Consider the following 72,089-nt stretch of genomic DNA (forward strand, 5'->3'; position numbering starts at 1 on the left):
AATCCTAAGTTTCGGTTATCCTGCTCAACATCTGTGTACCTGTTATAAGTAGATTGAATGGAGCATATGCATTATATTTCAGCTGGATAAATTGTATCTTATCTGAAATTGGAGCAAGATTATGGTTGATAATGGATATCTTATTTATTTCAGATGGTGGGAGCTACTCGAGGAACCCCGGAAGGATTCCGGGCAGGACAACCCGGTAGTTCCCAGCAACCACCGCCGCCACCTCCGAATTTGGCCGAGGTTATGGCCCGGCAGACTGAGCTATTAAATCAACTTGTACAAGCTCAGATGGGCCATTTCCAGCAGCAACCGCGAGGCCGAGGTGAACCTCTGTCGGCCAACTATCAGGACTTCCTCAGCACCCAACCTCCTTTATTCCACAAAGCCGAGGAACCTTTAGATGCGGATGCCTGGTTGCGGACTATTGAGTCCAAATTTGCCTTACTGTCAGCTCCATGTTCAGAGGAGAACAAGGTGCTTTTTGCTGCCCAGCAACTCAGAGGCCATGCACGTCTTTGGTGGGATCAGTTCCATGCAATGCAACCCGCCGAACACGTGATTATTTGGGATGAGTTTCGGACTGCATTCCGCGCACATCATATACCAGCAGGACTCATTGAGCGGAAGCTCAATGAATTTCTAAGCCTGACCCAAGGTACCCGTACGGTTACACAGTATGCACAGGTTTTCAATCACCTGTGCCAGTATGCGGGATCACATGCGGATACAGATGCCCGCAAATGTGATCGTTTCCGTCGAGGCCTAAACACCAAGCTCAAAGAATGGCTGAATCTAGTGAAGGCCAATGATTTCAATGAGTTGGTCAACATGGCCATAACTCAAGAAGATTGCATTGCCGCCCACCGAGCGGAAAAGAAACGAAAAGCACCCACCGGGCCTACAACTCCACAGTCGCCGCGGTATCGGTTGGTCCCGAGCAATGCCCCTCGAGTTCCATCTCGAGGCAACATATCTGGCAGATGGGTAGCCCGACCTCCCCAACAAGTACCATTCAACCGACCACCCCTGCCACAAAATCAGCAACAACCTCAACAAGGTCTGCGGCCGAGCTTTCCGCCAGCTACTCCAGGAAACAGCAATTATCGCTGTTTCAATTGCGGAAGCCCGTCCACTTCATCAAGGATTGCCCTCAACCTAGGAAATCATTCCAAGGGCAAACATCTAATCTGAATTATAAGGGCAAGGGTAAGAGACAAGTGGTGCAAGTCCGACAAGGGAGGGTGAATCTCACTACACTCTCCGAACTCCCTGAAGGGGCACCAATACTGACGGGTACATTTTCTATCAATCATTACCCCGTTACTGTTCTTTTTGATACTGGTGCTACCCATAGCTTTGTCAATACAAAATTGGGGACTAAGATAGGCTTGGAAATTTGTCCTGTTAATGGGATATATATGATAACAACTCCTGGTGGTAGTATCTCTGCAAATCACGTCTGTAGAGGCGTACCAATTCAAATGGGCAACCATTTGATGAGGGCAGATTTATTATTGTTGGATCTAAAAGGAGTGGATGTTCTTTTAGGAATGAATTGGATGACCCAGTACCATATATCCATAGATATCCCTTCCCGTATGGTGGAGATAGGTTCATTAGAGCATGAATCTACTCTTCTTTATCTACCACCATCAAAGTCGTTCAACTCTTACACCTATGCTGTATCTGGGGTTAAGCTAGAAGATATTCCAGTCGTCTGTGAATATCCGGATGTTTTCCCAGATGACTTACCTGGAATGCCCCCAGACAGAGATATTGAGTTCATTATAGAACTTCAACCTGGTACAGCCCCTATTTCCAAAAGATCTTATCGCATGCCTCCTAATGAGTTGGCCGAGTTAAAATCCAACTCCAAGATCTCTTAGATAAAGGCTTCATTCGTCCAAGTGCATCACCATGGGGTTGTCCGGCCTTATTTGTGAAAAAGAAAGATAATAGCTTAAGGCTGTGTGTTGATTATCGTCCCCTCAATGCGGTGACTATCAAAAATAAGTACCCTCTACCCCGCATTGATATCCTCTTTGACCAATTAGCCGGAGCCAAGGTGTTTTCTAAAATAGATCTTCGTTCCGGCTACCACCAAATTAAAATTCGGCCCAGTGATGTTCCAAAAACAGCTTTCTCCACTCGATATGGTCTATACGAGTATCTTGTCATGTCGTTTGGTCTCACTAATGCCCCAGCCTATTTCATGTACCTCATGAATTCAGTTTTCATGCAAGAGCTCGACAAGTTTGTCGTGGTCTTCATTGATGACATCTTGATCTACTCTAAAACTCCAGAAGATCATGCTAAGCATCTCCATGTCATCCTTCAACGATTAAGAAACCACCACCTATATGCCAAATTCTCTAAATGTGAGTTTTGGCTAGATACGGTCAAATTTCTGGGCCATACCATCTCTAGTGACGGAATATCTGTCGATCCCAGTAAAGTACAAGAAGTGATGGATTGGAAACCCCCAACCTCCGTCCATCAAATTCGTAGTTTTCTCGGTCTAGCTGGCTATTATCGCCGTTTCATTCCTGACTTTTCCAGAATAGCCAAACCTATGACCGAACTACTAAAGAAAGGTGTGAAATTCTCCTGGGATCAAAAATGCGAAGATGCATTGCATATCCTTAGAAATCATCTTACGACTGCACCAGTCTTAGCTCAACCAGATGTCTCAAAACCTTTTGACATCTATTGTGATGCATCAGGAACTGGACTTGGTTGTGTACTTATGCAAGACAACCGAGTCATTGCATATGCATCACGAGCACTTAGGGTTCATGAACAGAACTACCCTACTCATGATCTGGAACTTGCAGCTGTTATTCATGCCCTAAAGATCTGGAGACACCATCTGATGGGTATGAAATGTCATATCTACACTGATCATAAAAGCCTCAAGTATATCTTTACCCAAGCAGACCTGAATATGAGGCAAAGACGCTGGCTAGAACTAATCAAAGATTATGATTTAGAAGTACACTATCATCCCGGCAAAGCTAACGTTGTTGCCGACGCCCTCAGTCGCAAGGCACATTGCTCCTGCTTGTCCGTTGAAGCGTTCAACGAGACTCTCTGTTGGGAAATGAGTAAACTTAATCTAGAGATCGTTTCCCAAGGTGACTTAAACCATATCTCGGTTGAAGCCACACTCAGAGATAATATTGTTCTAGCACAACAGCGTAATGAAGGGGTTAAAATCATCAAACAGAAAATAACCCAAGGTGAAGGGAAATATAAGTGCTTCCGAGTAGATCCTGAAGGAGTTTTATGGTTCAACGAGCGTATTGTTGTACCAAAAGACCATAAACTCCGAAAACAAATAATGGATGAAGCCCATCTATCTAAATTTTCCATACACCCCGGTAGTACGAAGATGTATCAGGATCTAAAACACAACTTTTGGTGGACTCGTATGAGACGAGAAATCGCCAAATATGTGTCAGAATGTGATATCTGCCAAAGAGTCAAAGCCAGTCATTTAAAGACTGCTGGTATTCTTCAACCGCTACCTATTCCTTCATGGAAATGGGAGGATATCAGCATGGACTTTATCGTTGGCTTACCCAACACTTCTCGGAGGCATGATTCTGTTTGGGTAATCGTTGATCGATTAACCAAAACCGCACACTTCCTTCCCGTGCATACTACGTATATTGCTAAGAAGTATGCTGAGATCTATTTGGATCAAATTATTCGACTTCATGGAGTACCTAAAACGATCATTTCTGATCGTGGAGCACAATTTGTTGCAAGGTTCTGGGAGCAACTTCATGAAGCTCTTGGGACTAAATTAATTCGAAGCTCCGCCTATCATCCTCAAACGGATGGGCAAACTGAGCGAATAAACCAAATTCTGGAAGATATGCTCAGAGCTTGTGTACTCCAATTTGACAAAATTGGGATAGATACTTGTCACTAGCAGAATTCTCTTACAACAATAGCTATCAGACAAGTATTAAAATGGCTCCCTTTGAAGCATTATACGGTCGCCGATGCCGAACTCCTTTGAGTTGGTCACAAACCGGCGAGCGTAAAACTTTTGGACCCGATCTAGTTGTAGAAGCAGAGGATAAGGTCAAGCTAATCCAGGACAATCTAAAGGCCGCCCAATCTCGACAGAAAAGCTACGCTGATATACGAAGAAGACCCTTACAGTTTCACGTCGGAGACTTCGTATATCTTCGAGTATCTCCTATCCGAGGTGTTCAAAGATTCGGTGTAAAAGGGAAGCTTGCTCCTCGATACATCGGACCCTTTGAAATCCTTGAAATTTGTGGACCTGTAGCTTATCGTCTCCAACTTCCTTCTCAATTAGCGGCCATCCATAACATCTTTCATGTATCCCAACTCAGAAAGTGTGTTAAAATCCCCACCGAGATCATTGATTCCCAAGCTATCGAAATCGAACCAGATTTGACCTATACAGAACATCCCATCAGAATTCTCGACACGAAAGAAAGAAGTACCAGAAGAGAGACCATCAAAATGTACAAGATTCAATGGAATCATCACACAGAGGAAGAGGCAACATGGGAAACCGAATCTTATCTTCAACGCAACTTTCCCGATTTCTTCCAAACAAATCTTCGAACTTGATCTTCCTGTTCCATCCTGCTTCAGAATCTCGGGACGAGATTCTTTTTAGGGGGGAAGGCTGTGACACTCAGGTAATTAGCTAGGTTATATCTTAGATTTTAAGCATGCTTGTATGTTCAAAGTTTGGCAAAAATATACTTTATGTACGCAATGTTATGAAAGAAAGGACGTTTATGCAATTAATATTAACTAAAGGCCCTTTTATGCAAAATGGATGGAGATGAGGGAAAAGATTAAAAGCATAAGGGTTATTTTGCAAAAAGTAGTATCTGTGGTCAAATTGTAAAAATATATGTGAAATTACCATAGGATGTATGTGCAAAAGTAATTTTACTTAGGGATTTACATAAAACATGAAATTATTACTAAGTTCATTTTAACTCAAAAACTATTGCTCAACTGTAGATGAACCTTAAAGAGAAGTTGTAGGGTTTGAAAAACCATGCACTTTTGATTTTTGGACCATCTCCATTTGAGCATTGGTTTAAAGGTTACAAGCCCTTTACAGTATAGCCCCTGGCTTTCTCTGAAATCACAGTTTAGTCCACAAGTCAGTTCACCTCCCTTCTTCCTCCCTGCGTTCTGCCCCCCCCCTGCTCTGCTTCCTCTGTTTCTTCTGTCGCCGGATTTATGGGCCGCACTGGCTCACCGCCGGCCAGCTCCCCTGCCCTTCCCCATCCACGCGTCGACTCTTGCTTGGCCACCGCTCTACCCTCCCCTTTGCTGGCGTCCTGGCCGCGCGCCACGGCGCCTGCGGCACTGCCGCACCGCCGCCGGCGCCACTCCTGCCGCCGCCGCAAAACCCTGCGGCCGGCCTTATCCCCTCCCCTCCCTCCTGCTCTACGACACTAGCAGCTCACCGTCGATCCGCTTGCCTATAAATTGACGCCCCCGACCTCCCCCGCGCGCGTGTCAGTACCTCGCCGCTCCTCCATTGCCGCCGTGAGCTCGGGCCACCGTGGGACTTCTCCTTCCGCCCTTTCCCTCCTCAAATTGACTGTACCGTGAGCTTCCTCGTGCCCTATAGAACCTCCCCAGCCAGTTCTCTTCCACCTCCGCCCACCGGAAGCCACCCGCCGCCGTGCGCCTCCAGCCACCGGCTCGGCCCACCGCGGGTAGCCCTCCTCCGACCGCCTTGACCCCTCCGAGACCGCCCACAGGTAGCCCTAGGTCCCCTCGTGCTCCCCCTCTCTTTTCCCCTCACCGCCGGCGACCTCACCGGCCGGAATCTGGCCGGGCAGGAGCTTCCCCACCGCCGGCCATGGTTTGGGTTTAATTGCGTGGAGTACTTTCTTTCCAGGGGGCTAGATGTTAAATGCAGGGACTAATGTATAAAGGAAATCTGTTATTTCATGTGAGGGTCTATTCTGTCTTGTAAAATTCATAACAATCCACAGAAAAATCTAAAAATAGTGAAACAAATTTTGTTAGAAAGTAGATTTCAAACTCTATGACTTTTATTAATAGAGTTTAGTGTGAAACAAAATACTTTTGCCTTTATTAAACATCTAAAATTAAGGGGTAATACACATGTGATCTTGTCATTTCATGCTCTTTTGTTTATCTTTAAGTTTAGCATGATATTCTTTAAGCCCTAAATGACCTTGTGCAATTTCAAACTCCACATTTAATTTAAACTTAACATCTTTAATTTGAGCTTTCAAATTTAAAATAAACCTAATGTAGAACCTCTTCTAATTGGAATTTTAGTAATCACTAATGTAATGTTTTATGATGCTAATATATAATTAAGTTTCTATGATCTTTTATTTAAAGTTTTGAAATCAAATTTTAGTTTATTTCAAATTTAACCCAAAGGCTTAATTTATATTACAATAAACTTTTACCATATCTTATAAATGGTGTTTCAAATCTAAACCCTCTTTATTCTATACATGTTTGTGTGCTAATTGGATGTGATATAATATTTGAATTTTAAATTTAAAATTCACCTTATTAATGTATTGCATTTCATATAGAATCAACGACACTCGACGACGGGGACTACGAATTGGTCTTAGGACAAGACCAAGGTTTTTCAGAAGATCCAGCACACGTCGTCGAAGGACTAACTGAAGTTCCGAACCCGAGTTCGGAAATCTCTGACTCTCCTGCCCCTACCCCTACTCCCGAAGGCAAGCCCCGGACATATCCCACTACTTTATTTACACTGTAATCTATATCTAGCTATATTATACTTTGCATTAGGTCTAGGAGTTGAGATGAAACCCTAGATGCATAAATTCTAAGAATCCAATGTAATGCTCCCGAATCCTTAACGGATAGATGCTTCGCTAATAGGACCGGTAGAAGTCGGGTGATTTCCTGTCACTCGCGCGATATAGGAGTTGCATGTTTACATTTCTGCAACCACTATAAGGATGACGGACAGGGTCATGTGTTGTATCATGACCTGAGGTTTTACCCTGTCTGTTTTGATAAAAGTCTTAAGGTCGATCCGTGTGGTAGTGGTGGCTAAGTTTTTGAAAGTACTAGCCACATGCCGCGAAATATGGTAAGCGGTAAGCCTAGTACCCGATTGGCCCGGCAATTGGACGCGCTCCCACCACTCGACTTTTATTTTATGTTTACACGCACCGACGTGTGGGAGTACGTTCTGCAAGGCAGACAGGAATACGGGTTTTGTAGTCGCGCTACAGACGTATGTCCTGTACACATTGGGTGTGCGTACGGTCCTGCAGTCGCTTGTGGTGGCCCCGATCCATAACCCGGAATATGAGGGAAACGGTTGCTTCGGAATGCCCTGTTGGTATTCCAAGCGTGTGAGTTAGGTTTACCTTGCAAGGTTAAATTCGATTCGAATCGTCCGCCTCTCACGATGCTTGAGACTGCTTATCCCTTTTACCACATTGAGTAATAAGTGTAATTGTTGATGAGATAATCCTGATGGATGATAATCACTACCTTGCTTGTTTAGTGTAGGTGCTAACCTAGAATGGCTAACCAAGTTAGAATCTGAAAGCTAAAATTTGAAAGTAGTTCATACTCTTTGTTGCTTTTCAGCTGAAAATAAACCTAGAGCCTTTACAATAACTTCATGAGTCTAGTTATGGGCTAAGTATACCCAAACCCGGGTAAGCCTTGCTGAGTATTAGAATACTCAGCCTTGCTAATGTCTGTTTCAGGTCTAACCTACGAGAATCCCACGGACAGCTTTGAGTGGCCTACGTCCGTTCCATTTGGCTGGTCCGTGGAGTGGGACCCGTCCCCGGCCGGCACTGACCCTCCGGAGTAACACCAAGCCCCGGGCTAAGCTTGGTGTCTACCTTCGCGACGCCGGTAGTCGCGTAAAACTTTTTCTTCCGCTGTGAGTTGGACAAGCTGTTATGCTTGTCAGTTGAACATGGTTATGTATAAGTTTACCTGTCTTTGAAACTCGTTTGTAATAATGTATATATGGTTGTAAAATTAAAAATTGATGAGCTAATCTGTGATGTGAACTCGCCTTCGTGCGAGATAAACCTGCTTCAATCCTGCTGAACCGTGGTTGTATCGGGCGGAGACCCGACAGACCAAAGGATTGTTCCGTTTGAAGTGCGTTAAGCTGATTGCGGATCGTACGGCGGTCATTAACGCACTTGAGCCGGAATAATTCGACCGGTTCTGCCACAGAACGTCGGCAGCAAACCTGCGCACGAGCTTCAGTGAGACACGGGGAACGTGTAGGTACCATCAATTGGAAGAAAACACATCGGGTCACAGGTAATCGACGAGGACAGTGGCGGCGGCGGTGAGGATGAATACCGGCGATCGTCGGAAGGGAGATGTGCTGGACTATAGAGCTAATGGGTGGGTCGTGGGGCTTCACAGAGATGATGTAGTGCTAGCTAGAGGGTTGTGGTGGCGTGGGAGTGCCCGGAGTGAGCTATCCATGATGAGGCCGAAGGCGGCGACGGCGGCGCTCGTCGGAGGCGAAGCTCCAATTGAAATTGGGAGGCAACTAATGGTTGTCGAGCACGAGCAAGTAATGGGGAAGCTTGGATGAGGATGGATTGGGGTGGAGGAGGTCCGGTGCTGGCTGTCCACGGGCGTGCCGTGCGTGGCCGGAGCGGAAGAGGACGACGGCGGAGGAATGTGGCTCGGGCGCTCGGAAATTGGCACTGGAACTGGAGGGACAGGATGTAGGCGTTGAAGTGATGTTGCTATGCGCGAGAGAGAGGAAATTAAGGCTCTGTGGTGAGCGTTCCACGGCGACGAAGAGGTGGCGACCGGCGAAGGCTCTGGGTCGTCGTGGCGCGCGCGAGGGGCCACCAGGGGAGAGGAATTGGACCGGGAAAGGAAGGAGGCGACGCGTGGAGAAGACCTCAGCAGGAGGTGGCTCTGCGGCGGCGGTGAAGCGGCGGCCAGAGGGGCAGCGCTGCCGGCGGCAAGCGAGCAGAGCAGGGACCCACGTGCGCGAGGAGGAAGAAGAGAGGGGAGAGGTCCGGGGGACTAATTTGTGATTTCTAGAAAATGTAGGGACCTCTCGGTAAACTGAAATTTCTCACTGCTACAATGGTCAAATGAGAAAATGGTCAACATGAAAGTTGTAGAGTTTTCAAACTCTACAACATTGTTTTAGGGCTTAAGTTCAGAAAATCAAAATTTTCAACTATTTAAGTTAAGTTTATGAATAAAGGTGGAATTTAAATTACTTTTGTCTTTATTCAAAGAATTTGATCAAACTTTGGGTATGTTTGCACATTTTCCTGGAAGGTCATGATTACTTGTGTTTTTTACACATTAGTCCTTAAGTAAGGCTGAATTTGACTTTTATATTCCAACCATTTCACATGTAAACCCTTATAGTTGTGTTAATTACACATAGGTCCTTAGTTTCATACAAAGTCTATTTCTCTTAGGTTTTAACTCAATACTTGTACTTTTCTTCTCTATGGTCATTTGAATTTGACACTTAATAACATTTTTACACAATTGCACATAGGGACTTATAAAATTCATAATTTACAAATATACCCCTAGTTCTCTGTACAACTCATATACACCTTAGCATACATACAACTTACTAATACCTAGTGTCTATATTTCTAATTACCTGAATGTTACAAATGGAGTGGATCGGATGAGTTCGTTGTGACAAATTCCGACGCAACTTCATTTAGCGAACTTGTGCATCAATGGCACTAGTTCGGACCATTTTGCACTGACTTTTGTACAGTAACAAATTAGTTCGAAGTGCCCTAAAACATGAGTTTTGGGTCCAATGGAGTGGATCAGGTGCATTCGTTGCGAAAAATTCCAAAGCAACTTCATTTAGCGAATTTATGCGTTAATGGCACCTGTTCGGCCCATTTCGCACCGACTTTCGTGAAGTAACGAAACAGTCCGAAATGCCCTAAAACATGAGTTTTGGGTCAAATGGAGTGGACCGGGTGTGTTCATTGCAAAAAGTTCCGACGCAACTTCTTTTACCGAACTTGCGCATTAATGGCACTAGTTCGACTCGTTTTGCAACTACTTTTGTGCGTTTTTGGTCCAGAAACCGTTCGAAATGCCCAGAAACATGAGTTTTTGGTCCAATGGAGTGGATCGGGTGCGTTCGTTGTGAGGAAAAATTCCAACGCAACTTAGTTTAGCGAATTTGTGCATTAATGGAACATGTTCGGCTCGTTTTGCGCCAACTTTCGTGCAGTAACGAAACGATCCAAAATGCCCTAAAACTTGAGTTTTGCGTCAAATGGAGTTGATCGGGTGCGTTCGTTGCGACAAATTCCGACGCAACTTTGTTTAACGAATTTGTGCGTCAATGGCACTAGTTCGGTCGATTTTGCCCTGACTATCGGGCAGCAGCAAAACAGTTTGAAATGCACTAAAACATAAGTTTTGGGTCCAATGGAGCGGATTGGGTGCGTTCGTTGCGAAAAATTCCGACGCAACTTCATTTTGGCGAACTTGAGCGTACAGCCTATTTTGCACCGTCTTTCATGTAGTAAAAAAATGGTCCAAAATGCCCTAAAACATGAGTTTTGGGTCAAATGGAGTGGATCGACTGCGTTCGTTGCGAAAAATTCTGACGCAACTTTATTTAGCGAATTTGTGTGGTAATGGCACCTGTTCGGCCCATTTCGCACTGAGTTTCGTGTAGTAGCGAAACAGTTCAAAACGCCCGCAATACATGAGTTTTGGTTCAAATGGAGTGGATCGGGTGCGTTCGTTGCAAAAAATTCCGACACAACTTCGTTTAGCAAACTTGTGCGTTAAGGGCACAAGTTCAACCCATTTTGTAACGACTTTCATGCAGCAAAGAAACGGTTCGAAATGCCCTAACACATGAGTTTTAGGTCCAATGGAGTGGATCAGGTGCGTTCGTTGTGAAAAATTCCGACACAACTTAGTTTAGCAAATTTGAGTGCTAATGGCACCAGTACGGCTCATTTTGTGTCGACTTTCATGCAGTAATGAAACGATCCGAAATACCCTAGAACATGAGTTTTGCGTCAAATGGAGTAAATTGGTTGCGTTCATTGCGACAAATTCTGTTGCAATTTTGTTTAGAGAAGTTGTGCGTCAATGGCACTAGTTCAGCCCATTTTGCACTGTCTTTCGGGCAGTAGCAAAACAGTTCGAAATGCACTAAAACATGAGTTTTGGGTCCAATGGAGCGGATTGGGTGCATTAGTTGCGAAAAATTCCGACGCAACTTCATTTTGGCGAACTTGAGCGTTAATGGCGCTAGTATGACCTATTTTGCACCATCTTTCGTGCAGTAACGAAATGGTTCGAAATACCCTAAAATATGAGTTTTGGGTCAAATGGAGTGGATTGAGTGCGTTCGTTGCGAAAAGTTCCGATGCAACTTCGTTTAGCGAACTTGTGCGTTAATGGGACTCGTTCGACCCGTTTTGCACCGACATTTGTGTAGTAACGAAATGATCCGAACTGCCCTAAAACATGAGTTTTGCGTCAAATGGAGTTGATCGGGTGCGTTTGTTGCAAAAAATTCCGACGCAACTTCGTTTAGCGAACATGTGCGTCAATGGCACTAGTTCAGCCCATTTTGCATTGACTATCAGGCAGTAGCAAAATAGTTTGAAATGCACTAAAATATGAGTTTTGGGTCCAATGGACCGGATTGGGTGCGTTCGTTGTGAAAAATTCCGACGCAACTTTGTTTTGGCGAACTTGAGCGTTAATGGCACTACTATGACCTATTTTGCACCGTGTTTCATGTAGTAAAGAAATGGTCCAAAATGCCCTAAAACATGAGTTTTGGGTCAAATGGAGTGGGTCGAGTGCGTTCGTTGCAAAAAATCCCGACGCAACTTCGTTTAGCGAATTTGTGTGGTAATGGCACCTGTTCGACCCATTTTGCACCGGCTTTCGTGCAGTAGTTAAATAGTTCAAAACGCCCGCAATACATGAGTTTTGGGTCAAATGGAGTGGATCGGGTGCATTCGTTGCAAAAAATTCCAACGCAACTTTGTTTAGCAAACTTGTGCGTTAATGGCACGAGTTCAACCCGTTTTGCAACGACTTTCGTGTCGGTGTTTTACCAGCTGCCCGCCGAGGGGTATACCCAATGTGGTAAGTTTAGGTGAGGAGTCGCCGAGATCAGGAACTCGAAGGTGCAAGGAACACAAGATTTAGACAGGTTTGGGCCGCGAGGTGCGTAATACCCTACGTCCTGTATGGTGGTTTGTATTGCCTTGGGTGTAGATATTGTGTTTTGAATGGGTCCCTGCCCCCCATTATATATTCGGGAGGACGGGGTTACATGAATCCTAGTCCAATACTAGCCAAGGAATCGTACCTAAATACAACTCGAGTAGTTTCCTTCTGTACCGACTAGCTTTATCTCCTACTCATACCAGTAGAAAACAACATAAATAAGAGATAAAGCAAGCCTTATCTCCTAATCCTGTTTAAACTACATTATGTACACAGTCCCGTAGCCATGGGTTTGACAAGCCCCTGAGCTCTTCGTAGCTCAGTACTGCAGACTTCTTGAGTACTTTCGAAGTAGTCTTTGGCTTGTTTTGAAGCTCCGTCCTGAAGTTCTTCTTCGAGTACTTTCTCGGCTGCATCGAAGCTATGAGGTGCTCATGCCCTGAATTACTTCTTTGGTATGGTGTGCGATTGAAAAATCGCACTCCATATGGAGTAGCCCCTGAGCCTTAGGTTGAATCGGAGAATCAGGCTGAGGGTCACATTAGTCTTGAATCTTCCTTACTTTTCAAATAAATTCGAAAAAATAAGTAGTTGATGCCACGTATCCCGCAGCCCCCGAGCCTTGAATCCAAATCTTACAGACTTGGAAATAAAGATCCAAAGGTTGTGGCATGCAGTGAGAAAAATATTTCCATGATAAATAACTGGTGTGATGGTACGAATAATGATGTATTTAATGATGAGTTATGCATGCACGTTCTACTCGTCCTCACAAACCAAAAACAACTGCCGAACATCTTCGGACTTACGTGGTTAGTTTCGGTGGCATAATACATACATCTCTCACTATTAACTAGTCGATAAACCCTATCCGTCCTAGTTTCGTATTCGTGGTTAGCATTCCTGCAGAAAACACAATATGTATATACTGAACCTTTCATGCCAGCATGTCATGAAAGCATCCCCAATCATTACTGTTCACTATAGAAACAGCATCTGTATAATTACCGTCGTACAGACAACGTTAACATACGTTATCGAAATAACGTATTCACGGGGTACCGCAAAATGCGGGGGTATTAACTGCGATCGCCATACCCTGCGCCGAACCATATACTCTCAATGTAGTCAACCGAAGTTGGTACATTGGCAGCATCTCAAGTAGGCCACTGCTTGAGAAACAGCGTTCGGTTCGCATCACCGATGGGAAGGCCAAGCTCCCTCAGTTGGCTGAGGATCCTTACCTTCTTACCTCATCGTCGAAGGTGTCGTTACAGAATGTAAGGTTGGATTGTGCATGAATTTAAGTTTTGACAGAAAAGTAATGCTGGTAGTTAGGGTTATATATATTATAGCCACCTCTATTTCCCTTATAAGCATTACCCAAGGGCTTTACGTACTAAGTACAATCCTTAACGAATCCAACGTAGTTTTGCCAAATACTTTATTGGTCCAACTTTTATACTGAAAGCATTTTTAAGGTAAAATATATCTCCAGACTAACCTTATAGCTCTGATACCAGCTGTGGCAGAACCAACCTGAATTATACCGGCTCAAGTACGCGAGTCCACTACCGAGGGCTCCAACGTGCTTCAAACGGTATAATCACTTGGCCTGTCGGGTAACGTCCCGATAAACCACCGAATACAGGATCAAATAAGGTTACCTCACACGAAGGTGAGTCCAGAGATACAATCACCATCATATTTTACATCACAAGGAATTACATTATAAGAGCTTTTAAAAGCAATATATTACAAACTGCTAAAGCTATGGTATTTGGCAGTGGAAAACATACGCGATGATTACAACATGTCGTCAAGACGGATGTCACACTAAGCCTGGGCATGACATCACTCGATATCACCAGTGTTGGCCGGGGACGGTTCCCATTCCACGGACCAACCTTCTGAAAGAGCACAGGGCCAAGGCAAGGGAAGAGTAGGGTCTTCAAGACATTACCTGCAAAACATATAACTAGCAAGGCTGAGTATACTAATACTCAGCAAGGCTTACCCGGGATTGGGTATACTTTAACCCATAACTAGACTTATGAAGGCTTATAATTGTTCTGGATTTGGTTTCAGCTGAAAAGCAACTAAGAGTAGATCCTTATTTTTAACTTTTAGCTTTCAAGTTCTATGTGATTATCCATTCTAGATAAGCACTTATAACTAAGCAAGCAAGGTAGAGCTCTTTATCTCAACCATCAGTATTACTTATCATATAGTTGCTCTTGTTACTCTGTGTGATAAAGGGATTAAGTAGTCTCAATCATCGTGAGAGGCGGACGATTCTGAATCGAATTTAACCTTGCAAGGTAAACCTAACTCACACGCTTGGAACGTCCAATGATAGTTCCGAAGCAACCGTTTGCCTTTCATTCCAACTTGTGGACAGGTCCACCACAAGTGACTGCAGGAACATACGCACATCACTCGTGCAGGACATACGTCTGTAGCGCGACTACAAAACCCGTATTCCTGGTTGCCCTTGCAACACCTATTTCCTCAGTCGAATATAAGTAACCAGAAGAAGCAAGACGAGTGGTGGGAGGTATGTCCACTCCTCGGGCCGATTGGTTACTAGGCTTACCGCTTACCATATTTCGCGGCATGTGGCTAGTACTTTCAAATGCTTAACCCCGATCGGCACACACCGCGACCTTATCAAAATTCATCAACACAGACGGGGTATCACCTCAACCATGATACCTTATAAAACTCCCGTCCGTCATCCTTATAGTGATAACAGGAATGTAAACATTACAATTCCTATATCGCGCGAGTGACAGGAAATCACCCGACTTCTACCGGTCCTATTAGCATAGCAGCTAGTCGGACTCAAGTGCTACTACTCAATACATTGGTTCCTAGGATTCATGCATCTAGGGTTTCAAGCAATTCCTAAGAACTTAATGCATAGAATATGTAAATAGATATAGATTGCAGTGTAATAAAATAGTGGGTTATGACCGGGGCTTGCCTTTATTGGTGGGGCTGAAGTTAGTCAAGTTAATAACGTCCGAACTTTGGTTCGGGCCTTTAGAGAAAGAATTTCCTGACGAAGTCCTTAAGGTCTTCAGAACAACCTCCTTCTGGTTCCGGTATTAGCTGGTAATTTCCGTTGGTGAGAGTGGTCGAGTCTACATGATATGCAAGATTGAGTTCAATGGATGCATACACCTTCATCCTAATTCACGATAAAGTTGCAATCCCAAAGGCTAACACTCAAAAACTCATGGTACAAAAAGGAACTTAAGTTTTGAATCATAAACATTCAACTCATGACTATATCATTGATTTATTTGTAACAAGAATTAAAATGCTCAAAATTAAATTCAAATTTGAAAGTGAAGCTTGGATAATTAAAGTTACAAAGTTTTGAAAATTTAAACACAGCTCCATTGCATACTTAAAAGATTTTGAGTAAAAGATCTAATTAGATAAGCTTTATTGAATAGACTTAGTAAATTTTACTATAAAACCAATTGAATTAATCAACTTAAAAGAATTAGATTACAAAACAAGATTAGATTTGAAAAATCCACATCAATTCATACTTAATTTATGGAGATTGCATATCAAAAAATCAGGATCAACAAGTTAACATGAAGGAGCTATATTACACTCTCTTACCTTAGATTTAACATAGATTCAAAAATATTTGGTTTCATATCAAACTCACTTAATAGAAGTTGTAGATTTCAAAATCTAGTTTCAAACAAAACTGGTTTTGCAATTTTTGAAATTTTCTACTATTTTCTATTGAATTTACAAGTCAAAAATACCCCTCACATGAAATAACAAGCATTCATTTGCTTCTATTTTAAACACAGCCCAAACCATTTACTTTCATAACATGGTCACAAAACAAGAGTGATAGAGTTTGAAACAAGGATTCAAGTCCAACTGGTTTTACATTTTTTTGAATTTTCTATGATTTCCTAGGAATTTTCAAAGTTCAGCACATTGAAAAGGAGAAAAGGATCAAAATCTTTCATTTAGACCCTCGGAAAGAGTTGGAACTTCACAAATAGGCCCTTCTGCCATGGATGGCTGGAGGAGCTCGGTTCCAACTCCAATTCCGGCGATGGGATGGTCAATTAGCAAGGGGAAGGGGGTGGGGAGGAAGAGGGCATCCGGGCGCACCCTTTTGAGGCCTTGGCCGGGCTTGGGGCGGTCGGAAAGGGGGTCGCCAGCGGGAGGCAGTAGGGCGGCGGCGGGGCGGCATTGGGAGTAGCGCTCCGGTGAGGGAAAGGCGCAAGGGGGGTGGGGGAATAGCTTCAAGAGGTCCCGGGGTTGCTATTTATAGAGAGGAGAAGGGAAGGGAGGGGCGCATGGCCGGGCGCCACGGCGGCGTGGAGGTGGCAGAGCCGGCGGCAGCGCTGAGCGCGTGGGGGCGCGAGGAGAGGCCACGAGGGCGGGCTAGGGTAAAGGGCAGGGCTAGGGCGGCGCCTAGGAGTGAGGGGGAAGCAAGGGGGGCTGCACTGCTGCGACATGGAATCGAGGAACGGCGGCGGCGGCGGTGAGCAGTAAAAACAGAGGAGCAGAGGAAACAGCCAGAGGAAGAAGAAAGGTAGAAGGGCGCCAAGGACCTGATTGCGAAATGCAAAAACTTCAAGGGCTTGAAAGTAAAGCTAAATTTCTCACTGATACAGGGTTCTGACGGAGAAATGACCAAAATAGAAAATGTGTAACTTTTCAAGCTCTACAACATTGCTTTAGGGTTTAAATTCAAAAACTCAAAGTATGCAACTTTATTTTAAAACTTTGGACTAACTTTAAATTTTATAAAATTTTGTCCTTGCTAAACATTTTACACATAACTTGGGCTTAAATGCAAGTTTTCAGAACTGTCATGATTACTTGCATTCTTATAATTTGGCCCCTAGTAACTTTTGAAATTTACTTTTGTAACTCATGCATCTTGCACAAAAGGGCTCACATTCTTATAAAATTACACATAAGGTCTTATTTCTACAAATACATCCAACCTTATACATTTCAACACATGCATTACATCTTATATATATTATGGTACAATTTGACACCTAGGGTGTCACAATCTTTTCCGCTTCCTTTTCCGAGTAAAACCGCAACCCACAGCCAAAAATCTATCTGTTGTAGGGGACGCCAGCATCCAGCTTAGACAGCAAGCCAGCGATAGGTACCTTTCCTATAAATTCCCCTCCAATATTCCTGGTTGGAAGAACCACTGGTTCTATATCAAAAACCATGCCCACCAGTTTCCTGAAAAATCTGGCAAACCCCCTGTCGTGAGGCCAGAGTGGAACACCGAACTCTCCAGAGGAGACCTAGACCAAGTCGATGAGTTGCTTGCCATCATAGCAGCTCATAAAGAAATAGGAGTGACCGGAGCGTCTGTGATGTTCTCTTTCTTCAAAAGCCGGATCCAGCCAATCCAACAACGCCACACTCCAGGCTTCAAGTACATAGGTGCTGAAGATCCCTCTCGGATGTGCGCAGAAGAATTGACTGACGACGCCGCACTCATCCGGGTCAAGCGAGTGCTGCTGGACGTGGATGCAGTTCCCTACGTCCCGCAGTTATTTTCTGCGCAAAATCCTCCGAAACCGGTAAGTATTCAACTACTTTTTGTTGAAAACAGGTTCTGCTATTCTGCCACTGCTAACTGAAAATCTTCTGCAGGGACACAGAGTTGTACCGGAGCTATCCACCACAACCCGACATCCCCCGATCGGACCACCTTCTCCTTAGTGCCGCAGCTGAAGCGAAAAGGGCTCAAGCAGCCGAGGCTCTGCCCGACAGCGAGACCACTGAAAGCGGGAACCCCCTGGTGGAAAGGGAAGCGGAAGGGAAGGCGAGAAGGAACAACTCCCCTAGACCATCCGTGGAGTTGACCGAAACTCTACCTTTGGTCATCGGGTAGTACGCAAACAAAAAGCGCATGTAGTCGAATCCTCCAGGTATGAAGTTGTTGCCTTGTTGAATTGTCAAATATCGGAATTGTTGCATGCTAACCCTATCCTTTTGCAGTCCGTCTGCTTCTTCTCCCGACCCCAAGTGCCAAGAGGTGGGAACGGACCTATCGACTACCTCAATAGGGACGGTTACCAGTGCCGTGGCGGGCACCACGCAATCAGCTGGTGTGAGCCCGCCGCCGGCAACGAGCACCGTGGTTGAAGTACCACAGGCCTTAAGAGTAAAGAAAGCGGTCATTGTGACACCCTAGTTGTCAAATAGAGCAAGCCAATAGGAAGAATGTTTTGGTGTAGATTAAATTGTGTTAAAACTAAGTTAGGATATGTAAATAAGGGTATTTGTGTAAATATATGAAAGTACAAGCCCTTTTATGTAACTTAGTTGAAATATAAAAGTAGCATCCAAAAGTTACCAAGGGTCAAAATGTAAAAGTGGAAAAGTAATCATGACCAGCCATAAATGCTTGCAACTAAGCCCAAGAGTCCATAAAATTTACACTACTAGGACAAAACTTATGTAAAGATTGATTTGAGTGCAAAATGGTAAAATAAAACATTGTGCTTTAGGTTTCTAAACTGGAGCCCTAAAGCAAAGTTATAGGATTTGAAAAGTTCTACAACTTCTATTTTGACCATTTCCTCATTAGAGCTCTGGATCAGTGGGAAATTTAGTTTACAGTGCAGTCCTTGAGATTTTTGTAAATTCCAACAAGGTCCCTCGGACCTCCTACTCTCTTCTTCCTCCTCTGGCACCTCCCCTACTTCGCTCGCTGCTCCTCTGCCACCGGTGTCAGCACCGCTTCCCCGGCCATGTGCTGAGCCTCAGCCGCTCCCCAACGCCACCTCGAGCTTCTAGCCGCTCCACGCGTCGCCCTCAACCCAAGCGCCACTGTAGCTCCTCCTCCCTGGCTCTCTTGCGCGCGTGCCACGCCGTCCCGCGGCTCTGCCGCCGCTATCTCGCCACCGTGGCACTGCCCGTACACGCCCCCTCGCCCCCTCTTTTCTGGTTCAAGAGCAGCACTAGCTCCCTCTCTCCCCATTCCATTCCCGTTTCTGCTTTCTACTTGCCCGGAACCCCGAGCACCATCGTCGCCATCTCCTCCAACTCCGGCGCCCTCCTGTTCACCGTGGGCAGCCCACTCCAATCCTCCCCGCACCACCACAACCCCCTAGGAAGTTTCCCCTCGCTCCACTGACTCTCCCAAACCAATCCCCGTGGCCGGACCTCCACTGGAGCTACCTCGCCGCCGTTACCGCTTCACCGGTGAGTTCCTGTCCGCCGTCGAGCCCTTACCTCCAACCCTCCTCCATCTAATTCGGCTACTCCAATAGCTTTCCCTCATCCTCCTACAGCTACCAAGCCAAAGCTTGGCCCTTCTCCTCGCCGGGAACCCCCTCACCGACGAGCGCCCCACCGCCACCGCCTCGGCCGCCGTGGGAACGCCCCTCCGACCATCCCCTTCCCTTTTCCAGGCCCCCAGCAGGTGCGCCTTGAACTCCTGATGGTCGTTGACCACTCCTCCTCCAACCCCCGCCGTTCCCCTCACCGGAATTTGGCCGACGACCTTCCTACCCTTCTTCCCCGATGAGCCAAGGGCATATGTGCGAAGTTTTCAAACGTTCTAAGGGTGTCCCTGTAAATTTTCAGAGCCCCCCCCCATTCAAAAGCTGTGAACTTCAAAAATGTGTAGAAAATTGTAGAAAATTCAGCAAAAAGCCAAACCAGTTTTGTTGGAATCCTTGAGTTAAATTCGACTACTTTTATATATAGTAAGTTTGAGCTATATGTGTATAGTTTCTGATGTAAATTAAATACTAGGAAATGAGTGTTTTATTTGTATCTTATGTTATATGCCTGTGTTGTAGCTGAATTTTGGAACCTAGGTTGTATGTCCCATGTGTAATTCTGTGTAAAAGATTTCGAGTTCTTTATTGCTCATTAACTTAGAAATTCGAGTACCTTTATTATATGTTGATAAAACACTTAAATTTTAATTAAGGGTGTTTCTGTTGGTGTTTGTATTTGAAATTTATACCATAACTTCCTTTTTAAATGTGTAATCCATAGTAAAAATATTAGGATTAATAGTAGGCCATACTCCAAGTTATGAATTTTTGGTTTGTTTCCAAGGATAATTTATTTATACTAGTTTTTATTCATGGAAAGTTATGAAAATATTTTGAGGTGTTACTCTTGAGTATTGTAGCATACCCAAAAATTTTCTACCCATGATCAGGTGTAAAATAACTAAAATAAATAGAATTTGATAAGTAGATCCATATTAAATAATAACTTAGGGTTATTCAAGATGATTAGCTAGTCAAATAAATAAAGGTGTTAAATGTAATTAATTTAATAATCAACCCTACTACTTCATGTAGTTAGTTAGATGTTTAGAGTTACCCCCCCTGTCACTTAATGTAACGAAGTATATGGGTTAATACCCGATAAATGACTGCCTAGTAAGTGGCAATTGTGTTGTTTGCTAGTATATAGTGTTAAGTTCGATGGATTGCAGCTTTATTGTGAAGTGAAGTAACAATCTATGCATTTTCTAAACTGCATCATTTTCAACACATGTAGACTCGACATTTCTTGCCGACGGTGATTATCAGATTCACCCGGAACCCGAAGTGGAAGTCTCTGAAGACGCCGGGAACATCGTCGGAGACATAACTTAGGCCCTGAACCCGAGTTCGGAAGAATTTGTTAATATCTCTAACCCCAGCCCCGCCAGTGAAGGCAAGCCCCGGACATAAACCCAGTATCTCATTTACACTGCAATTTACCTTTATATATTTATTTACTTGTGCATTAAGTTCTTAGGAGTTGTCTGGAAACCGTAGATGCATCTCCCTAGGAACCAATGTATTGAATATTAGAAACTAAGTCCGACTAGTGCTATGCTAATAGGACCGGTAGAAGTCGAGTGATTTCCTGTCACTCGCGCGATATAGGAATTGATTGTTTACGATCTTGCAATCACTATAAGGATGACGGACAGGGTTGTGTGCAATATCATGGAAAAGAAGGATACCCTGTCTGTGTTGATTAAAGTGGTTAAGGTCGCAGCGTGTGGTAATGGCAGTTAAGCATTTGAAAGTACTAGCCACATGCCATGAAATATGGTAAGCGGTAAGCCTAGTAACCAATTGGCCCGGCAAGTGGACTCGTCCCCCACCACTCGACTTTTGTTTTATGTTTACACACACCGACTGTGGGAGTATGTTCTGCAGAGCAGACGGAAATACGGTCATGTAGTCGCGCTACAGACGTATGTCCTGCATAGTGAGTGTGCGTATGGTCCAGCAGTCGCTTGTGGTGGCTTTGTTCCACGATCCGGAATGAAAGGCAAATGGTTGCTTCGGAATGACCTGTTGGTGTTCCAAGCATGTGAGTTAGGTTTACCTAGCAAGGGTTGAAATTCGATTCAGAATCGTCCGTTTCTCACGAAGATTGAGACTGCTTAACTCTTTTGCCACATAGAGTAACAAGAGTAATGTTGTTGATGACTAATACTAGTGTATGTTTAAAAAGACTCTATCTTGTTTGAGTAGTTACAGGTGCTTACTTAGAAGGGTTAAAGGAACTAGAATCTGAAATCTAAAATATAAAAGTAAGGACCTACTCTTTGTTGCTTTTCAGCTGAAACAAAACCCAAAACCCCATTAAAGCCTTCATGGTCTCGTTATGGGCTAAGTATACCCAATACCGGGTAAGCCTTGCTGAGTATTAGAGTACTCAGCTTTGCATTAAGTTTTTATTTCAGGTAATGTCTCTGAAGACCCTACTCATCCCATGCCTTGGCCCTATGCTTTGCCTGATGGTTGATCCGTGGAGTGGGACCTGTCCCCGGCCAACACCGACCATAACGAGTGAGGTCATGCCATGGCTTAGCATGATGTCCATACTGGCGACGTATACAGTTATCGTACTTTGAATTCCGCTGCTATGAACTTGAAGTTTAAACTGGTTTGTAATAACTTTTATCAGTCTAGAACTTATGCTATTCTATAAACTCTTGTAATATAAGTGCTTGTGATGTAAAAAATATGATGGCAATTGTATCTCTAGACTCGCCTTCGTGCGAGGTACCTTGTTGGATCCGGCTTTTGGTGGTTTATCAGGACGTTACCCGACAGGCCAAGAGGTTACACCGTTTGAAGCACGTTGGAGCCCTTGAGAGAGAGGACTTGCGTACTTGAGCCAGTGTAATTCAGGTTGGTTCTGCCACAGCTGGTATCAGAGCAAACAAGTGTACTCCGGAGATATAATTATCCTTAAAAATGCCTTTTAGTATAAAAATTGAACCAACAAAGTATTTTGCAAAACTACGTTGGTTTCATTAAGGATTGTGCTTAGTACATAAAGCCCTAGGGTGATATTCAAGGGAATTAAAGGTGGCTATAGTATATGTATATAACTCTGACTTCCAGCACTACTTTCTGTTAAACCTTAAATTTATGCACAATCAACTTTACATTCTGTAACTACATTTTCGACGATGAGGTAAGAAGGTAAGGATCCTCAGCTAACTGGGGAGTTAGCCTTCCCGTCGGTGATGCGAACCGAGCGCTGTTTCTCAGGCAGTGGCGTACTTGAGATGCTGCCAATATATCAACTTCGGTTGATTATATTGGGAGTATATGGTTCAGCGTAGGATATGGCGATTGCTGTTCATATCCCCGCATTTTGCGGTAGCTCCGTGAATACGTTGTTTGGATAACGTATGATAACGTTGTCTGTACGGCGGTAATTGTACAGATGTTGTTTCTATAGTGAACAGTAATGTTTGGGGACGCTTTCATGAGTGCTGGCATGGAAGGTTCATATATATTGTGGTTTTTTGTAGGTACACTAACCACGGTTAAATAGGTTAAGACGAATAAGGATATCCGACTAGCTATTATAGGGAGAGACGAATATATTGTGCCACCGAAACTAATCACGTAAGTCCAAACATATTCCTTGATGTGATTGAATGAGTGGCATGGTTTGTTGTATTATGGATGTTTAAAGTGTTGTTAGTCTCTAGTACAGTCTTGAAATAGTTATGCCGATGCTTTAGGGAGAAATGTTTCGATCTCTATCATTCATTTTCAAGATCTAGAATAATCTCCTGATTTTCATATTCTGCTGCTATCAGAATAGGTTATCTTATTTCTTTTATCCTGTGAGTTTCTAGCTGGATAGCTGTATTCCAATCAATCCATCAGGCTAACTCACATTTTTCCTCAGTCTTCTCGAGGAGTATGGTTGAAAACTTGTAATCTCACCATTTGAATCCTTGTTTCGGATGGCTGGGCTTCCAAGGTTCTTTTGGGATTCCGCAGGACACGCTCATATCAATGCCTTGCATTGGGAGGGTTTTCCTTGTCTTTTGTGGGAATCTCTCCAGGTGTTTGGCTACACCAAGCCTCCACCTTATGATGGGGTAGAGTATGAAGAAGAAGGTGTTCCTCGTTGCAGGGTGAAGATGACTGTTCCTCCGCACCTACTTTATCTCTGTGGTAGCCCATTGAAGTTAATGTGGTTGGCCATCGCCTCGCTGATACTTTCGAAGCAGCAGCTATGGAAGCTATTTACATCTTTTGTGATCAACATCCTGAGGAAGTTGCAGGATATCCTATCGGGTTATTTCCTGCAATGGATTCTCGTGACCCAGAATGGACTTTTAGAGTGACATACTGTGATCATTTATTGGGAAATCTGGCCGGAGAGACCCTACGCACTACGGTTAGATTCATGAATGCACAGTATCATTACCAGACACTTCAGCAGCACGGTATCTATCGCTTGACCAACATAGCCCAAGGGTATCGTAATCAGGTTGGCCGACAGAATACGCAGATTGAGGGACTTCAAGCCACTGTCACGGCCAAAGAAGACGTTATTACTCAGCGGGAAGAAACCATTCAGCATCGAGAGGAACAGATTGTTGAGAGTTATGCTCTCATTCTCTAGCGCGACACTGTCATTGACTTCCTCCAAGAACAAGTTCATGAGCTCAACCTTAATCTTGGCCAAGCTATTGACCATATCAACATGCTTCATGAGCAACCAGTGCAACCTGATGTTGATGAGTTTGAAGTGAAGAGGAAGAAGAAGACCCCGAAGAAGTTGAAGGTGTCTCCGAGATTGGCTCTGAGCATGGAGATCCTGTTCTTAGTCCCTATCATTCCTCCTCCGGTAGTCAGTCATCCATGGGCAACCTCGATGACTTCTAGTCTCGTTTGAGTTGACGGCATCCTAGATGTAGATAGTGTGACATAATGTGACATGAGAGTGAGTAGTCAGGTGACCTGCGAGCCACTTGCTGTAATATACGTGGCAAACCTATGTACGGTTTGGTTTGTAGTGAGAAACAATGTAATGTAATATGGAATAAGTTTCAGTTGGCACTGTAAGTTTGAGTGGCTGTTTGAATGGTTGAGTTAACTCTTTGTGACTTGGATTTATTACCCTGCGCAGTTTCCATATATATGTTATTTCAGTACTATGTGATTTCTGAAAATAGAAGCAAGTATTGGTGAATGCTAATGGACAACTTCTATATTTCAGATGGTTGGCGCTACGCGCGGAACCCCAGAGTGATTCAGACTAGACCAGGCTAGTGGTTCACAACAACCACCTCCGCCACCACCAAATCTAGCAGAAGTAATGGCCCGTCAGACCAAACTCCTGGACATGTTAGTGCAAGCATAGCAGCATCAATTCTGTTCTCCTCAACGTGGACGTGAAGATCATCCATCAGCTGGTTATCAGGATTTCTTCAGTACGCAGCCCCCGCTCTTCCATAAGACTGAAGAACCCCTTGACGCAGATGCATGGCTCCGTACCATCGAGTCCAAGTTTGCGTTACTTTCCGTCCCATGCTCTGAAACAAACAAAACTCTCTTCGCAGCCCAACAGCTCCGTGGTAATGCTCGTATTTGGTGGGACAACTACTATGCCATGCAACCGGATGGGCATGTTGTTACCTGGGAAGAATTCAAGGCCGCCTTTAGAGCACACCATATCCCGGAAGGACTCATTGAGCGGAAGCTCAATGAATATTTGGCGCTTACCCAAGGGAACCGCACTGTACTGCAATACGCACAGGCTTTCAATCACCTGTGCCAGTACGCAGGCTACCATGCTGACACCGACGCCAAGAAAAGAGATCGATTCCGTCGCGGACTAAACACCAAGCTGAAAGAGCGCTTGAATCTGGTTAGGGCTGACAACTTCAACGAATTGGTCAACATGGCCATTACCCAAGAGGACTGTATCTCAGCCCATCGCGCTGAGAAAAGGCAGAAAGTATCGACTGGACCCCCGAACGCACAACCTTTGAGGTATCGTGTAATTCAGAACCCAACTCCCCGAGCTCCGCGCAGAAATGCCCCAACAGGCAGATGGGTGGCTAGACCTCCTCATCAGCCCCGATTCAACAGACCACCAATGCCTCAACCTCAGCAACAGCAACAACCCATTGGTCCAAGGTCGAACCCTCCATATTTTAATCAAGGGAATAACATCAATCGATGTTTCAACTACGGTAGTCCGGCACATTTTGTTAAAGACTGCCCACAACCAAGGAGAACATTTCCCGGACAGGCCTCCAACTCCAACTCTAAGAACAAAGGCAAGAGGCAGGTTATGCAAGTCCATCAAGGAAGAGTGAATTTCACCACTCTATTGGAACTTCCGGAAGGTGCACCAGTGATGACGGGTACATTCACTCTACACCATTACTGTAACACTCTAAGGTAATTTCCTTAAATTTTAATGAATTTATTTTGCGCTCAAATAAAATTTCCAGAGTTTTCCCTAATTTATCTCGCATTTAAAGTAATTTTATAATGCAAGCACTTAAAATTTATTATAGGGTCAACTTGTTTGTGCATTCATGCTGGTGCATTGTTTTATTTGTGTTGGGTTTGAATTCAAATCTATTTGAATTCAAATAGTTTGTTTGAATAGATTGAGTAAAGGAAAAGAAAAGAAGAAGCAAAGGAAGGAAAGCCCAGCAGCCCAAAACCCCTCTTCCTTTCTCTCTCTCGGGCCTCCCTTCCCCTCCTCTCCCCGCGTGGGCCGCGCCCCGGCCCAGACTTCCCTCAGCCCGCGCCTCTATTCTCTCTTTTCTTCCTGGGCCGCATCTCCCCGGCCCAGCCCGAGCCAGCCCCTCCCTCACGCGAGCAGCCGCCCACGGCCGCTCTCCCTCCTTTCTTCCGCTGCCAGGCCAGTCCCACCGGTCGGGCGTTTCTTCCCCCTCGCGGCCTCCTCTGTTTTTCCCCCGCGGCTAGATATGCCGACCGGCACTAACGTGCATTTTGACCGTTGTGGCAGCCGTCTGACTGTTGGGGGGATGGCACGTTAGTGCCGGCTGGGTTTTCTAGCCGGCACTAACGTGCCCGCCTTGCACTGTTCAGGCACGTTAGTGCCGGCTCGTTTTTGACCGGCACTAACGTGCTGGTACCAATAGACCGTTTTCTAGTAGTGTCTATTAATTCTGTAATCAACAAAATTACAAGTTTCCTTCATACAGTGCGCGTCCTAGCCATGAGGCCCGTTTGACTCAAGCGATGTGGTACATATCATGGTTCCTGAGGCTTTAGAAAGCTTCCAGTTAATTACTCCCACAAATTAAATCCGCGATACACCTCCGATAAAGCTGTGCGTGGTCCTCGTCTTCATCTTCGCTTCACTTCTTCCATGCATAACATGTAGATGAATGATGATGCTGGTATATAGGTGTAGGCATTGGCGTGATCCACGGCCTCGTCGGTCCATGGTGCCATTGGTGGCGCTGCTTGCTCAAGCTGCGCCCGCCTTGTCGTACGGCCTCGTCGGTCACGAGCGACATGGAAAACGTCATCGGTGGTTAGCATATGCATGGAGAAGAGGAGCTCGGCGCAGGCGACGTCGTATCGCAGCTTCGTGGTGTATGAACAGGTCGTGAGCTTAGACTTGTGGCTTTGCACTCGAAATAACTTGAAGACGTAGTACTCGTGCGTGTGAAGGACTTGAATTGCTTTAGTGTTGCTAGGCGGTCTCGTGGACGGCTCCGGCAAACAGGCGAGCAACCGCGAGTGGCGAGATGGCCGAGACCGCACCGGCACGCCAGCGGTCGGCTCCGTCGTAGGCTGACGCTGATGGCTGGCATGGTAATCTCATTATTTTAGGTAGCACAAGCATGCGACTCGCACACGAGTGCATGTTGGCTTGTCTTCCTGCATGCATGGCCCATGCACGTATACTTGCTGCTCCTTGTAACTGAAGACGTGAAGTAACTCTGGGTGGCCAGCTTTGGCAACTGATCACTCCTGCTCTTCCAGTAGTCCGGAGCTGCTACATCGCTCTCTTGTCAGCTCCATGGGGGCGCAGTGGACTCGGCGGCCGTCGTGGAATGGCTCCAACGAAGAATCGAGCTCAGGGCCGACCGGCCGACGAGCACCGCGTTGGCGCCGGCTTCGCTGCCGCCGCTGCCAACATGACTCTTCTTGGATGTGCTGGGCTCCGGCACTGCTCCTAAGATGCTGGACGTGAAGGATGACGAAGCTCCGGCAACTCCGTCGCAGCTGCCGTCCGCATCGATCTCATCGAGATGGTCGTGTTTCTGATCCCCGAGAACTCGGGCGAGATGGCCGAGCCGGACGCTGCGAGGGCTTGAGCCGGCCTAGCTGCACGCCGTCGCAAGTGACGATGACAACCTCCGCAACTCGACGACGAACTGGGCCACGGCAGCGGTCGCATTCCATGGCGGCATCTCCCGTACGCGGGTGCTCGAGTGGATTCACCTTAAACTCTCCCTAGCTTGCCATACATGCGTGAAACGTGGAGAGAGAGAGAAGGATTAGTGTTCTTAACCACCTGTGATGGCCATGACCAGCTCCTTCGTGCGGCAGCGACGTGCTGCCTCTGGCGCTCTTCCTTGCGTGGTCATGTGCACTGGACCAAGGTGGCGACTTCTTCTCTTTTCTTTTGCTTGTGTGTGTAGATGGTTTCTGGCAATGGGAGTAGTGCAGGCAACGAGCGAGCCTTCTCCTTGCTTTTCTCTCTCTCTCTCAGCCTTTCGGTGTGTCTGCTCCTGTCTCTCTGCGTGTCCTGTGTGTGAATGACCGGTCCTCCTTTTACAGGCCAAGGTAAGGCGGTTGGTGGTGTCTGATTAGCGTTGATGAAGGACGCTCCCGGCCAGCGGAGTGAGCTCTGGTGGCGTGATTTCCTTGGGCTGACTTTCCTTTGTTGTGCGTGCTATCTTTCCTTTTGCTAGCAGAGACCAATCCCGGGAGAAAACATTCCATTCTTCTGCCGGCTGAATTGTTTGCTTCCATACGAGAACATCCCCTTCGCTGGCGAATACAAATTACAAATACTTTCCATTTGCTTGGAGGCGGTATGTTTTGCCTGGCAAGTCGACGGCAGCGCCGATCCTGAGCCCCGGCTGTCATGCGGGCCCTTCCATCTATTTCCAGGCCACTCACATATGGCAAGTACATTTATGCAAACACACGTAGGCGTGATGGTATACCAAGGTATAGTGCAGCAGGGGGGTATACGCGCATACGCGTACGCGTACGCGGGCTTTGAGTAGCAAGCGTATGAATCTGTTGAGTACGTACATGCCTGGCAGTCTGCATGTCATGTGTGCAATTCGAGATGCAAAAGGCTTGGATGTGTACAAATTCCATGGCACCGGTAGCATGTGCTTATACGTAACACCTTTGCATGCTAGCTTCATGTTATTGGGTTAATCACGGGGAGCTGGTAGTGTAGATGTACAAAAATCCATCAACCAAGGACACGAACACTACTAAAATCCATTTGTAGCAATACCCCGTTTTTTTTCTAATAGCGGGTCACTGCTACAAATAGAGCGTGGTTACTGCAGAATCCAACCTGTCCATAGAAAAGTATTTTTAGAGGTGGGTGATGGCGTCACCCGCCCCTAGAAACGCTACCATTTTCAGAGACGAGTGACGGTCTCACCCGCACCTAGAAATGGTGGCTATTTCTTAGGGCGGGTGGTGGTCACCTGCCCCTAAAAATGCATTTTTATAAACGGTGATGGCGTCACCCGCCCCTATAAATGGTTCCACGCAAAAAATTCACAAATTTAAAAATTCACAACATTTTCATATTATCTCGGATGAAATTGAACTTTATGTCAAAATTGTAGAGGTTGACGAGATCTAAAACTTTATAGTTGATAACTTTTCATTTAAGGTTATTTAATAGTCTAAAAAATTATTATAAGTAATATGGCTATGACTATATAGCATCTCATACAATTCAAGTCGTACTTTAAGATTTACACAATCTTAATCTTTATATACAGTAAAATATACATGGTATATTTTTTTAATGAATAGTTCACAATAACTATAGTATAGAAGTTTCACATTTTTTAATTTGTTTTGCTATATGTAAAGATTTAAATAAATTTTCGGAATAAAATAGAAAAATATTTTTCGGGCGGGTGTGGTGGATATATAAATTTCAGAGTTAACATAAAAGAATAACATACCCCGTAGAGTCACAAATGACTGTGTAGTGTGGTGGAGAGGAGGGTACGCACGAATCTAGAGGTAAGCAGTTCGAACCCCAGTTTACGCAAATTTGCATATTTCATCAAAAAATTGTACCTCGGTAGTAGAGGGGATGGTGGTGGCTAGCGGAGATATTTTTTCTTTTTTTTTTTGCTATTTTTTATTTTTCCGATTTTTTCCATATTCTGGACATTGATTTGTAGGGGCGGGTCATGCCCTAACACGCCCCTACAAATCGATTTCTAGGGGCGGGTGACGTCGTGTCCCGCCCGTAGAAATCGATTTTCAGGGCGTGCGTGTTATCCGCCCCTACAAATAGCTAATTTTAGGTGCGAGAAATAGGAGCGGGTACCTGAAAGGATCTCAAGATGACTAGAGGGGGGTGAATAGGATAATCTGAAACTTAAAACACTTTAAACACTATTAGTAATACAGATGTCCGGATACTTCGGATATATGTCCGGATACTTCGGGTTTTGTCTCTGGAGTTTTCGGAAATATTGTCCAGAGAGTCCGGGTATGAAAAAATGTACACACTAAATGCTGCAATTTAGATCAAGTAAATTTAGGCAAGCTACCTTAAGAGCGTTTCTTACCGGTTGTCTTGCTCTAGAGACTAGTATAATTGTAGATCGGCCTCAAACCCTAGAAAGTTAGTCTCAGAAGCAAATACCTAATAAAACTAGTAAGGAGCACAAAAGAGAGACAGAATGTTTTCTGAAGTTCACTCCCAAAGGAGCTACGTCTCCGTTGAGGAAGGATTCAAGAGATGGTGCTCAAGAACACCTATGCTCCTCTTCCAAGGGTGACGCTCAAACCCAAAGTTACTTACCATGTGTTCCTTCGAGAGGAATAACGATTACAAACTTCTTGTGGTGCTCACAACTTGCTTGAACACTCACAAGTGACGCCTAGCCGTCTAGAAGCTTGAAGCTCCAAGAGTAATAAACTTGAATCCACCTGCTAGACAAGGGTGTTGTGCTCAAGACATGGATTGGAAGCTTACTAACATGAATCTTTGCTCCTACAACAGTCTCACTTGAATCCTAAAAGAAAATCACTCAAGAATGAAAAAGGGGAAGTGAGAGAGCTCTTCTTTTGCTTGCAGGTGTTTTCTGGATGAAATGAGCAAGAGTGCTTTGAATGAAGGGGTCTGGGGGTATTTATACCCCCTCTCACAGAAAACTAGCCGTTGGGTAAAGGATACCCAGATACTCCGGGTATATGTCCGGATACTCCGGACACTGGGTCCGAAGACTCCGGTCTCAGAGCAACTTCGGATGGGGAACAATTACCCGGAAACTCCGGGTGTTTGTCCGGATACTCCGGAACACTATGTCCGGACATTCCGGATTATGAACCGGATAATCCGGGTCTAACAGGGAATTTCACAAGAAGGCTGTTTTTAGTGGTAGATTTGATTCTCATGGCTTTTGTAGGTTATCTTGAGCACAACTACCACGTCAACACCTATGGATCAAAGTCCCTCTTGATAGTACGGTATTCCTATACTCAATTTCAAAATAAAATCTAATTCTTCAAGTAAATTTAAAACACCGCTTTTCATTTCTCTTTTGAGGGGTCATGTTTTGTAATACGTTTTGCTTCATCACTCTTAGCCCTTGCACACATGCTCGATAACATGATTAGATATACATATGCTTTGTCATCTACCACCAAAACCCACTAAGGGGCCTAGATATCTTTCAATCTCCCCCTTTTTGGTGATTGATGACAACCCACATGAATCTCACTTAATAATCATAAAGATGTAAGCTTAAGCATATAAAGAGCTCCCCCTTAATGTATGCCATGAATTTGAATTTCAAATTGACTTCTCAAAAGTCAAAGTTGGCACATTATTAAGAAAATATGAAAAACTCTTTATACATTTTACAGTGGGGTGAGCAAGTGTGTGCTAAAATAATGTGTGATGCAAATGACAGGTTATGCACTCAAGAAAAATTTGTGTTGGCTGCAAAAACCCGGAGACTCTGGGTATATGTCCGGAGACTCCGAACATGATGTCCTGAGTATTCGGCTATGTAACCGGAGTATCCAGACCTTCTACACAGAACACAGAAAATAGCAAGTCATCACAATTTAAATAGGCATCTCACTATCATTTAAGCCTTAGAACAATTTCAAATGTGACAACCAAACAGTTTTAAACATAGAGTAGCACACATTACAAGTTTTCAATACAATATAAGTTCAATAAGATACAAGCCCAAAAGAGTACATAAATGGTCATCTTCACTCCCCCTTTGTCATCAAGTGCCAAAAAGGGAATGAAAAGAGCAAAGTGGTCTACTCCTCATCATCATCTTGGGCGCCATCATCAGAGGTGTCTTCATCCTCATCCGAGTCGGGGATCTCGCGGTAGTTGTGAGATTCTTCTTCCTCGGTCTCCTCTTCTTCATCAAAGATCTCTTGGCCACAAGGAGGAGAGCGACGAGAATGAGTAGGTGCATGAGTGCGTCAACATGGGCGAGGAAGAGGGGCATGAGCAGCAGCAACAGCAGCGTCATCCACAACATCCCACTCGATGAACGGTTCATCAATCTCGGGCAACTCATCGTAAGGATCCACAGGAAGTCCTAAGTGACTCTTGATCTCAATAATATCATGGCGGTTTTCATTGATTTCATGAGTAGCGGTCTTGCACATGCTAAAGATGCTCTTGAGTGCCCGCTTGATGAAAGAATCATGGTGACCATGGCAAGAGGAGGAAGAGACACCGGAATGGGATGGAGCAGGATCAAATCTTGGATTCCTTGTAGCACTCGCATGAAGAGGAGGTGCATGCGGTGCATCACCGGAGTGAGGGCGAAGATGAAGTGTTGCATGCTTGCAGTCCTTAGGAAAGCTAACCTTTGTAACCCTCTCTATCATATACATGAGATATGGAGCAGATGGTAGAAATTTATGTGGATCATTCATCGTCCTCCTCAACTCATTCCAAATGAAATCCATGATTGAGAAGGGTCTTCCACCGGGCATGACACGAGCAAGAAGATTGCAAGCAAAGAATCTAAGTGCCGTAGCGTCTCCATCCTTAGCACAATGGTGGCATGAAAGAATTGATTCATCGTGTAGTAGAAGGGTTGATGGGGTTACCGGCTTCGGCTAGAATCGGATTGTAGAAAAGGGCTGGTAGTTGATTTGGCTTCAATTGATGCTCCACATGAATGGGATCTCTCTTCTCATTGTGGCAGAACCAACCTGAATTATACCGGCTCAAGTACGCGAGTCCACCCTAGAGGGCTCCAACGTGCTTCAAACGGTATAATCCCTTGGCCTGTCGGGTAACGTCCCGATAAACCACCGATACACAGGATCAAATAAGGTTACCTCACACGAAGGTGAGTCTAGAGATACAATCACCATCACATTTTACATCACAGAGAATTACATTACAAGAGTTTCCAAAAGAAGTATGAAGTTTCAAATTTAGAGAAAAGATTACAAACTGTAAAGCTAGGGTTAAAAGCAGCGGAAAACATACGCGAAGAATTACAACACGTCGTCAAGGTGGATGTCATGCTAAGCCCGGGCACGACATCACTCGAGATCATCAGTATTGGCCGAGGACGGATCCCTTTCCACGGACCAATCTTCTGGAAGAGCATAGGGCCAAGACAGGGAAGAGTAGGATCTTCAAAGGCTTTACCTGAAAAACATAAAACTAGCAAGGCTGAGTATACTAATACTCAGCAAGGCTTACCCGGGATTGGGTATATTTTAGCCCATAGCTAGACTCATGAAGGCATTGTAAAGGCTCTGGGTTTATTTTCAGCTGAAAAGTAACAAAGAGTATGAACTATTTTCAAGTTTTAGCTTTCATCTTCTAGTTGAGTATTTATTCTAGATTAGCACCTACACTAAGCAAGCAAGGTAGTGATTATCATCCATCAAGATTATCCATCATTAGTTCCACTGCTTACTCAATGTGGCAGAAGGGATAAGCAATCTCAATCCTCGTGAGAGGCGGACGATTCGAATCGAATTTAACCTTGCAAGGTAAACCTAACTCACACGCTCGGAATACCAACAGGGCGTTCCAAGCAACCGTTTCCCTCATATTCCGGGTTGTGGATCAGGGCCACCACAAGCGACTGCAGGACCGTACGCACACCCAATGTGTACAAGACATACGTCTGTAGCGCGACTACAAAACCTGTATTCCTGTCTGCCTTGCAGAACGTACTCCCACACGTCGGTGCGTGTAAACATAAAATAAAAGTCGAGTGGTGGAAGCGCGTCCACTTGCCGGGCCAATCGGGTACTAGGCTTACCGCTTACCATATTTCGCGGCATGTGGCTAGTACTTTCAAAAACTTAGCCACCACTACCACATGGATCGACCTTATCAACTTTTAACAAAACAGACAGGGTAAACTTCCAGGTCATGATACAACACATGACCCTGTCCGTCATCCTTATAGTGGTTGCAGAAATGTAAACATGCAACTCCTATATCGCGCGAGTGACAGGAAATCACCCGACTTCTACCGGTCCTATTTAGCAGAGCGTCTAATCAATAAGGACTCGGGAGCATTACATTGGATTCCTAGATTCATGCATCTAGGGTTTCATTTCAACTCCTAGACTTAATGCAAGATATAATATAGATATATATAGATTGCAGTGTAAATAAAATAGTGGGATATGTCCGGGGCTTGCCTTTACTGGTGGGTCTGAAGTCAGTAAGTCAACATCTTCCGAACTTTGGTTCGGGGCTTCAGTTAATCCTTTGGTGACGTTCATTTGGTCTTCAGGAATATTCGCCGTAGACTTCTGGGAGATCTCGTAGTTACCGTTTGCAGAAGTAGACGTATCTACATGCAATGCAACATTTCATTCAAAATGTGCGCATAACACTACCTTACTTCACAATACCATTGTAACTTAGCATTCATATAACACACTATTCACATATCAACCGAAAGATCTGAAACTAAACTTAGATAGAGCTTTAGGGGAACAACTAACTAGAATCGGCTACTCGTTGAAGATTACAGCAAAGCCGATTGGAAACAACAGGGTTTAGTTGATGGAAAGGTGTATCGATTTCCTAGGTGATCGATGAAAGCATCGATTATTTTGGTAGAAGGATGATTCCTAAAACAGTTGTCTTAACTAAGATGTGCTTAAGGGTTATTCTAGGTAACTAAGTGTGGTTATATCGACTCGATTACGTCAGCACAACAATTGAGTGACGTATAGCCGAATGAAGTGTGGTTGAGGATACATGACCGATAGATGTAGATAGCTGATCTTTCAGTCGATAAATCGACTGATAGAGGTATGTGGATAAGGAAGCGAAAACTAAGGATCGATCGGCCGTGTTTGACCGATATGGAAAAGTAACCAAAATTGGCTTGGGTCGGCCGATGGCAAGAATCCTAAGATCGTGTGTGCATTTCTGATATATCGGCTATGTGTAGCCGATGTAGAACAGGACAAAAGAACTGTATCGGCAGTAGCCGATACTAGAAAGGTAACAATCGTATCAGCTAACCAGCCGATGGTAGAAGCATCGACTGACAGCTGTTACATAGAAACACCATAGACTCAAGAAAACCGATGCTTAGCGGCTGAACCAAAAGCTGATGCTGAGGCATAACCGTAGAGATGTTTTGGCTAGGCAGCAGACCTACATAAACTAAGAGGGATCCTTTTACGACAAAGAACTTAAAGAAACAGCAATCAAGACGAGGACAATGTCTTGATGGTAGGGATATGAGCTCTAGGGTGATAGGAGTAACTAACTATCACACTTCTCCACTTAAAGCATACACCCTATAATTTATCTTCTAGCTATAACACAAGCATACAATATAAGGCACAATAAAACATTCATTCTCTAACATTTGACCTAAACCACACGTTAAAGACTTTCACTCAAGATCACAATATAAAACTTATAGGTTTTGACTTAGGGTTTCAAACGAAACTGATTTTACATTTTTATGAACTGCTTATGAAAATCTATGAAATGTAGGAGTTCATCGATTTGAAATACAGAAAGCGTTGGAAATTTTACAAAGAACACCCTAGAACTTTCTAAAATGTAGCAATCAAGTCCCCGGTTCGGGAAAACAGATAACAGAATGTTAACGATGATATCTCGGCAAACGAGTCGCCGGCATTAAGAAGTTTCAGTGAATCAGGGCAAACCTTGGGGTAGCTTTAGTTGTGGAGAAGAATGGGCGGAAAGTGATTTCCCGTGGCAAACAGGATTGGTGATGAGAAAAGCTCGACGATGACGAGACTCCGTGGTTGGCGAAAAAGCTTGCCGGGCAGGGTTGCCGTGCTTGATTGCATCGAGGCTCCTCCGAGCTCGTCACGCCTAACTGCCGCCTTCGCTCCACCACTCCTCCTTTCGACTCGCCTCGCCAAACTCGTAGCCGCATCACTAACTGTGGCCTCCGCCGCCCCACGCTGAGCACTTGACGTGGTCAAACCCTGGGAGGAAACCCTGGACGCCATGCTGTTTGCGGATTAGCTGCTGTCAAAACCGCGCCGCTGTTTCCACCTCGACCACCTCGTGCTGCTGCTCCTCTTCCTCCTCATCTGCTGGACCGGCGTCGCCTCGGCCTTGTCGCGCCGCATCTGTGCCGTACTTGCTCCGGCCACCCAACACCAGCACATACTGCCAGCTTCCGCGCGTCACTACGCGCACGTTCGCGCGACCCGCTCGGCGCCGCTCACGTTCCTGCCGCTTCAGTACCTGCACCGGCTCTCCAGCACACAAGCTCCTGCATTGCCTAAACCAGGTCGCTCCCGCTCTCGTGCTCGCTTGACGCCCGGGCCCGCACACGCCTGTTCCCGCGTTGCGCGCGCTCACTCCGAGCCACAATCGCACGCCTACACTGGCCCAGTGCTGCTGCTCCACCTCTGCGTTCCGCGCTGCACGCCGCCAGCGCGTCTTCGCTCATGAGCCGCAGCCGGCCACCGTGGTGCCGTCGCTCGCCCGCCCGAACCGCAGCCGCTTCGCGGCTCCACCTGCACCGCCGGCTTCCGCACGCGCTCCACACTCGCGCTTGCGCCCCTCCGGCCGAGCCAGCGCCGTCTGCGACGTTCTGCTCCTGGGCCCTCCGTGCACACATCCGCCCAGCCCCGCACACCAGCTCGCGCCCATGGCGCACACCTGCCTTGCTCCTGCGTTGCCCTGCACAGCCTTCATGCGCTCCAGAGCTTCGCCTGTGCGCCGCGCTCCGCTCACCGGCCGCCGCGCCGCTCGGGCCCGCACCAGCCCCGAGCGCCCTCCTGCTCCCTCTGCCGCGCTGCGCGCCCCGCCTCGGGCTCGCTCAGCCCCGAGCGCCTGCCGCCGCTCCTGGGCCCACGCCGGGCCACACCGCGCGCGCTGCGCCTCTGCTCCCCGCGCGCCTGCACAGCTTCCGCTCGCCCCGCGCACTGCCGCCGCTCCCGGTGCCTGCCGAGCCGCCGAGCGCTGGCCCGCGCCCGCTCCTGTGCGCCGCGCCGAGCCGCCGGCTGCTCCGCCTGGGCCGCTCGGGGCCCAAGCCGGGCCGCAGCTCCCCCCGCGACCGGCCGCCAGAGCCGCGCGCGCTCGCGCGCGTCTGCGCCGAGCCACGCCGCCGGCCGCGCGGCGCCCCGCGTGGGGCCGCCCACGCGCCTCCGCCGCCGCGCTTGGGCTGCCGCCTGCCCCGTGCCGGCCCAAACGCCTAGCACCAGTGGATGGAAGAGAGGGGGAGGGGAAAAGAGAGGCGCCTGGAAACGGATAGAGCAGAGAGAGAAGAAGAACAGAGGAGAAAGGGAAATAGGATTTCCCAAGGACCTCTGCGTAAATTTAGAAAACTGCAGGGGCTCGTTCGTAAAGTAAAATTTCCCGTTGATTTAAAACTCAAATGAAGAAATGCCCAAAATGAAAGTTGGAGAGTTTTTCAAACTCTACAACATTGCTTTAGGGCCCAAGTTCAAAAACTCAAAACTTATATTTTTACACGTGAATCTTTGAACAAAAGTCGGATTTGAATTACTTTTGTCCTATAGAGCGTAACTTTATAAAATTTAGGACGTAAATGCAAGCATTTATGACACGTCATAATGACGGGATAGACTCGTCATAATGATTGGATAGACATGTCATGATGACTTGCACTTTTACACTTTAATCCTAAGTAATTTTGAAAGTTACTTTTGTAAATCAGAAACTTGCATAAAAGGACTTGTACTTTTACAAAATCACATAAATACCCTTATTTTTACCACTTTACCCAAAAATTTTGCATATTTCAACACGCCCATTTCCAATGCAACTTTTGAGTAAATATATATATATATTTTTACAAAACATAAAGTAAGAAAAACATACTTGCAAAACCACCCTTTACTTATTTCGAAATTACCTCCCATCCAAACACATTTTGCAAAAACAACCCTAGGTTTTCTGTAATTACAAAAATACCCTTTTAACTTGTACTTTTAAATTTTCAAAAGTTTCACATAAACTCACATAAGCTTTATATAAACAATACATATTTCACACTAACAAATTATATGCCTAGTTTACAAACACATGAACTGTCACAGCCCTCCCCCCTAAAAAGAATCTCGTCCCGAGATTCGGACGAAAGACTCTTAAGGGAAGAGAAACATTTCACTCATCGAAAGTAACAGGAAACAAACATACCAGAGAAGATTGAGGTTGATGACGAGAGTATGATGAGATGAGTATAACGAAAACATGAAGAGATGGTACATAGATGAGTTTAACAAGATAAGAGATTATACATAAGGACGATAAATGTCGATGACATTCATCACAAAACTTATGGACAATAAGTAAGGATAGTACAAGGGATTGACAAAGTGATGTTTGAAATATTCTTGCTCAGAATTTATTACTTAAATAATTTTAGATGATGTTATTGCAAAACATGCCTATCGAGACCGATGCAATCAAGGAATAATGACAAAATGCTCCATCCATGATCGTGATGCATTGTTTGAGATATATGATTATAATGATGATGCAACATGAGGATGAGGGATCCCATGCACGACCGAGATGATGCATATGACACAATGCAATTGCCATGATGCTGACCGAATAATGCATACACTATGATGCAAGAATGACGATGCTTGCAATGTATGCACGTATGATATGTATGAAGTATGATGCATACCCTCATGAGTTGATGATACACGTGACTCGCGCCCTACAACCGTTCTCTCGTAACTAACACCTGGGTAGTTCTATATCCTTAAGCAAGGATCAAAAGTTAGGACACTAGTAAGGTTGCATAAGAAAAGATTGCAGTGGGGTTACGTCACATAGACCTAGTCACCAGTGCGCCCCTAATGGCTCAATCATATGGCTGCAGCGCACATGAGGCCTTAGGTTCCGACACGGCATCATGGTCATGTGATTAAACACCACCCCAAAAGAGGAATCACAACCTTGTAGTGCCAACAGCAACAAGAAAGACTTAGGAACCCAAAGACAACCCAAGGTTGTACTGGGTGCACACTCGTTAGTTAGTCTACGGGTTTTTGATGATGATGTAACACCATGCACTAACCAAAGATGATATTGTGTTATGATGCATGACTTTTGCTCGTAGAATTGTATGCAAAAAGTAATCATTGTCATACATCTTTTAAATTTATCCAAAATTATCTGAGCAAAAATTGAAGGTACAACTTTCAGATGTTGTAGCCAAAATAGCCAACAATATAAGGTACAACATCAAGAGAGAAAAGATGAATCACTGAACGATGGATTCAAGGGTTTGATGATAGTCATCAAGGTTTAACCATCAAAGGAGAAGTTCAATGGTTCTGCCGAAACAGATTTAGAGCAAAATCAAGGATTTGATTTGGCTATCAAGCTAAGATCGGTGATAGGGTTCAGACATAACCCAATTCACCTGATTCACAAAAGACTTTCTTAACTCTAAGTTAGCCTAGCAGTTTACGTTGGCTCCTACCACACAAAATCAAAACAGGCATTCAGATACAAGCACATATTTCAGTACATCAACGTAACAACCAAGGCAATCAGGTCAATCCAAGATAACATGATGTATGCACGTTCTACACGTCCTCACAAACAAAAATAACTGCCAAGTAATCTTGGTCTTACGTGGTAAAGTACGGTGGCATCATAATAATACGTCTCTCCCTATATATACTAGTCGTTCTTACGTTCAAGCTTACGTAACGAGGTTAACGTACCTGCAGAAAATCACAATATATATATGTGTTGAACCTTTCATGCCAGCATGTCATGAAAGCGTCCCCAAACATTACTGTTCACTATAGAAACAGCATCTGTACAATTACCGCCGTACAGACAACGTTAACATACGTCGTCGAGACAACGTATTCACGGGGGGTACCGCAAAATGCGGGGATATGAACAGCGATCGCCATATCCTGCGCCGAACCATATACTCCCAATGTAGTCAACCGAGGTTGGTACATTGGCAGCATCTCAAGTAGGCCACTGCTTGAGAAACAACGTTCGGTTCGCATCACCGACGGGAAGGCCAAGCTCCCTCAGTTGGCTGAGGATCCTTACCTTCTTACCTCACGATCGAAGATGTCGTTACAGAATGTAAAGTTGGAGTTGTGCATGAATTTAAGTTTTGACAGAAAAGTAATGCTGGTAGTTAGAGTTATATATACATATACTATAGCCACCTTTAATTCCCTTATAAGCATTACCCTAGGGCTTTACGTACTAAGCTCAATCCTTAACGAATCCAACGCGGCTTTGCCAAACATTTTGTTGGTCATACTTTTATACTGAAAGCATTTTTAAGGTAAAATGTATCTCCAGGGTAACCTTATAGCTCTGATACCAGCTGTGGCAGAACCAACCTGAATTATACCGGCTCAAGTACGCGAGTCCACCCTAGAGGGCTCCAACGTGCTTCAAACGGTATAATCCCTTGGCCTGTCGGGTAACGTCCCGATAAACCACCGATACACAGGATCAAATAAGGTTACCTCACACGAAGGTGAGTCTAGAGATACAATCACCATCACATTTTACATCACAGAGAATTACATTACAAGAGTTTCCAAAAGAAGTATGAAGTTTCAAATTTAGAGAAAAGATTACAAACTGTAAAGCTAGGGTTAAAAGCAGCGGAAAACATACGCGAAGAATTACAACACGTCGTCAAGGTGGATGTCATGCTAAGCCCGGGCACGACATCACTCGAGATCATCAGTATTGGCCGAGGACGGATCCCTTTCCACGGACCAATCTTCTGGAAGAGCATAGGGCCAAGACAGGGAAGAGTAGGATCTTCAAAGGCTTTACCTGAAAAACATAAAACTAGCAAGGCTGAGTATACTAATACTCAGCAAGGCTTACCCGGGATTGGGTATATTTTAGCCCATAGCTAGACTCATGAAGGCATTGTAAAGGCTCTGGGTTTATTTTCAGCTGAAAAGTAACAAAGAGTATGAACTATTTTCAAGTTTTAGCTTTCATCTTCTAGTTGAGTATTTATTCTAGATTAGCACCTACACTAAGCAAGCAAGGTAGTGATTATCATCCATCAAGATTATCCATCATTAGTTCCACTGCTTACTCAATGTGGCAGAAGGGATAAGCAATCTCAATCCTCGTGAGAGGCGGACGATTCGAATCGAATTTAACCTTGCAAGGTAAACCTAACTCACACGCTCGGAATACCAACAGGGCGTTCCAAGCAACCGTTTCCCTCATATTCCGGGTTGTGGATCAGGGCCACCACAAGCGACTGCAGGACCGTACGCACACCCAATGTGTACAAGACATACGTCTGTAGCGCGACTACAAAACCTGTATTCCTGTCTGCCTTGCAGAACGTACTCCCACACGTCGGTGCGTGTAAACATAAAATAAAAGTCGAGTGGTGGAAGCGCGTCCACTTGCCGGGCCAATCGGGTACTAGGCTTACCGCTTACCATATTTCGCGGCATGTGGCTAGTACTTTCAAAAACTTAGCCACCACTACCACATGGATCGACCTTATCAACTTTTAACAAAACAGACAGGGTAAACTTCCAGGTCATGATACAACACATGACCCTGTCCGTCATCCTTATAGTGGTTGCAGAAATGTAAACATGCAACTCCTATATCGCGCGAGTGACAGGAAATCACCCGACTTCTACCGGTCCTATTTAGCAGAGCGTCTAATCAATAAGGACTCGGGAGCATTACATTGGATTCCTAGATTCATGCATCTAGGGTTTCATTTCAACTCCTAGACTTAATGCAAGATATAATATAGATATATATAGATTGCAGTGTAAATAAAATAGTGGGATATGTCCGGGGCTTGCCTTTACTGGTGGGTCTGAAGTCAGTAAGTCAACATCTTCCGAACTTTGGTTCGGGGCTTCAGTTAATCCTTTGGTGACGTTCATTTGGTCTTCAGGAATATTCGCCGTAGACTTCTGGGAGATCTCGTAGTTACCGTTTGCAGAAGTAGACGTATCTACATGCAATGCAACATTTCATTCAAAATGTGCGCATAACACTACCTTACTTCACAATACCATTGTAACTTAGCATTCATATAACACACTATTCACATATCAACCGAAAGATCTGAAACTAAACTTAGATAGAGCTTTAGGGGAACAACTAACTAGAATCGGCTACTCGTTGAAGATTACAGCAAAGCCGATTGGAAACAACAGGGTTTAGTTGATGGAAAGGTGTATCGATTTCCTAGGTGATCGATGAAAGCATCGATTATTTTGGTAGAAGGATGATTCCTAAAACAGTTGTCTTAACTAAGATGTGCTTAAGGGTTATTCTAGGTAACTAAGTGTGGTTATATCGACTCGATTACGTCAGCACAACAATTGAGTGACGTATAGCCGAATGAAGTGTGGTTGAGGATACATGACCGATAGATGTAGATAGCTGATCTTTCAGTCGATAAATCGACTGATAGAGGTATGTGGATAAGGAAGCGAAAACTAAGGATCGATCGGCCGTGTTTGACCGATATGGAAAAGTAACCAAAATTGGCTTGGGTCGGCCGATGGCAAGAATCCTAAGATCGTGTGTGCATTTCTGATATATCGGCTATGTGTAGCCGATGTAGAACAGGACAAAAGAACTGTATCGGCAGTAGCCGATACTAGAAAGGTAACAATCGTATCAGCTAACCAGCCGATGGTAGAAGCATCGACTGACAGCTGTTACATAGAAACACCATAGACTCAAGAAAACTGATGCTTAGCGGCTGAACCAAAAGCTGATGCTGAGGCATAACCGTAGAGATGTTTTGGCTAGGCAGCAGACCTACATAAACTAAGAGGGATCCTTTTACGACAAAGAACTTAAAGAAACAGCAATCAAGACGAGGACAATGTCTTGATGGTAGGGATATGAGCTCTAGGGTGATAGGAGTAACTAACTATCACACTTCTCCACTTAAAGCATACACCCTATAATTTATCTTCTAGCTATAACACAAGCATACAATATAAGGCACAATAAAACATTCATTCTCTAACATTTGACCTAAACCACACGTTAAAGACTTTCACTCAAGATCACAATATAAAACTTATAGGTTTTGACTTAGGGTTTCAAACGAAACTGATTTTACATTTTTATGAACTGCTTATGAAAATCTATGAAATGTAGGAGTTCATCGATTTGAAATACAGAAAGCGTTGGAAATTTTACAAAGAACACCCTAGAACTTTCTAAAATGTAGCAATCAAGTCCCCGGTTCGGGAAAACAGATAACAGAATGTTAACGATGATATCTCGGCAAACGAGTCGCCGGCATTAAGAAGTTTCAGTGAATCAGGGCAAACCTTGGGGTAGCTTTAGTTGTGGAGAAGAATGGGCGGAAAGTGATTTCCCGTGGCAAACAGGATTGGTGATGAGAAAAGCTCGACGATGACGAGACTCCGTGGTTGGCGAAAAAGCTTGCCGGGCAGGGTTGCCGTGCTTGATTGCATCGAGGCTCCTCCGAGCTCGTCACGCCTAACTGCCGCCTTCGCTCCACCACTCCTCCTTTCGACTCGCCTCGCCAAACTCGTAGCCGCATCACTAACTGTGGCCTCCGCCGCCCCACGCTGAGCACTTGACGTGGTCAAACCCTGGGAGGAAACCCTGGACGCCATGCTGTTTGCGGATTAGCTGCTGTCAAAACCGCGCCGCTGTTTCCACCTCGACCACCTCGTGCTGCTGCTCCTCTTCCTCCTCATCTGCTGGACCGGCGTCGCCTCGGCCTTGTCGCGCCGCATCTGTGCCGTACTTGCTCCGGCCACCCAACACCAGCACATACTGCCAGCTTCCGCGCGTCACTACGCGCACGTTCGCGCGACCCGCTCGGCGCCGCTCACGTTCCTGCCGCTTCAGTACCTGCACCGGCTCTCCAGCACACAAGCTCCTGCATTGCCTAAACCAGGTCGCTCCCGCTCTCGTGCTCGCTTGACACCCGGGCCCGCACACGCCTGTTCCCGCGTTGCGCGCGCTCACTCCGAGCCACAATCGCACGCCTACACTGGCCCAGTGCTGCTGCTCCACCTCTGCGTTCCGCGCTGCACGCCGCCAGCGCGTCTTCGCTCATGAGCCGCAGCCGGCCACCGTGGTGCCGTCGCTCGCCCGCCCGAACCGCAGCCGCTTCGCGGCTCCACCTGCACCGCCGGCTTCCGCACGCGCTCCACACTCGCGCTTGCGCCCCTCCGGCCGAGCCAGCGCCGTCTGCGACGTTCTGCTCCTGGGCCCTCCGTGCACACATCCGCCCAGCCCCGCACACCAGCTCGCGCCCATGGCGCACACCTGCCTTGCTCCTGCGTTGCCCTGCACAGCCTTCATGCGCTCCAGAGCTTCGCCTGTGCGCCGCGCTCCGCTCACCGGCCGCCGCGCCGCTCGGGCCCGCACCAGCCCCGAGCGCCCTCCTGCTCCCTCTGCCGCGCTGCGCGCCCCGCCTCGGGCTCGCTCAGCCCCGAGCGCCTGCCGCCGCTCCTGGGCCCACGCCGGGCCACACCGCGCGCGCTGCGCCTCTGCTCCCCGCGCGCCTGCACAGCTTCCGCTCGCCCCGCGCACTGCCGCCGCTCCCGGTGCCTGCCGAGCCGCCGAGCGCTGGCCCGCGCCCGCTCCTGTGCGCCGCGCCGAGCCGCCGGCTGCTCCGCCTGGGCCGCTCGGGGCCCAAGCCGGGCCGCAGCTCCCCCCGCGACCGGCCGCCAGAGCCGCGCGCGCTCGCGCGCGTCTGCGCCGAGCCACGCCGCCGGCCGCGCGGCGCCCCGCGTGGGGCCGCCCACGCGCCTCCGCCGCCGCGCTTGGGCTGCCGCCTGCCCCGTGCCGGCCCAAACGCCTAGCACCAGTGGATGGAAGAGAGGGGGAGGGGAAAAGAGAGGCGCCTGGAAACGGATAGAGCAGAGAGAGAAGAAGAACAGAGGAGAAAGGGAAATAGGATTTCCCAAGGACCTCTGCGTAAATTTAGAAAACTGCAGGGGCTCGTTCGTAAAGTAAAATTTCCCGTTGATTTAAAACTCAAATGAAGAAATGCCCAAAATGAAAGTTGGAGAGTTTTTCAAACTCTACAACATTGCTTTAGGGCCCAAGTTCAAAAACTCAAAACTTATATTTTTACACGTAAATCTTTGAACAAAAGTCGGATTTGAATTACTTTTGTCCTATAGAGCGTAACTTTATAAAATTTAGGACGTAAATGCAAGCATTTATGACACGTCATAATGACGGGATAGACTCGTCATAATGATTGGATAGACATGTCATGATGACTTGCACTTTTACACTTTAATCCTAAGTAATTTTGAAAGTTACTTTTGTAAATCAGAAACTTGCATAAAAGGACTTGTACTTTTACAAAATCACATAAATACCCTTATTTTTACCACTTTACCCAAAAATTTTGCATATTTCAACACGCCCATTTCCAATGCAACTTTTGAGTAAATATATATATATATTTTTACAAAACATAAAGTAAGAAAAACATACTTGCAAAACCACCCTTTACTTATTTCGAAATTACCTCCCATCCAAACACATTTTGCAAAAACAACCCTAGGTTTTCTGTAATTACAAAAATACCCTTTTAACTTGTACTTTTAAATTTTCAAAAGTTTCACATAAACTCACATAAGCTTTATATAAACAATACATATTTCACACTAACAAATTATATGCCTAGTTTACAAACACATGAACTGTCACACTCATCCTCTGAGCCAAGTCCAAGAAGCCTAGAGAAGGTCTTCTAATCCACTCCATACTTCACTCCCTCGGTTGTCCAAAAGAAAGCAATTTTCCTTGCATCATAATAGAGAGATGAGTGAAATTGAGCAAGGATCTCCTCATTCCAATCATATCTAAAGCCCATGATGTCATAAAGCCCAAACTCCTTGCACTTTGCAGTAGCTTGATTGAAGAATGGATAGTTGAGCTTCTCAAAGTATGCCCAATCCACATACTTGCAAGGGACAATTGGAGCCTTGCCCTTGCGCATGACTACAAAGGAGTAGAAATCCTGATGGAACTGACACCAAAATCTTCTTTCCAAGTTTTCTGCCTTCTCATATTTATACATGTCCTCCTTGCGTGCATTAGCCAATGCCACGGTTTGTTTGAAGTAATTTCTCTCTATTTCAACCACAAAACTGGGCAGAATTTGAGGACGGGTGAGCTTCGGGCATCTGGGATATTGGCATTGATCTTCTTGAAACTCTATTTGAAGATGTGGAGGTGTGCGAGGGTAGATTTCCCAAGCAATTCCCTTTCTTGTTGGATTTGCCCAGGAAGGAGGAGGCACAACCATGCTTGGCATCATGTAGGGAGCTTGTCGAGATGCACGAGATGGAGCTTGGCTGCTGCTGGCAGGTTCCTTGCCGGGGCGACAGTTAGGTCAAAGCTCCCTTGGAGGAGGAGGGCTCGGAGGGGAGTCCTCTTCCACTTGAAGTTGTGGATCATGGCGACACTTTTGCCGTCGCTGCCCTATAGGAGCATTCGCACGGTCTCTTCCCATAGCCTAGGCATAGGATTGAGCGATTAGGATCAATCTAGAAACAACAAGAGAGAAACATGCTGGCTGGAATTCTTGAAATCCGGAGAGTCCGGGTATATGTTCCGATACTCCGGGGGCACATTGTCCGGAGTATCTGGACAAAGTATCCAGAGTCTCCAGGCATCGTGCTCCAAACCCTAGGTTCAAGAAATTGAAAGATTCTACCATGAGATTTGAGTGAAACTTGGGGTATGAGTTACTAGACATGAGTGGAGATAATGCCCTAAAGGAAATTCAATTTTATCAACTACATTGAGAGATTGGGAAATTTGAAGTTTGAATACCTTAAGGGAAGTTGAACGCACGGGAACCTTCAAATCCAATGCTTCTCCGGAGTTTTCGGAGGGAAGAATGCCCTTTCTTCAAAGGTTTGTAAGTTTTTATGTGCTTGGATGGTTGAAATCGCCCCTTGGGCGAGGGGGAGGAAGAGGAGAAGGAGAGGGAGGCGGTGTCGGTGAGAAAGAATGAGTGAAACATTTTTGACTGACCCCCTCCACGGTATATACGGGATGGTTTTACCATCCGGAGTATCCGGACAAAGGACCGGAGTATCCGGCTCACCCCGAGTAGAATTTTAGTGAAGGATAGGATTGAATTTTGATAGAGAGATCTCGTGATGTGAGAGGCTCACTTAACTTGAGACTAGCCAACAATCAACAATGGGAACAATAGTCTTAAGTAAGTAAGAAAAGATTCAAATTTTCTTGAAAATTACTCAATAGCAATCAAACATGTGCATAATCTCAAACTAAGTTACGAGAATCCAGTATATTCAGCTCACTCCTCAAGATACAAAACCTTTGCTAATCAAGTGGTTTAGTGAAAATATCGGCTAGTTGTTTATCGGTGCTTACATGACTCAAAATGATATCTCCTTTGGTCTCATGGTCTCTCAAGAAATGATATCTTATATCAATGTGTTTGGTTCTAGAGTGGTTTACAGGGTTGTTAGCTAGCTTGATGGCACTCTCGTTGTCACACAAGAGTGGAATCTTACTAAACTTGCAACCAAAATCGCTCAAAGTAAATCTCATCCAAAGTAGTTGCACACAACAAGCACCTGCAGCAACATACTCGGCTTCGGCAGTGGATAAAGCAACGGAATTTTGTTTCTTAGAACTCCAGGACACAAGGGACCGACCAAGGAATTGACAAGTCCCCGATGTACTCTTCCTGTCTACTTTGCAATTGGCATAATCCGAATCGGAGTAGCCAAGTAGATTGAAAGTGGAGCCCTTGGGATACCACAAGACAAGGTATGGAGTGTAAACCAAATATCTTAGAATTCTCTTAACAGCTATAAGATGACATTCCTTAGGATTAGCTTGAAACCTTGCACACATGCACACACTAAGCATGATATCGGGCCTAGATGCACAAATGTAAAGAAGGGATCCAATCATGGAGCGATATACCTTTTGATCTACGGCCTTGCCATCTTCATTTAGATCAAGATGTCCATTAGTTGGCATGGGTGTCTTGATAGGCTTGGCATTCTCCATGTCAAACTTTTTCAACATATCTTTAGTATATTTGGTTTGACAAATGAAAGTGTCTTCCTTGAGTTGCTTGATTTGAAATCCAAGGAAGAAAGTTAACTGCCCCATCATGGACATCCGAAATCTTTTTGTCATGATCCTACTAAAGTCCTCACACCAAGATTGATTAGTAGAACCAAATATAATGTCATCGACATATATTTGGCATACAAAAATATCTTTATCAACTTTATGAGTGAAAAGAGTAGGATCGGCTTTGCCTATCTCAAAACCTTTCCTTAAGAGAAAATCCTTAAGGCATTCATACCATGCTCTAGGAGCTGGCTTGAGCCCATAGAGCGCCTTATGGAGCTTGTAGACATGATTAGGAAACTTGGAATCTTCAAAATCCGGTGGTTGCTCAACATATACCAATTCAAAAATTGGTCCATTAAGAAAAGCACTCTTCACATCCATTTGGTATAGCTTGAAATCATGGTGAGTTGCAAAGGCAAGCAAGATACGAATTGACTCAAGCCTAGCTATGGGGGCATAAGTCTCACCAAAATCCAAACCTTCAATTTGTGTGAAGCCTTGAGCAACCAACCTTGCTTTGTTCCTTGTCACCATGCCATGTTCATCTTGTTTGTTTCGAAAAACCCACTTCGTTCCAATAACATTTTGCTTGGATCTTTCTACTAAGGACCAGACTTCATTCCGTGTAAAGTTGTTCAATTCTTCTTGCATAGCCATCACCCAATCCGGATCATCCAGAGCTTCTTGTACCTTAAGTGGTTCCAAGGAAGAAATAAACTAGTAATGTTCACAAAAATTTGCCAAATGAGAACGAGTAGTAACTCCTTTACTTATGCTTCTATTATCGCCATAATTTGACCGGGCCAAGGGATGGGCCGAGAGCAACATGGGCTGAAGGAAATCATCGTAATGGTCTGCAAATCGGCTTCTGTGCGAATGTGTCAAGGGCCAGGATGGCCGTGTATCTAAGGATAGTTTAAATATAGTAAGTTAGAGATTGTATTGTAATCAACTTGGATTAGTTAGAAAAGATCAAGTCTCCGGACTATAAATATGTATCGTGAGATTCAAAGAAGAATCAATCAATCAATCATTAACAACAAACTCTCAGCGCATCGCCACCCCTTCCCCAAGGGCTTTTTCCAGGTAATCGTCATGCTGCTCCGATCATGTTCCGCATGGTCGGAGCAGCATTGCTGTTATCTGTTTATATTTGTGTTCCTCGTACTGAAGCATTTTTGATGGCGAGTAACACTAGTTATCTTAAACGATTATGATGCTGCATTGGCTTTTGAATAGTAGATCTATGTTTCGCTTGCTATTCATAATCGTTTAGCTGCTCTTGTACGTGATCTCAGGTGCAAGGGCAGCGCCTTGCTCTGTTATTGCTAAGTAGATCTAATCTGTTATGATAATTCTTTGTGTTATGAGGAATTGGTTTAATATCCGTATGATTAGGCCCTTCAAACGGGTCGAATGTTCCGGCTGCATGTTTGGTGCCTTATGGTAACCCGACGAGGGATTGTTCCGGGAATCAACTTGTTAAGTTGGTTTTTAGGCCTCTCTTCGGGTCAGCGTATTGTCATCTTTCATGTTCGTTAGGCTTAACCACGCGTAGGATGTTCCGGTCATACGGTGAAAGCTTTTACCGTCACAGATTGGATCAGCTTGGTAATTACAGAGCATGTTTCTATCTTTTCTATCGGATTTGTGCAAAACGTTCATATGTTTAGTAGATCTGATCTGTTAAACGTGGCAATCGGCTTCTTTTAGCCGATTCTGGAAGGTACCCGAAGGTCCGATCTAATACAATGATTCCGTCGGCTTCTTTAGCTGATCTTGGGGTCGTTGTTAGAGCCGATCACGGCTCGGACTAACGTTTGATATGGCTGTGTATGCAGGAAAATAGCTGATGAATGGTTTATACACCTTCCTGATCAGGTATAGGTCAGGTGGCACGCCTAACACTTCACCAAGCCAGGGCGTGTGCCGGACTTCTGGGCCGTTGACCGAGGGACCGGGACCCACCAGCAGTTCCGGAAGCCTCCCGGCTCCTCGTGTTGCCTGTCGCTGCTCGCCGGTGGGTTTTGACCGAAAATACATTCTGGCACGCCCGGTGGGACATCATCGACTACTTCATTAACTTCACTGATTGCATCAACTACTACGTCGACTACATCGACTACTTTGACTACATCGACTACAATCGGCTGCGTCATCTTCTTCGGCTTCATCGACTTCCGTTGTCAAGATGCCGGACGAGAACCCGATTACTTTTGAGGAGTTGTCCGATGAGCACAAGCAGAGGTACAATGTGATAAAAGCTGCTTTTGAAGCCGATCTCATCGGCTCGTTTGAAAGAACTCGTCACCACGGCATCAGATGGAAGGGATTTTCATCTGAAGGGGCACTCGACGAGGTGGATGTGTCCACTCCTATGGAAGAACGTACGCGAGCTCTCCGCCAGGAAGTCAACTACATGGTGGCTCATTCATTACATCGACACTCTGAGAGTTTGGTGAACACCCTCGAGCGCGTTGCGGTGCGCGTGGTGCAGGAAATTATGAAACACCAGTACTCCCCAACAAGACCTACTTTAGGGAGTCACAGAGGGGAGTTGCCTTCTCAATTAAGACCGCCAGTGCCTTACACATTTGCCGCCCCAGAGCAACAGAATTCTCTAGCATATGTCATATACAAGGTGGGAGGTGACCCTGCTAATCACCAATTCTTCAGTGAACCACCCAAGGAGGTACCACATGGATATGTTTGTGCGTATATACCAGATGGTGGTAACCCGCCGCAACCCACGCAGAGAGCAACTGGAGGAACATCTGCAGTCGATGTCGACAAACAGGCATGGCTGGCTACCTATGCAACAGGGCCGAGTCATGAAGGTACGCACTCGGCCCAGGAGTTCATACGATGGATCAAATTAGTGCCATTTTTAGAGATCAATTTGGCATTCTCCCAAGAAGGTGAGCGATCGGCTACACCAAGCCGTATCCAAATGACTATGACCTGATTCCTCTGCCGCCCAAGTATCGGCTACCTGAGTTCACCAAGTTCAGCGGAGCAGAAGGATCCAGCTCCATAGAACACGTAAGCCGATATCTAGCGCAGCTGGGGATGATTTTGGTGTCGGGTCCATTGCGAGTAAGGTTCTTCTCGCAGTCTCTCACAGGGCCAGCTTTTGGATGGTACACATCATTGGGCCCTGACAATATCCGCACTTGGAAGCAGCTAGAAGAACAATTCCATATACAATATCATTCAGAAGCTGCAGAAGCTGGGATTGCTTATTTGGCACAGGTCCGCCAGAAGCAAGGAGAAACAGTGGCGGAGTACATCCAACATTTCAGGGAAGTCAAGAATCGATCCTTCTCGATTCGAATTTCAGAGAAGGGAGCAGTTGAATTGGCAACTTTGGGATTGGTAAAGCCGATCATGGATCTGGTTTTCCAGCTGTAGTTCAACTCTTTGGCTCATTTGGTGCAGAAAATGACAATATATGAGCAATGTCACCAGGAATTGTACCAAGACAAGTTCAAACGGCAAGTAGTAATGGTTGACGCTGAAGATTCTGAAGACTCTGAGGATGACCCAAAGATTGCAGTTGTGGAGTGGACACGGGGGGCAAAGCCTGTGTCTATTCTTTACCTGAAATTGAGACAAGGTACCCTGAAATTGAGAAACTATGCCTTTGTCTATTCTTTACCTGTACGAAGCTCTGCCACATCCTACTTTCTGCCGAGACAATTGTCATCTGCAAATCAGATGTTATCAAGCATATGCTGTTGGCCCCGGTGTTAAAAGGCCGACTCGGTAAGTGGATGTTCGCTCTATCAGAATTTGATATCCGGTACCAGCCTGCGAAAGCAGTCAAAGGGTAGGCGCTGGCTGACCTCGTTGCGGAAAGGACCAGCTCAGACATAGCAGCGCTTTCCATCCGCGCATGGGCAATGTTTTTTGATGGGTCGGTCTGGGGAGATGGTTCCGGCATAGGTATCTTGCTTGTCTCGCCTCCGGGGGCAACATATTCCTTTTCAATCAGATTGCCAACACCTTGCACCAATAATCTAGCCGAGTATGAAGCGGTGCACAAAGGTATGGAGTTACTTCTCGAAGCTAGAGCAGAAGCAGTAGAAGTTTTTGGGGATTCCAAACTGGTTATCTCTCAGCTGACGGAGACATACCGATGCGAGAGTGAGTTGTTGTTTCCCTTGTGGAGACAATGCCAGGAGCTAATGGCCTAGTTCAGGTATATAAACTTCTATTGGATACCAAGGGTGCAAAATTCTGAGGCCAATGATCTTGCCCAGATGGCTTCCCGTTACAAAGACACGGCGGATAGAGCTGATTTTCCAATAAACCTGCTAGATCAGGGGATTGGAGAGCCGATATCTTCAATTGCTTGAATTATCCGGCTCAGGGGGCACCTAAGAATATACGTTACAGAGCCATGAAGCATGTCCTGATAGGGGACGACTTGTTCTATAGGACTCTGGAAGGGCTACTACTTAAGTGCTTGGGACCGATTGATTCCAATCGGCTTTTACATGAAGTCCATGAAGGGACGTGTGGTACTCATCAATCAGCTCACAAGATGAATGGTTGATCAGACGTTCGGGATATTATTGGCCTGATATGCTGGAAGATTGCTTCAAGTATTATAAAGGATGCCAAGCCTGCCAGAGGTTTGGAAAAATACATATAGTACCAGCATCAGCAATGAATCCTATCATCAAACCTTGGCCGTTCAGGGGCTGGGGCATGGACATGATGTAACGCCCGCGTTTTTACCCTGTCTAAATTACAGTACAAATCACTCGCTAAAAATAATTTTCAAAACCTTTCCGTCATCAAGCTCGGATCATTCCTAAACCCTTACCGCCCAAAACACCCCTCGACCTTTCGCCGTTTGACATCCGACATTGACCGCCAGCCTTTCTCTTTTCCTCAACCCCCGCGACGTGCCGCGTGCTCAACTCCGCACTCGCGACCGTCGCCGCGAATTCCGCCGACACAGCTCTTTCCCCTCGCGCGTCGCGTCGCACGCTCGCGACCTCGCCGCGAATCCCGCCGACGCAGGACCCTTCCCCCTCCTTCCTTTTTCTCCCCTGCTTCTCTTTTTTCCCCTTCTTCTTTCTCCCTTTCTCTTTTCTCCTTTCCTGCTCCTTCCTTCGCTCCCCTGCACGCGCAGCACAGCACCGAGCAGAGCTCGGCGCCGGTCACCACCACCACCACCACCCTCTCTCCATTGACGACGCCACAGGGACGGCCTAACCAGGCCCCTCCTCTGCGCGCGCCGTACCCCGCCGTGCCGTCTTGGCGCTCGCGTTGCCCCTGCCTGTCACGGCACCGAGCAAAGCCGGCTGCCGCGCGTCGTCGCGCCACTGGCCGCTTGCCCCTGCGCCGTGCGCCCCCAGGTCGCCCCTCCCCGCTACACGCCACCGCCCACCCCTGCGCAGCGGCGACCGAGCGCCACCGCCGCCCCCACCGCCATTACGGGCCGCTCCCGAACTCACCGGCCTCCACCGCGCCATCCTCTTTCCCCCCCCCCCTCGCCGGCCTATAAGTACCCCACGCCGCGCCCAGCCACCGCCACGACCTTCCCCCGCAGCCCTAGCCCCCTCCCCGGCCTTGCTCCACTGCCGCCGCCAGGCCCTCCGCCCGCCGCCCCTAGCCCCCGTGGGCAGCCCGCCTCGCGCCGCCCCGACCCACGGTGAGTGGAGGAATGAGTTCCCCTCGCTCCCCTCCCCGCGTAGCCCTGCCCCCGGCCGCCGCCGTGCCCTAGGGCCGCCGGATTGGGTGGCACCGCCGGCCCCTGTTCCCCCTCCTCTGTTCTGGTAACGAGAGGAAGAAGAAAGGCACAATTGCCCTGAGCCCCCTGCCTTTTGCCTATTCCCTAAAGAACCACACCTCCCCTTAAACCCTTTTCCCAAATAACCCCCCCTGCTCATCCTATTTAGTAAATGAACCCCTCCACTGCACAAGATATTTATGGATAGGTCCCTGACCCTTTTTAGAGTACCCTGGGTATTTCTAGAAATTACAATCAAGCCCTCCCCTCCCCGACAGTAATTACAAATAGGTCCTCAGGCCCTATTTCCTTCCCTAAAACCCCGTTCGGCCTATTATTTTATGTGCCAAAAATCCCCCGTTTGCCCTGAAACTTTACCACGGCATTTCTAGCATAATGACGGCCTTGCCATCAAGAAATCCCCTGCAGATATTCCTTCTACCATTGTTTCTTAAGTTATTTCCGATTCGGGCTTGTAGATAAAACCTTTATTTCTTTTTCGATATTGAATGTTTGTTTGTGTGCGCCGTAGATCACGAGGTGACCCAGGGAGAACCCGTCGACGAGCAGTACTGCGAGCAAGAGTCCGAGAACCAGTGCCGTGAGCCCGAACCTGAAGGACAGTACCTCGATCAGGACTTCCCGGAAGGTTTTGCGAATGGCAAGTCCAATCCCATCCTTTGATGCATTCTTATCCTAGATTTATAAATACAACCTATTGGCCTGTTTTGTAAAATACATTGTTTCATTGCAAGACCTGGTTGGATAGCCACCCCTTGATTGCTATAACCCTACCCTGGTGGCCTAGGATTTGCTCGGTTAGGCGTAAATTACATGTCAAAGATACTTGTCACCTATTATTCCTCTCATTATATTGTAAACCAAGATCATAAGCGCTTTACTAAGAATAAGGGTATGAGTGTTATAGAGGATTAAAATAGGAATTTGGGGAAATAAAAGAAAGGCTTAATCTGGCGAGATGGATGGCGTTTTCTGTGTGAAATGCCACTAGTGTGCTTGTACCTTTGTGGTTGAGCATGGCCGGGAGATGTCCGTCTGGTCAGTGTAAGGATGAACTGGGGTGTCATCTTGCCTAACTCTTTTATCGTACAACCACTCGACCGTTGTGTGGGCAACGGCTTAGCATAAACCCCACTAGTTGTTCTACTAGCCAAAATGGAGAGCGGGTGCGTAACGGGAGACCATGGGGAAGGGATACGATCTGTGTGAGTGATATTCCGGTTATGACTTCATTGATGGGTCATTAACCCCATGGTAGCTTCCGTGTTGGCTAGTTAGATTCAGCTAAGGTGGGTAATGGCTTTGTTAGGATCCGCCGTGACATTAAGGTGTTCGTAGCGCGGTACCCTACTTGTGGGTAAAGTGTACAACCTCTGCAGAGTGTAAAAATCTATTCGAATAGCCGTGTCCACGGTATTGGGCGCATTACGGCATGGTCATTTCAATAGATGTTTCGGGATGATTGGTTTTGTGGCATAGGTTGTTTTGAAAGTACTCGGCAGTTGTGCAGTAAGCTACTGTGGACGCCGAGTCCGATGACACTAAAACTTGGATCCTTTGTGCAGGATCAACACTACTTAAGATTCGATTACTATAAAAATGTTTTGAGAAAGTGTTTTTGTTAAATAAACCCTTGCATGTGTAAAATCTTGCTTTATCGCAAATAAACCCTAACCCCACCCTTGATATAACCGTGCATGTTCTCTGTTATCACCCCCTCCGCGGGTGTGGTTGGACTTGTTGAGTACCTTTGTACTCACCCTATATATATATATGTGGTTTTCTCAGAGGAAGACCCGGACTACGTGATCGGAAACGACGAATAAGGGTTGTGTCCGCGCCCAACTCTGCCTGTGGTGTTGGCCCTCCGCAAGATGCTTCTGCTAGCGTGTTACTCTGAGCCCGAGCTGGATCCCGCGTGGGTCACGCTTTGGTGCATTACTATAGCTATATTATTACTAGTTATCGTCTGTATCGAGTGCCCGCCTCCTCGGAGGTTTGTACGGTAATGTACCATCTGATGTAATAAATGTGTATCAGCCTCCTGGGACTGATTTGTATATCACATTTAAGTCACCTCGGATGAGGGGACGCTTCAGGTGGTATCAGAGCCGTAGGTTGGCCGTAGGACGTGACCCTAAGAGTGAAACCCCCTTTAAACCCTAGTACTTGTTTTGATGTAGATATCTTTCTGCACAGACACTCACCACTGGTTTTTCTGCCCTGTCCCAGATGGCTGACAATGGATGGGTCAACGGAATCTGCCACGCAGAGCCCGGCCTTCCTAAATTATTATTGCTCAGCCTGGAACGCGTTGGGGTTATGGAACCACCAGAGTATGCCTACCGTGAATACATCTCCGGAGGCACCCTTCATTGTGACATTATGATTTTTGTGGAGAAGAGCACCCGCTACCCTGATGTGGACCCTTGGTTCATCTCCACCGTTGGTTTTCGCTTCCCCGACACCTACCGAAAGGTCGCCCGTAAAGCCCTGCGACGGCTGCGTGTGCTTTACAGGCACCACCTTCAGCGGACCCCAATGGGATTTTTCCCACCCGCTGAGAGAAGGGGACGCACTTGGATTGCCCGGATGAGGGGGCTTGGGCGAGAAGAAGAAGATTTAGAAGATACGGTTTCCCACCTATCCATCTACCTTACCAGCTTGGATGCACTCTACCGCGAACAGATGGCCCAACTGAGGGAGCTAATCCACGGGATTGAAAAGTTAACCCAGGAGCTGGAGGAACAACGGGCAAGGGCCGCCAGCGCCGAGTATTCCTTAGCCGCCCTCCAAGCCCAGATGCAAGAATACGAGAACCGCAACGGAATAGGTGGATGGATAGAGGAAGAAGAAGAAGAAGAAGAACCCATGGAAACCCACTGGGATAAAGGCACACAGACCGAAGATCGAAGCCTCCCAATAAAAAAGCGCCCTATCATAATCGAGGAAGAGTTCCCATGATAGGATTAGCATTCCGAGCTAGAACCATACCCTAATAACCACGTATCCATGAAAACTGTACCACCCCTGTTGTAATAATAAATATTATCTACTCTCTTTGCACCTATGCCAGATTGTTTACCCTGTCCTTGTTTTCAGATGGCTGAGAATGGGTGGACCCAGGGCGTTTGCCATGAGGAACCTGGTTTTCCCCGCCTTTTGATCAACTCTCTGGAGCGCCTCGGCATTACCGAGCGCCCAAGGTACTACAGCAGGGAGTACGAATACCTCGGTACTCGTCGCTGTAGGGTGGTTCTCTCCATCGCCAGAAGCACCCGCCACCCCGACATCGAACCATGGCGAGTGACTGCCACGGGATTCCAACATCAGGATGCCTATCCCTTGGCCATCAGGAAAGCTCTCCGTTACCTGTGCCGGATCTTCGAAGAGCACCTCATTCCCACACCAATGAGGCTCTTTCCTCCGGTCATCAGGACGCAAGTCTGGCAGGCCCGCATGAGGAACCTGGAACGGCGCCGCCAACACGAAGACCTTTTGTACCATGTGGTCGCATACCTCGTCTCCCTGGACAAGCTCTTTGACGAGCAAGCCCAAATCTTAAGGGAGCAAACCCACCGGGCCGAGCAAGCTGAGCTTGCAGTGAGGATGCACCAAATCCGGGTGGCTCAAGCCGAAGCAAGGACCGCGGCTGCTATAAGTAGCGAAGCCGTCGCTCAGGAAAGCCTCAGGCAGATCCAGGATCGGCGCATGCAAGAGTGGACCAACGGCGGAACACCCGTCCCGGCAATCGGGGAAACCCGAGTCCTAATCGGAACACCCATCACGAGATGGGGAGGACTTTTTAGGACCCCGCAAGCTCCACCCGAAGGTACCGAAGGGACAGCTGCAGCCACAGGAGGAGGAGCCGTCGAGCGGCCCCAGGAAAATGGGATCCTCGAGGACGACGAGGAAGAGCTACTCATCCCACTGGAAGTTCACTCCGCCCCGGAAGACGACTCGCCCCGTGAGTAATATGCCTTAGAGGTGCCCCAGGGAAGAAGCCGTCCCGGCCCCGAGCTTAGAGTTGTGCCGCCCATCTGTTGTGCCCTTTGTACCCGATCGTGTAAGTGCGTATTCTAGCTGCACCCTCCCAAGTGTTGTACCCCAAAGTAATAAAGTAACTATCTGCACTTGTTGCTTGTTGGTCTGTGTGATTGCCGGTAGTAGATGGAGTCTGCCTTTTCAAAAATAAAATATCACCAAATTCCAAAACAAAGTCTCATAAGGTTTTTGCCCAATCCACAGACGGCCACCAGGCGTAACATAAGGACCTTCCAAAGGCAGGCACATGCCACTCCAAGTGCGGAGGGGCAACAGGGTATGCAAGGACAAACCCCCGACCAGGGAGATCAGGAAGATCAGGAAGTAAGCCAGCAAGGGGGAGGAAGCCAAGTAGGAGCGCGATATGCCCCACCCCCACCGGCCATTGACCTGGTGCAAGTATTGAACAACCAGAACCTCTTACTGGAAGCCTTGACCAATGTCGTCACCAACCCAAGACCCCGTGGCAGAATGCAAATGACAAACTGACAGCCTTTCTGAGGACCAAGCCACCCACCTTTGCAGGCTCCTACAACCCCTTGGACGCAGATGACTGGCTGCGTGTTATCAAGAGGAAACTCGAGCCGTTTGAACATGGAGACCGTGACAAAGTCCGTTTAGCCGCTCACCAACTCACTGGAACTGCTTTGGCTTGGTGGGAGAACTACTGTGCAGCTGCGCAAGATGCCTCCACTATCACTTGGAAAGAGTTTGTGGATGAATTCCGTCGCTATCACATCCCAGCAGCCACCATGAAGCGCAAGGCAGATGAGTTCCGTGAACTGCAGCAAGGCAACAAGTCTGTGGAAGAGTACACATACCAGTTCATAGAACTAGCCCGCTATGCACCAGAGGAAGTAGACAAGGATGAAAAGAAGCAGGATATGTTCAGAAAGGGTTTAAATACCGAACTTAAGAAGCTGCTCTCCCCATGCATCTACCCAGACTTCAACACACTGATGAACATGGCTATCATCACTGAGAGAGCCATGGCAGAAGAAAAGAGAGACAATAAGCGTAAGTTCCTAGAAGCCAAAGCTCGTCAGCAGGACCGTTTCCAGAAACCAAGGCACTTTGGCCCTCCAGTGACCAAGTCCCAAGCCCCTATGCAGTATAGGACCCAGCCACAAGCCACTGGCTCTCAAGCCCCCAACACCCAGCAAAGACAGTTCAAGAACCAGAGCACCATGAAGGTCCCACAGAGTAATACAAGCCAAGTTACTGCCAGCAGCAATCCCCGAGCATGCTACAACTGCCGTGAGACAGGACACTTCATTGCCAATTGCCCATATGCCAATAACAAGCCGGCGGCACCAGCCCTCTCCAACTCAGTGAATGGACCAAGGCCAGCCTTATCAGGAGCCAATCGTGTACCTATCCGCAATAACAATACCGGCAACAACAACCAGCAGATGGGACCGCCCCAGCAGTCCTTCGGACGAGCCCGCATCAACCACATCAACGCCCAGGAGGCTCAGGACGCTCAGGGCGTAGTGCTCGGTGAGTTCCTAGTCAGCTCAGTTTTGGCAACAATATTGTTTGATTCCGGAGCATCACATTCATTCGTATCCTCAAGTTTTGTGGAAAAACACAATATACCTACAGTACTACTTAAGACACCCCTATTAACCCGAACGCCCGGAGGTGACATTAAGTGCCGGCTGGGTTGTTCTAGGGTAAGGATCATCTTAAGTGGGGTAGAGTTCCTAGCAGACCTAGTAGTACTTAAGTCTAAAGGCATAGATGTGATCCTTGGAATGGATTGGTTAAGCCTGCACAATGGCCTTATAAGCTGTGCTGACAAGGTTGTACACCTAACCAACCCAGAAGGAGTGCAAGTAACCTGCCATACTCGGGGAAGTGGACCGGATCCAATGGTTTTTAGCATGGAAGCTAAACTTTTGGAAGAAGTTCCAGTAGTAAAAGAATACTTAGATGTTTTTCCAGAAGAACTTCCGGGGATGCCGCCAGATAGGGATATAGAATTTGTCATTGACCTTGTCCCTGGAACCTCTCCTATAGCTAAGAGGCCCTATAGGATGGCAGCTTCAGAATTGGCAGAACTAAAGAGACAACTGGAAGAGTTACAACAAAGTGGTTTTATTAGACCAAGCTCATCACCATGGGGAGCCCCGGTCTTGTTTGTCAAGAAGAAGGACGGAAGCATGAGGATGTGCGTGGATTACCGCGCACTAAATGATGTCACCATCAAGAACAAATACCCCCTTCCCAGAATTGATGACCTCTTTGATCAGTTGAAGGGAGCCAAGTATTTCTCCAAGATAGACCTAAGGTCGGGATATCACCAGCTCAAGATTAAGGAAAGTGATATTCCAAAGACGGCTTTCGTCACCCGCTATGGGCAATATGAGTTTACCGTGATGTCCTTTGGGCTCACCAATGCACCCGCTTACTTCATGAACCTCATGAATAAGGTGTTTATGGAAGAGTTAGATAAGTTTGTCGTAGGTTTCATTGACGACATACTTATTTATTCCAAGAGTGTCGACGAACATGAGCAGCACCTACGAGTGGTTCTAGAAAGGTTGAGAGTGCACAAGCTCTATGCCAAGTTCAGCAAGTGTGAATTTTGGCTTGAGAAAGTAGCACTTCTCGGTCATATCTTGACCGCAGAAGGAGTAGCAGTGGATCCCGAGAAGGTCGAAGCGGTCTCCAATTGGCAGCAGCCAACTAATGTTAGTGAAATCAGGAGTTTTCTCGGTTTAGCCGGATACTACCGGAGATTTATTGAGGGATTCTTCAAGATAGCCCGACCCATGACAGAGCTACTCAGGAAAGAGAAGAAGTTCACCTGGACCGAGCCATGTGAGAAAAGCTTCCAGGAATTAAAGAGAAGACTAACAACCGCCCCGGTACTAACCTTGCCAGACATCCAACGGGACTTTATCATTTATTGTGATGCATCCCGTCAAGGATTAGGATGTGTCCTCATGCAAGGAGGGAAAGTAGTGTCATACGCTTCCCGACAACTCAAGCCTCATGAGCAAAATTACCCGACCCACGACTTGGAATTGGCAGCCGTAGTACATGCCCTCAAGATTTGGAGGCACTATCTGATTGGGAATAGGTGTGAGATCTACATGGACCATAAGAGCTTGAAATACATCTTCACCCAGCCAGAATTGAACTTAAGGCAAAGAAGGTGGTTAGAACTAGTTAAAGATTATAATGTGGTAATTCATTACCATCCTGGCAAAGCAAACGTGGTAGCAGATGCCCTAAGCCGAAAATCTTATGGACCTAAGAATGCCCACCTTCAAGGAGAGATGGCACAATTAAATGTGCACATCGTTCCCCAGGGCTCCAGTCACAAGTTGAGTGTTCAACCTACTTTGGGGGACCAGATCAGAAAGGCCCAAAGTTCAAATATGGACTTGATGAGAATCCGCATGCATACGGGGGAAAACAAGGCACCGGATTTCAGAGTGGATGACAAAGGAACCTTATGGTACAAGGATAGGATTTGCGTGCCTAAGGAAGGAGAGTTCCGACAGACTATTATGGATGAGGCCCACAACTCAGCATATTCCATCCACCCAGGATCCACCAAGATGTATGTAGACATAAGGCAAAAGTATTGGTGGAATGGAATGAAAGCGGATATTGCAAGATTCGTCGCCCATTGTGATACTTGTCAAAGGATCAAGGCTGAACATCAGAGACCAGCAGGATTGTTGCAACCCTTGCCCATCCCGGTTTGGAAATGGGATGAGATAGGAATGGATTTTGTAGTGGGATTACCCAAGACACAGAAAGGACATAACTCCATATGGGTGATAGTGGACCGGCTCACCAAAGTCGCCCACTTCCTACCTGTACGGACCAATTATGGTGGAGAAAAGCTTGCACGGCTCTATGTGGATAACATAGTGAAGCTGCATGGCGTGCCTAGCAGAATCGTTTCTGATAGAGGGACCCAATTCACTTCCAGGTTTTGGAAAAGTTTGCATAAGGCCATGGGCACCAAGTTGGACTTCAGTTCAGCTTATCACCCGCAGACCGACGGTCAAACAGAAAGGGTGAACCAAATTATGGAAGATATGCTGAGAGCATGTGTCCTTACTTATGGCAAGGATTGGGAACAAAGTTTACCGTACGCTGAGTTTTCGTACAACAATGGTTATCAAGCAAGCTTGGGCATGTCACCATTTGAAGCTCTTTATGGGAGAAAGTGTAGGACCCCCCTGATGTGGTCAGAAGTCGGAGAGCGTGCCCTGGTTGGACCCGCATTCATAAAAGAAGCGGAAGAAAGAGTGGCCGAAATTAGAGAGAAACTGAAGGCCGCCCAATCCCGACAGAAGAGTTACTCAGACAAGAAGAGACGAGAAGTAAGCTTCAATCCAGGAGACTTCGTCTATCTCAAGGTTTCACCTATTCGAGGGACTCGGAGATTTCAAGTACATGGGAAACTAGCCCCTCGGTACATTGAACCGTACCAAGTATTGAAGAGAATTGGAGCTGTAGCCTACCGTCTAGAACTACCAGAAGGAATGTCTGACATACACCCAGTGTTCCATGTATCCCAACTGAGAAGATGCCTGAGGGTACCCGAAAGAGAACGGGTGACGGAAGAAGAAATAGCTTTGCAGAAAGATCTTCGGTACCAGGAAGTGCCTATCAAGATTTTGGACACGGTCATAAAGAGAACAAGAAACTCCGAAGTACGGATTTGCAGAGTTCAGTGGAGCAGACATGGAGTAGAAGAAGCCACATGGGAACGCGAAGATGCCCTTAAGAAGGAGTTTCCCCATCTATTTAGGAACCAGCCGAATCTCGAGGACGAGATTCATTTTAAGTGGGGTAGGTTTGTAACGCCCGCATTTTTACCCTGTCTAAATTACAGTACAAATCACTCGCTAAAAATAATTTTCAAAACTTTTCCGTCATCAAGCTCGGATCATTCCTAAACCCTTACCGCCCAAAACACCCCTCGACCTTTCGCCGTCTGACATCCGACATTGACCGCCGGCCTTTCTCTTTTCCTCGACCCCCGCGACGTGCCGCGTGCTCAACTCCGCACTCGCGACCGTCGCCGCGAATTCCGCCGACACAGCTCTTTCCCCTCGCGCGTCGCGTCGCACGCTCGCGACCTCGCCGCGAATCCCGCCGACGCAGGACCCTCCCCCCTCCTTCCTTTTTCTCCCCTGCTTCTCTTTTTTTCCCTTTCTTCTTTCTCCCTTTCTCTTTTCTCCTTTCCTGCTCCTTCCTTCGCTCCCCTGCACGCGCAGCACAGCACCGAGCAGAGCTCGGCGCCGGTCACCACCACCACCACCACCCTCTCTCCATTGACAACGCCACAGGGACGGCCTAACCAGGCCCCTCCTCTGCGCGCGCCGTACCCCGCCGTGCCGTCTTGGCGCTCGCGTTGCCCCTGCCTGTCACGGCACCGAGCAGAGCCGGCTGCCGCGCGTCGTCGCGCCACTGGCCGCTTGCCCCTGCGCCGTGCGCCCCAGGTCGCCCCTCCCCGCTACACGCCACCGCCCACCCCTGCGCAGCGGCGACCGAGCGCCACCGCCGCCCCCACCGCCATTACGGGCCGCTCCCGAACTCACCGGCCTCCACCGCGCCATCCTCTTTCCCCCCCCTCGCCGGCCTATAAGTACCCCACGCCACGCCCAGCCACCGCCACGACCTTCCCCCGCAGCCCTAGCCCCCTCCCCGGCCTTGCTCCACTGCCGCCGCCAGGCCCTCCGCCCGCCGCCCCTAGCCCCCGTGGGCAGCCCGCCTCGCGCCGCCCCGACCCACGGTGAGTGGAGGAATGAGTTCCCCTCGCTCCCCTCCCCGCGTAGCCCTGCCCCCGGCCGCCGCCGTGCCATAGGGCCGCCGGATTGGGTGGCGCCGCCGGCCCCTGTTCCCCCTCCTCTGTTCTGGTAACGAGAGGAAGAAGAAAGGCACAATTGCCCTGAGCCCCCTGCCCTTTTGCCTATTCCCTAAAGAACCACACCTCCCCTTAAACCCTTTTCCCAAATAACCCCCCCTGCTCATCCTATTTAGTAAATGAACCCCTCCACTGCACAAGATATTTATGGATAGGTCCCTGACCCTTTTTAGAGTACCCTGGGTATTTCTAGAAATTACAATCAAGCCCTCCCCTCCCCGACAGTAATTACAAATAGGTCCTCAGGCCCTATTTCCTTCCCTAAAACCCCGTTCGGCCTATTATTTTATGCGCCAAAAATCCCCCGTTTGCCCTGAAACTTTACCACGGCATTTCTAGCATAATGACGGCCTTGCCATCAAGAAATCCCCCGCAGATATTCCTTCTACCATTGTTTCTTAAGTTATTTCCGATTCGGGCTTGTAGATAAAACCTTTATTTCTTTTTCGATATTGAATGTTTGTTTGTGTGCGCCGTAGATCACGAGGTGACCCAGGGAGAACCCGTCGACGAGCAGTACTGCGAGCAAGAGTCCGAGAACCAGTGCCGTGAGCCCGAACCTGAAGGACAGTACCTCGATCAGGACTTCCCGGAAGGTTTTGCGAATGGCAAGTCCAATCCCATCCTTTGATGCATTCTTATCCTAGATTTATAAATACAACCTATTGGCCTGTTTTGTAAAATACAATGTTTCATTGCAAGACCTGGTTGGATAGCCACCCCTTGATTGCTATAACCCTACCCTGATGGCCTAGGATTTGCTCGGTTAGGCGTAAATTACATGTCAAAGATACTTGTCACCTATTATTCCTCTCATTATATTGTAAACCAAGATCATAAGCGCTTTACTAAGAATAAGGGTACGAGTGTTATAGAGGATTAAAATAGGAATTTGGGGAAATAAAAGAAAGGCTTAATCTGGCGAGATGGATGGCGTTTTCTGTGTGAAATGCCACTAGTGTGCTTGTACCTTTGTGGTTGAGCATGGCCGGGAGATGTCCGTCTGGTCAGTGTAAGGATGAACTGGGGTGTCATCTTGCCTAACTCTTTTATCGTACAACCACTCGACCGTTGTGTGGGCAACGGCTTAGCATAAACCCCACTAGTTGTTCTACTAGCCAAAATGGAGAGCGGGTGCGTAACGGGAGACCATGGGGAAGGGATACGATCTGTGTGAGTGATATTCCGGTTATGACTTCATTGATGGGTCATTAACCCCATGGTAGCTTCTGTGTTGGCTAGTTAGATTCAGCTAAGGTGGGTAATGGCTTTGTTAGGATCCGCCGCGACATTAAGGTGTTCGTAGCGCGGTACCCTACTTGTGGGTAAAGTGTACAACCTCTGCAGAGTGTAAAAATCTATTCGAATAGCCGTGTCCACGGTATTGGGCGCGTTACGGCATGGTCATTTCAATAGATGTTTCGGGATGATTGGTTTTGTGGCATAGGTTGTTTTGAAAGTACTCGGCAGTTGTGCAGTAAGCTACTGTGGACGCCGAGTCCGATGACACTAAAACTTGGATCCTTTGTGCAGGATCAACACTACTTAAGATTCGATTGCTATAAAAATGTTTTGAGAAAGTGTTTTTGTTAAATAAACCCTTGCATGTGTAAAATCTTGCTTTATCGCAAATAAACCCTAACCCCACCCTTGATATAACCGTGCATGTTCTCTGTTATCACCCCCTCCGCGGGTGTGGTTGGACTTGTTGAGTACCTTTGTACTCACCCTATATATATATGTGGTTTTCTCAGAGGAGGACCCGAACTACGTGATCGGAAACGACGAATAAGGGTTGTGTCCGCGCCCAACTCTGCCTGTGGTGTTGGCCCTCCACAAGATGCTTCTGCTAGCGTGTTACTCTGAGCCCGAGCTGGATCCCGTGTGGGTCACGCTTTGGTGCATTACTATAGCTATATTATTACTAGTTATCGTCTGTATCGAATGCCCGCCTCCTCGGAGGTTTGTACGGTAATGTACCACCTGATGTAATAAATGTGTATCAGCCTCCTGGGACTGATTTGTATATCACATTTAAGTCACCTCGGATGAGGGGACGCTTCAGATTCGGCCCCGCACGATTAGGCTCGGCAAGATTGGTCCGATTACTCGTTCGTGTCGGGCCGGCCTAGGTGCCTGGGCCGAAGGTCTGTTTTCCATGCTGAGCTAGTCCCGGGCCGGCCCGTGGCCTGTCATCCTCTCCACGACTTTCTAGAATTTCACCATCTATTTCAATTTCACAGGTAAAAATTTAAAGTTTCAAACATACACATACATATAGATAGAAACATACACCTCCATACTTTCAAACATACACAACCAAACATTCACACATACACATTGAGAAGAACATATATTAACTTGAGTTATTTTATTCATTGTCTTATTAAAACCTTTGTAGGTAAAACCTCACACCTCGTGAGCAGAAAACCCTACAAACAAAAAAGAGCACAAACAGCTCTAAATTGTTCAAATACATCAGTTCAAGTTCAAGTTATGGACCACATGTCCACAAAAGTACACCATAGATCACACTGCAACGATTCATCATCAAGAAACAAGTTTTAAAAATGTCTTCGAGCTCTTAATCCTCCACGGAATGCTGAATTCTTGCATCTCCTAGCTCCCAATCCTTCACCATAGCCAGCATCTCCACCATCTCAGGGCCCAGACGCCGTCGCCGTTCCTTGATGATCCTGCCAGTAGTACTAAAAGCAGATTCTGATGATATTGTTGAAATAGGCACAGTCATAATATCTCTAGCTAAGATCGAAAGAACAGGATATGATAGTTTTATGCTCATGCCACCAATTCAAAATGTTGAATTCATCATCGTAGATAGAAAGTTCAGAAGCAGCAGCTAGAGAAGCACCAAGCCCAACAGAACGAGAACTAACACCATCACCCCCAAAGATCTTACCCCAAGCAGTCTTTTCCTTACCTGTAGACCTTAGTTGTGCATCCCTTTACAACCTTGTAGAACCAAACTTATCTTCATACTTAGCAAAAATAGTAGATAATTTAAACCTTATCTCAGTTAAGTAGCAGGAGTAATCATTACCATTAAGCTAAGATAAAAAATCTAAGAACAATCCTAAAACCTTTCATCTTAGCCCTAGGATCCAATATAAATGCAAACGTATAAAGCATTGGTATGTCACACCAATATTGTAAACACTTATCTTTCATGGAAACAACCATATTTCTTGAATCTTTGTCATTTTCATAATTATTTAGATGACCAGCTATCTCAAGAACATGACGCAATATTAATGGAGATATGGGATAATAAATACCAGAAAGAACAACAGTGGAATCATAGAATTGTTTAAGGAATTTTAAAAAAAATTCAGCCACATACCAGTGTCGCTCTGTCAAGAGTGTCTGGCCATCAATCAAAGGTTGATTAGTGGTGATAAAAATAGAGAATAAGTTCTTATGGGGTAAGAGATGTTTTAACATGAGATAAGTGGAATTCCATCTCACATCCATGTCCAAGCCAACCTTACGAGGTCTTGCATTAACAGCAATACAATATGATTTATATGCAGCAATGCGTTGGTTAGATGAATTTAAAAATGATATGGCAGATTCTAAATGCAGACAACATAGGGTTAAACACATCAAGGTAGCCTTAACAATAAGATTGATGATATGACAAGCACATCTCTGATGCAGGAATAAGCTACCAACATAACCAAACAGAATATATAGGATTAAGTTGATTAATAGCCCTAGTGTTAGCAGCGGCATCATCCAATGTAACAGGGAATACTTTATTAGTTAATCCAAAATCAGCAAGAATAGCAGTAATACGCAATATTCTCAGCATTGTGAGATATAAGAATCAGCCTGAGACCTATGATCCTCTTCTCTAATTCCCAATCAGCATTCACATAGTGAGCAACCACACTAAGATAATCCTCCTTAGCATTGCCAAACCAGATATCAGAAGTAAGAGCAACAGAGGATACAGATTTCAAACACTCAACAAGCTATGCACGATGATCATAGTACTTAGCAAAATCTCTAGTGGTTGTTTGTCTAGAGACACGATAAAATCTAGAATTATGAGCAGTAGTAATGTACTCTTCAAATGCATCAGTTTCGCCAAAGCCTAAAGCCTACACAACTGAGTATGAGCAACATCAGGAATATACTCCCAAGTGCTAACAGAGCCATCAGAGTTAAACTTAAGCTGAGATTGAGCCATTGCAGAACGACCTTTCAAAACAGGACATATAGGAATGTGCCTAATCAAATGGCCAGTAACATGGGTGGATTTACCCCGGAAGTCCTTCTTACAATATCTACATTTAGAACCTGTTCGACGTTCCTTACCGTTTATTACCTCATAGATCTCATCGAAGTCGTTCCAAACCTTATAGGTTGTCACACTCGATTTTAGAAAGGAAACTGAATGCATCTCATATGTGTGCTAGGATCAAGTTCCGCACATATGATAGACCATACAAGTGTATATCCGAAAAAATATCATAATGAAAGAGAGTATCATAGTACTTTATTACATGACCGAAAGTCTTAATCTTAAGCGAATAAATAAACATTTAAAATCTAGCAGCGGACTTCAACTTCATAGGCAGATGACTGGGAGACATACGCCTAGTACTCTTCAAAATCTTCAGGGAACTCCGAAAAATTATCTTGTTCTGAGCAGCATTAGTTTTAACAAAGCAAGCGTGAGTACACTTATGGTTGGTACTCACCTAGTGGAGTAAATTATATGTCATGCAAGGCCAAAATCAAGGATAACCTGACATGGTTTGACTGCGATTAACATTTTTAGTTGATCAAGCTTTATTTAGCAAGCATTAGCTAAATGCAAGTATATACCAACCCTTAAATAAACAAAAAAGATAAGATAACAACAATAAATAAAGAATATCAATTTAGATCATCTTTAAGTTCAATTATCATGTGAGGGTCCAAGCCGCTCTTAACCGTGAGCACAGCTGATATATTAGTTTTCACTCTGCAGAGGTTGTACACTTTACCGACAACTCGTGTTTCCCTTAATGTCCGGGTTTGCAAGGCCCTTAAACACTTCCGAGGTGAGTGATAGAGATTCACTACGAGGCCTTTATAAAGATTCCCTAACTTGCAATAGTCCGGTAAGGTTTCAGGCCGTAGTGGTCATAACTCTCCCTAATGGGACGGTACCTTAGCCAAAGACCATAAATAAAGCCTCCAAGAGGACCGAGCTATACCCCATCAACGCACTCCCCTCTTGCCCTTTCGGTAAGACCATTACAAGCTAAAGTTTCTAATTAATTAGCCAAGATCAGAGCCATATAGTATTGTAGTTGCACTGTTTTCTTGAGTGGTTCTCCATGTTCCAATTAATGCAATGATCTTAATTATCACCATAAAAGTATTCCAGAACATGAGTAAACCAATGTAGCGTGATTTTAGGTTATCCAACCAAAGTCTAGTAAAAGCAACTTCTACAACATAAATATAACAATCCAGGTTTAATCAAGGAAGTTCAAAAGAACTAGGCACATCCTTATTTTGGGATCCATCATATTCTAGACACATGCATGCATATAACGTAAATGTGTGTATTTATAAAGTTATTGGGACTAGAATATGATCAAGGACCACTTGTCTTTGTCAAAGAGCTGTTGTTGCTCGAGAATGTTTTCAAAGCCTTGCTCTTGCGGACCCTCGATCTACGCACCATCTATCATAACACATAAGTACATACAAATAAACAAGTATAATAAATAAGAAACAGTACACCAAGCAATATGAATAGAGCAAAACATGGCTATAAAGCTACTGTATACGTCGCAAGGGTCGCGTGAGCATGAGAATCGATTAAAATGGAGTTAAAACGGAGAAGTTATGGCTAAAACATGATTCTAGGGGCTTATTTGTAGAAGAATTGAAACTAGAAGGGCTCTGAACAAAGAAACCGAGGGCTAGAATATAAATAAACCTTAGATCTAGGGTTTAGATTGAAAAACAGAGGGGCTAGGGACGCGCGGGTTCTATTTTAGAAAAGTATAGGGGCTTAAACAGAAGAAAAATGATCTATTCATGAATACTTTTGAACTGCCGTAGATTGTGGGTTGATTTCTATAGAACTTAGGGGCTAAAGCGCAAAATAACCTAGGGTATCGGGTTATTTGACTCCGGTCTAGATCTAATCTAGACCGTCGGATCTGGATCTGACGGCTGCGAAGCGGCAGGCGTGGCGGAGCGGCGGCGCTGGGTGCCGGCGACGGGATTCCGCGGCGGCGGCTCATCGGAGATCCGCGTAAACGCGACTCCGGCCGTGGATTCAACTCGGGTTTGGCTTGGGAGAAAGAGAGCGAGGAGAGGAACACGTCTACGGGGTTAAGACGAAGTGCCGGTGGCTGGGGAAGGCGGGCGATGGCGAGGTGCGGTGGTGAAGCTCCGGTGAGCAATCGTGCACGCGGGAGGATGGGAAATAGAGGGAAAAGGGCCGGCGAGGATCCTCACCCCAAGGCGGAGCTCTGGCGGTAGCTTGCGGCAGCAGCGGAGCGGCGAGGCGGCAGCTGCGACGATGACCGAAACGCGGCGGCAATGGCGGCGACGGCTAGGGCTTCAAGGGCGAGAGGCGGCGGCTGCGGGTTTGACAGGTTCTAGGGCACGGGGCGGCTTTTTATAGGGCAGCCATGGGCCTTGGCATGCGGGCTCGGGGCTCCGCGCTGTGGGGGAAGATCGAGACGCAGCCGAACTCGTGCTGGAGGTCGGGGATGACCCTGATGGGTGGGCCCCGCCTATCAGCGTGAGAGAGGGAGGGAAGGAGAGAAGCTGGCGTGCGGGCAGGCCTTTGGGCTGGGGAGAAGGCGAGCGCAAGCAGCTGCTGGGCCGTGCCGCGCGGGGAGGGAGAAGAAAGCAAGAAGGCTAGCTGGCTGGGCTGCAAGGAGGAAAAAGAGAGAGGGAAAAAGAAAAAGAGGGAGTGGGCCAGGCCCAAATAGAAAAAGTGGAAGAAAAAGAATTGTATTCAAATAGATTTGAATTTAAATTTGAAATTTAAATTCAAATGGAAGACAAACAATAAAACAATACAATACGGCATGAAATGCACAAAACCTATATTTCCTTATGTTTCTTTTTATGGTTAAGTAAATTACTATTAATTCACGGTAAATGTTCTAATATCAAAATAATGGAATAAAAACCTTATAGGTCCTAAAAGAAATCAGGCAAAATTTATTGAGGTTTCTAATTTTAAAATTAGGGTGTTACATAGGTGGACGCCCTCCTCTTGCTGGAAGCGCCACTGCCACTGATAGCGCCAATGCTCACGCTCTCAAACCCGACCAAGTGAGCAGCCTACCCCTGAGGAACTCCATAGACATCTACGTCGGGGTCGATGGCCGCATTGCTTCCAAACAACTCCTCTACATCTGCAGCCAGGTCTTCCTTATCATCTCCGCGAAGAACCATTGCCCCCAACTCATAGTTGTGGGACGTAGGGTCATCGCCATCGGCCATTGCCGGCCTCCGGTCCCTCAATGGCCTTCGCAAGAAACAAGTGAAGCAGAGAACAAATCAAGTTAGTAACAGATCAAGAAAACAAAAGAGAAAGAAAAGAGGAAGCCGAGCAAAGGGGGACACTAGAGTTACCTTTGGCCGGAGCATCGGAGTTGCCGTCGACGACCTCACCATGGATAGCTTGGGCAAACCACATGGACTCGGAGAGGGAGAGGAAGATTGGAGAAGAGGAAGGCGAAGAAGGTCGAAAAGAAACAAAACAAGGGAGGGGGAGAAGATCTAACACCGAGCAAAGGAGCCGAGGAGGCTGGCGAACAGAGGAGGCCACTAGATCTGGCATCACTGGCTCACGTCGCCACCGCTTAGCCTTCCACGCCTTCCCCTTCTTCAATCTGTGGCAAAACCAATCTGAATTACACCGGCTCAAGTGCACTTATCCTTTCTCGGAAGTCAGTAAAGGCTTAACTGCACTTCAAACGGTATAATCCCGTGGTCTGTCGGGTAAAGTCCCGATAAAACCACCTAACTCAG

This window comes from Panicum hallii, chromosome 3 (genome assembly GCF_002211085.1).
Source record: "Panicum hallii strain FIL2 chromosome 3, PHallii_v3.1, whole genome shotgun sequence".
Lineage (NCBI taxonomy): Eukaryota > Viridiplantae > Streptophyta > Magnoliopsida > Poales > Poaceae > Panicum > Panicum hallii.